The sequence below is a fragment of the Cryptomeria japonica genome, chromosome 3 (genome assembly GCF_030272615.1).
Source record: "Cryptomeria japonica chromosome 3, Sugi_1.0, whole genome shotgun sequence".
Lineage (NCBI taxonomy): Eukaryota > Viridiplantae > Streptophyta > Pinopsida > Cupressales > Cupressaceae > Cryptomeria > Cryptomeria japonica.
Genome location: NC_081407.1, coordinates 632,809,800 through 632,881,888, shown reverse-complemented (window position 1 = coordinate 632,881,888; position 72,089 = coordinate 632,809,800). Strand labels below are relative to the sequence as shown.

General features: G+C 33.5%; 1 pseudogene; it reads right to left on the bottom strand.

Annotated features, from left to right (window-relative positions):
• Positions 1–26,975: 26,975 nt before the first annotated feature.
• LOC131072056 (endoglucanase 1-like) lies at positions 26,976–29,901 on the bottom strand (annotated as a pseudogene).
• Between the last annotated feature and the right edge of the window lie 42,188 nt (positions 29,902–72,089).

The window sequence follows — 72,089 nt, the reverse complement described above, 5'->3', positions numbered from 1 at the left end:
ACATAATATGCTTTATGGTATTCTAAAAATGATGATTTCACTTTATGTGCATATACTGACTCAAATTGGGCAGGAGATACTGATGACAGGAAGAGCACTTCTGGTGGAGCTTTCTTTCTTGGAAATAAACTGGTTTCATGGATCAACAAAAAATAGTCATGCATTTATTTACCTACTACATAAGCTAAGTATGTTGCAGAAGCAACTAATTGCACTCAAGTCTTGTGGATGAAGCAAATGTTGAAGGATATTAGGGTAAATTGTAGTGAACTGGTAGTTATCTACTATGATAACTTTGTAGCTATTGACATGTCTACGAATCTAGTATTTCACTCTAAGACTAAGCATATATCAATAAGTATAAATTTCTGAAGGACAAGGTAGAGGAAAGAAAGTCAAATTGGTTTATGTGAACACTAAAGAATAGATTGCAGATATATTCACTAAACTATTGTCTAAGGAATCATTTGAGTATTTGAGAGACAAGTTAGGGGTTTCTGCCCCTTTGACAAAGAATTGATTGATGCAGTTTGTCATCAGTCTGACATACATTATCAGAGACATTATTCATTTTGGTTCTGATGAGTGGTGCTGCTACTCAGGGGGAGTAGTCAACTTTGAGATTCAGAGGTTTAAATTATTGCTTTGATATTTTTGTCATATTTCTGGCATTGATGTCAAAGGGGGAGAGATATTGATGTGAAAAATAGGAAAAAGAGTTGTATACATTAGGGGGAGAGTTATTGATATTCAGGAGATTGTTGGTTGTCTTCCATAGGGGGAGACTTGTTTGGCATTTCTTGGTACTTAGCTGTTTTTCACATCTAGTGTTTCCATCAATGTCAAAGGGGGAGATTATTGGCATTATGGATGAATTGATTATGTGTTGCGTTGATGTTTAGTCATTGATGGCAACAATAGTTGTTATGGTTGGTTACCGACAGATAGGTTTTGGTTACCAGTAGAAGATCTAGTGTTACCGGCAGAAGAGACTATCTGTTGGACACTTCCAGTATGTTTGGATCAATGAAGTATGTTTGATTTCATGTGTTACATGTTCCTTGAGCATGTTTTGATCAGTGTGTATTGAATTGGTAATCAGATGCTATCATATACTCTTGTAAACCCTTACCAGCATTGGTTTAAGGCTCAACCGGTAGAGCTTTCACTGAGGAATCTTGACAGGATGCATAAGTGGTGTTGGTGCAGCTTCTAGATGGATTTCAGGATACTGAAGATGTTCTTTGATTGTGCTTCAACTGCTTGGAGACATTGCCTTGGCATGGTGGACCCAGAATAGGTCCATTACATATCTAGATTATGGATCGGTATCATGTTAACGTGTACTCTACACATTACCGAGATGTTTCAGGATGATTTATGGATTTGTTATTGTTGTTTTGGTCTTTAGACAACATGGCATATCATTGTAATATGGATTTATGTAATGATCTTATTGTAATATCTTTAGGTGGCCGACCTAATTGGTTTAGGCCTTAGGGTTGATATAAAATGATGTAAGATCTCATTATAATAGGTGGTTGTGCTAATGTAATGTAATATCATATGCAAAGGAGATTTGGTTGATCATAGGTGATCTAATTGGGATTAAGGAAGAGGTCAAAGGCCTTCTGTATTGAGCTTAACTGGGACTGTAATCAGGCATGGTAGATGCTATCTCTGATAGTTCATTATTCTAGAATATTGTCCATATATCTTGAGGTGGTTTTAACCTCTGTATTCAGTGAGACTCTTTTGTAATGAGAAGTACGCTCTAGGCAGTGTGCCTTCCTACATGTGCATCCCCCTCATTGTAACACATACTTTATGTAGAAGTATCATCTGACTATGGGTAGGCTTGCCACCATAGTTTTTCCCTTTCCGATTTTTCCACATACAAATCATGTTGTTATGTGGTATGGTTGCTTTGTATTAAATATCTATTTAATTGCTAAGTTGTATTATTTACCGGTATCTGTTTATGCTTTACCAGTACTTAATCTAGTTTAAGGTTAATAAGTGGATTAAATGATATAATCTATTAACAACTGATTCACCCCCCCTCTCAGTTGTTCACCGGTTATCCTAACATCATCTTCCCATGAAGAAGAAGGTTTGTTGGGAGAACAAGTTTCATGATCCACAATTCTAATTTTGCTACTATCTATACCATCTTGAATAGATTTTTGAAAATCAGAGCAATCATCAGCATTATGGTCATGGGTTTGATGAAATGAACAAAAAGGATGCTTTGAAGAAGAAGCATTCTTGTGGGCTCTCTTGATTTGTTGTTTTTGAAGGTAGTCTTTAAAGTTTTGAAGTCTAAGGAATTCATCCATAGAAAGAGGGGTACTTCCTAGGCCTCTTGTAGTAGTTTGTGTAGGAGGGTTTATAGGGACACGAATTCCATTCTCAAATTTCCCAATTCCTTGTCCTTTAAAACCTTTTTTTGTAATTATATGAAAGCCACGACTATAAGAACATTGCAATTGACTAGATGGAGGAGCAAGATCAGGAATTTCTTCGAAATTTGATGTATAGGGAGGTAGAAAAGGATTTGTAGATGAAGGAAGAGTATCATGTGGAATGAGAATCTCTTTACCATTATCAAGCTTATCCTTTTTGGAAGATTGGGGAAGAACATCTTCATCATCTAAAAGCTCATTTTTAGTGATTTCTATGGGAGGATAAAGGTCATGAATAAAATGAATGATATCATTCTCTCTACATAGAATTTGATGTTAAAGATAGGTCCTAGGAGAATAAGGAGGATCTAAAGATGTAAGAATTTTGATGTTGTCATAGTGCCCCCCTTGCTCAAGGGTGTGTGTAGAAGAAGAAGATGGATACATATTGCTTTCCAATGTTTTCTCTCTTGTAGAAAGATCATTGGTTAAAGCATTAGATCTCATTTCATCCATACAAGATACCCTACAAGAGGTACAAGGGTTAGGATCTTTAGGTTTAGGAGCTACAAATGCTTTAAGGTGATTAACATAGGAAATGCATTTTGTTAACAACATCACCATAATACAACATAAATTCAATACATGAAAGCTTTGAGATCTAAAGATAATAATTTGGAAATCCTAACAACACAATGGGACCAAGTGCTATGAAGAAAGAGAAGCAACATAAAATGGAAGAAAATCTTATTCGACACATGATAAATATATGCAAAAATTAATGTAATCACATGTGAAAGAGAAAGTAAATCCAATTTATTAATGACCATAAAAAAGTCTCTTGAGTGAAATTTGAATTTGTTGGAAAAGCAAATCTAAAATTTGGACCTTTTTATGAAAATTAATTTTAAGATGTGAATTTGATGAATTTTGAATTTGTGTTTGACCTTAGAGAGTAGTAAAATTGATAAAATACGCTGATTTTTTGGATTTGAGCAGAAAAATACAATGAATTCCGTCTATCAAAATTTCGGGGAAAAATTCAAGGACCATGGTGGGAATGCACATGGTCCAACCAACTTTTTTCAAAATTTTCAAGGATGATAGATATTATGATTTTAATGTGGATTCCAAAAAAATAGCCAATTTGGAGATGTCTAGACCGGTCAAAATTGCAATCAAATGTTGAAAATGAAAAGATCTTAAAAATTAGGGTTTTATTATTTAACCACTGAATCTTCATAATAAAGAGACAGATTTGAATTGTAAATTTGAAAATAGATCTCAGATCTGAAACAAGCAATTAAAATTTTACACATCCCAAGCTTAATTTTCTCAAAATAAAAAATTAGGGTTTTTATGCAATTAACCTCTAAAATTTGCAAATAGATCAAACTTGAAAATGAAAATTTAAAATTCAAATTGCAATTAATCAGATCTAAGATTGATAAATCAGAATTAATGTGTAAGACGTTGGGTTCACCAAAATGTAAAGTGGAAAATTGGATCCTAGTGACTCCCCACCTAGGAGAGAAAAAGGAAGCCACTAGGGTGATTTTCACTTGGATGAGGACTTTACATTCAAAAGAGGGGTTGAACCCACTAGATCAAAATCTAAGGGAAACAAGGATGTAAATATTGAGTGGATTGCAAATGGTTGAAGTATCATTTACCCTCTTTTGTAAATGAAAAAGTTGACTTGTTGACTATGTGGAAAAGAGAGAGGAAATGAGGAGCTACTAGTTTGGGATCACGCTGTAACTTCGTATTTGAGCTAATTAAACTAACGTGGATCTGCCCTGTAAATTTGGAGAAAAGTCATTGGGACCGTGGCAGGAATGTACATGGTTTGCCACAAAATCCGCGAAATGAAAAGGGTTCTTCCATCTCTGTAAATGAAGCCCAAACCTAGAATTACAGTTGCACACCTACAACCTACATACAAAAAAGAAAGGGGGGGGGGTTGTAGATAGGGGTTTGCCTTAGTCAAACCCTGGTTGAGGAATCAACCTAGAAAAAAAGTAATTGAAAATGCTTGAATGTAAACAATGGAGATGTATACCGTGTAGATTTGCAACTTGTTGATGATGATTGCTTTGCTTCTTGAATGTAATAAAAAATATTATATGAAATGGCATGTAACATGACAAAACCCTAACACACACGCATTCTTGTGAATGAATGTTGTAATGTTGTTGCAATTGATGAATGAAGAAGACTTGAATGCTTGAATGCTTGATAATGACCTTGAAATATCATGTCTTCTCCTTATGCTCTCTATCTCTTATCATCTATCATCCATTCATGAATGAGTGTATTAAATTCCCTTTTATACATACCTCAAGGATTAATTTTCAACTACCGAAGTCTGACAAAGAGGAATAAAAAACCTCAAAGACAAGAAATGCATAGGAGATTGGGTAGACCAAACATAGGACCACCCTAAGGGGTGGGGACAGGGGTTCTATGCCCCTATCCAGCCCTATTTTGGGGTCCGAACAGGTTCTAAAGAAGACACAAGAAATGAAGGGGGAAGAGAGAAGGGTTAGAAATGCAGAAATAGGTCCCAGTTAGGGAAGGAGATGTCGTCGCCAAGGTGAGGACCCAAAATATGGTTAAAATTGTAGGGGTGCAATTTTGTGACACTACACTCTCATTACAATCCATGACATAATCCTAATCCTAAATTCCATTACAAACTTATTACAATTACAATTACATAAATACATCATGTGCACAGCTTTTCCTAGTACAATGTCTCAGCTACTACATACAAGAATAATACATTAGATGATTCCATCATAATAATTACATAAATCTGTACAAGGTACATCCATAGTACATCAAGAAGAAGAATCCACATCCATGCAAAAAGAATCCAAGAGAACATCCCAATGGATTAAAAACACCAACCACCCAACCATGTGGAACCAAAGGAACCACACTCTGTGCTAGGAGATGACACAAGGTCCCAACACACACTCTAAACCTAAGTTAGCAACTATAACCAAAGAGACTATCCACACACAAGGACTCGCATGCAAGAACCAATCACAACAAGAAAAGAATAAACTACCAGAGGCGTACAACTCATAAGATATGAAATGTAACAAATAAGGCATAAACATAAATCATCAAGGGAACACATGTAGGGGTGGAGTGTCATTACATTCCATCCTCAAAATATAACAAATATAACAACATAAGACACAAGCTTGATGGACATGTGGAGCCATCTCAAACTAGGAGAGATCAAGGGAGATTGACTTGAAATAGAAATGGCCTTCTCATGCTTATCCTAAAAAATCCTTCCTAGGATCAAGTAATGAGATTCATGCACCAATTATTATCTTTATTAATGAATCTAATTACCCAACCCATTAATTATTAGGTTATCACTTATTTACAAATCATGGTAAACTTCCAGTGTGCCCTGTCAGTCTAGACATCATGCATCCTTACAAGGAACCTCATGCAAGCCTATCTCTTGTGACCTCGATCATCACAAGGAAGCCTACTCCCCTAACATGGATCCAAAAACCATAATCAACAATATGCAACCAATAACTTGCATTCATGAATAAGAACATGCAATTGGCTATAGGAGGACAAAACCAAAAGAACAAACAAAGATCCTCTTGGAAAAATATATACATCAAGGGCCAACAGAAAAGGGCCATAAAAAATGTCATTAGAAAAATATATAGTCACAACAAGGCCTTTCACGTGCTGGCTCAAGAATCTCAATTCCAACACTCTTCTTTCACGATGCATCGACATGAAAGAGAGCCTTATACAACAATCATAAAATGATAACAACACACAAAGAAAGCCATAAGAGGACATCAAAACTAATCATACAACACTGGAAAACATCAATCAAGCCCTGAGAATGCCTCTGGTACAATCCCCAACTGAGAAATCATCAAATAAACTCATAAACCCGACAAACCCTAAAACCTTGCAGATTGGCGAATATGTTCAGTGAAATGGTGCACATGTTCAATGAAATGGTGCATTTACATGTTGAAGTGGCACATATGTTCATTGGTGTGGTGCATTTGTTAAATCTTATGGTGCATATGCTCAATTCTGTGGCACATTTGTCACAGAGAGCAAAAATTGTAGAAAAATGCCAAGTACAGAATCCAAAATACAAAATGCAAAATTAAGGTAAAATGATGAAACCAATCACAATAGAAATACATTGAAAGTCCTTCAAGAGGATGAAAACCAATACAAACAACAAAAATCAAGGCTCTATATCAAGTTCCAAAAATATATCATTGACTTATGCACAAAACTCTTTCCAAAAGGAACAAAGACTATCAAAACTCAGAAAACTTGTACAAAAATTCACCAAAAGCCAACAAACTCTCATAAAAAATCAATAACTCATTCAACACATAGAATAACATTGCAAAAAAAGAACATAATAATTCAAGAAGAAAGGAAAGAGGTTTTGTGATTCTCCCTCATGACAATGCCAGACTGGGAAGTTCATAAAGAGCTCCAACCTCACTCAAAACCCCAAATCCACAACAATGCTCTCAACAAGGAGATTCAATCTCTAAGAAAATAAGAAACAAAGCTATTAATGTGAAGGAAAATAAACCAAGAAAGAAAAATGCAATACTCAGGTTGTGCACTCACGACAATGCCCAGAAACAATATTCTTTCCCAAATCCAAACTATGCAATATAATCTTACACCCATATATTTCTCTTATACTATAGCAGACCCAAATAAAAGAGAGAAGAAAATAGCATTCCCATCTCCCCAAATAGTGCAGACATGAAGAATACAATCCTAGAAGTCTGAAAACTAAAACAAAGGCAAAAACCTCCGAGCTACACCCTGTGTGATGGAAGGAAGCTGATGAAGAGCCCACACAAAACTCTAGCAAGCTCGAGAAAATCCCAAATCCCAAATCCAAGAGCCAATAAGTAAAGCTGCAGAGAAATCCAAGATAATGTAACCTATGAACCATCACAAGCTAGCAAATAAAAACCATGAAAACCAAAAACCCTACCCTCCTCATTAGCTAATCAAAATATTCCAATTCAGAATATATTTCACATACTCACTATAGTTATAATATTTTATTTTTCATTTCAAATTCCACCAATGGGAATAAAGGGTAGGTAGGAAAGAATATAAAGAAAATACATTATTATAAGTAGGTGTAATAAGAGGTAAGATAAAATACTTCCCACCCCAAAATAATAAACTATGCAAATAACCATAGGCTAAAATAAATCAAATGGGTACTTAAAAACAAAAGCTCGTAAATAGATTAAAGAGCTAAATAAATATTAAATATCACATAAACAATTAAACCATAGGAAAATAAATAAATATTTAAATACCAATAAGGCTTAAACTACCAATATTAAATAATAATTAAACAACAATAAAGATTAAACAATAAACACCACATAAATATTAAACCCTCTTAAAATAAATAAACATTAAATAAATAAATAACTAATTAAACAGTAAATCCCAAATGAACGATAAACAAATAAGTAAATAAAAGACATTAAATCACACATAATTGAATACTCAAATAAAAACTATATTGAACCAATAATTAAATCAATCAAGGACTCTATAAAATCACACATCAAATTAATTAAATCAATCAATAAACACATTCTTACTCACAATGCCAAAACTTACTAAAGACAGGGTGAATTACGCAAAGACGCTCATGACACATGGTGCCCAACTTAGGCCTAGAGTATGGGAAGGGAACTCGTGTCACCTCTAAACCACATAAGCCATTGGAATTAAAGACACACTCAGACCTGTGAAACCAGGTGGAGTCGATGTCTGGTACCTACAAAATCCTGCAACCACAAAATGATAATACAACATATACATATATATAGAACTAGCAAGCAATAGAGAATTGTGACAACACATCCTGCTCACAATGAGTGATGTGGAATTGTATCTATCACAAAGACAATCAAATAGTAGTCAAACACATCTCATAAGAATCTCATCAAATGTAATCATAAAATAGGGTTAGCATAATCATAATCAACATCAAATCCATGATCAAACTAATCTATCGATAATCTATCACATAGTAAGCATGTAAAATCCATCAAGCATATATATATATATCCATTAAATCACATGATCAATAATCATAGTCATCATCAGATAAATCATCCAAATAGTATATGTCCAATAATGTCTAGCATCAATAATGAGTAACTGAATCACATGTCAAATCATCATCCAAATCATCAAATATAGTCTAGATAAGTCTATGAAGCATGAAATGAAAGTCAACTCTAGTTCAAATAAGTCATGTCAAGGGTGGACACTATAGGTATAGCTATGAATTGGTGGGACCTCAAGGTACAAGAGGACCTAGACTATTATTCATCTAGGGAAGAGGGCCCTCCATAGAATATCACACCTAGCACTAGTAGTACCAAAAGAAACAGACACCCTAGATGGGCTGCCAATAAATTTAAAGCTCCTACCCCCAAGTCACAAGGTTTGGCCCACCAAATCTGAAAAATTCAAAATTGGGAAAAACATGTGAAGCTAAGGAAAGGAAAGAGGAAGGAATTAGACTTGACATCCACCTCAATGTTGACTAGGTGGACCTGAAAGATAACAAAAAAGGACATGGATTTCTAGGTGCTCCTAAAAAATTCTATTGTAATAATGCACTTACTATTTCCAAAAACTCAACCGATTTTTATTATTTAATATATAAAAAATATTGATTTCTTATTCTTACTTATTTTTATTTGCTCTTTTTTATTCAATCACATACTCAGGTACATCTATCAAAATGAGATAGACATCCATCCAACTGGGATGGGCATCTAACCATACAGATTAGGCATCTATCCATACGGGGTTAGGCATCTAACCATACGGGTTAGGCATCTGTCCATACGGGACAAGAGGTTTCATCTATCCAATCTGGGATAGGCATCTACCCAAACGGGGAAGGCATCTATTCATAAGAATAGGATATGCTCTGGGAATACTCAATTATGATGCAGTAGATGTTTTCACTTTCGTTCTAAACATTATGAATTAGCAAACTCTTTTTAAGGTTATAATTAGTGCATCGGGACGATGCACAATTTAAGGGGGGAAGGATGTCATAACCCTCTTTTTGGACCTTGATATTAATTCATGTAATATTAAGTGAGTTATTACATGAATTAATATTATAGTAGTAGTAGTAGTAGTAGTAGTAGTAGTAGTAGTAGTAGTAGTAGTAGTAGTAGTAGTAGTAGTAGTCGTAATAATAATAATTATTATAGAAAGTCATATCAAGGTCCAAAAAGAGGGTTATGACATCTACCAATAGGTAATAAAAATGCTTTCTTTTGATCAACAATGAAATTAACATGTTGAAGGAAGGCATTAAGGGTATTACTGATACTTTCACTGAGAATCCCATGCCAAACAAAACTGATATGCTTCTTCAAATGACCCATAAGCTTACTGAAGATGTTGAAGTCATGAAAAAGGATCACGAGTCCAGGATTGGATAGTTGGAAAATAAATTGGAGGAGATTAAGGGCAACTTGAGGAAATTGGTTGAGATTAGTAAGGAAGCCATGAACAATAGTACTGAGGGTCTTAGAAAGGTCAATGAGATGATGGCTATCCATAGAACCCAACCTATCTCTAGTGTCCCACCATTGGATGCTAAATAGAAGAAGAAAATTCAAGAACAAGCTCACAAGGAGTGGGATCACAAGTTACTACAGGCCCCTTTACCATAACAAGGAGCAAGAATCAGGAGAGGAGTTCAACGAGATTTATCATGGAAGAGCTCGAGGAGATCAACAAGGATATGATCCAGAAGAACTATGAGCTTATGCACTCTCTGGTTTAGTTTTCTCTTTTTGTGTTGTTCTTAGTTTAGGTTTTTTGTTGGTTGTTGTTCTATATGGGCTCTTCCCTATTTCGATGGTTGTTTTTCTATTGGTTTTGGACTGGTTAGTGGTTGTTTCATCTTTCTTAATTTTATGTTTGGTTTTGGGTTTCAGGCCCCTATAAAACCCGTTTATCTTAATAAAAAATAATTGCTAATTAATTTTTAAATTTTAAATTAAAAAATATATAAAAAAATAACACATATTTTATTTTGTCTTCAACCAATCAATATATTATACTAAATATTCAAATTATTGATAAATTTTTTAAAATATTTAACTATTCTAATATAGAACATATCTACATAAAAAATAATAATGCAAATATATAAAATTTGAACAAGCATACAAGAAATATAGACTAAGAGTTAAAAAGTAAAAAATATAAGAAATAAATAGGAATATTAAAAGCCACGAGAAGGGTATGACATATAGATTGTAAAGATGATAGTTTTCTAATATTCAAGATTATGAAGTGTAAATTATTTTTATCACATCATGCATGACTATACTGGTTGATATCACTAAATATTTTGATGTTTAAAAACTAAATAATCGCATGTCTTCATTTTCTAAGCTATAGATAATATGATGTTTTCCTTATAAGTAATTGTCTTACTACTAAACATGTTTTACATTTTGAGGAAGATTTTTGAATTGTTTAATTTATATAATTCTTTGTATTAAATGAATAGTTTTCGGTTTAGAAAAATTAAATTGTAATTAAAAGTTTTTTTCAAATATAAAAAATGATTTTGTAATCTTTTTTACATAACAATATTTAACATTTAATTAGAGATAATTATATAATTTTTTAATATTTTATTTAGTACATTATTTTTGTTTATTATTATTTTTATTTTATTTGAGAACTTGTGTGTGAGAGAGTGTGTGCATGTGTGTGTGGTTAGGTGTATGCATGCACACACACAAACACATGCATGTGAACACTAACTTTAGTAAGAAAATTGTGATGATAGTGTACACATCTAAAAATGACTAATGTGTTTTCATCTTGTCATATCATCACCTTATCATTATTTCTTCTATCCATATTTTTAATTTAATTAATTACTAATATTTCTTCTTTAATTATTTAATTAGTTTATTATCCTTCTATTATTAATTAAATAATTTTTAATTATTTAATTTATTCATCTTTTAGGCCTCTACAGTTAAATATTTTCAATGTGTTTTCGCTTCTTATACTTTAAGTTATATTTGGTGTATATATTGGCAGGATGTTAGAGAGTGGCTTCAAATATCTAGGAGTTATAATGTAAATTCTAGGTTTTAGAAGATCATATAAATTTCTAGACTTATTCAAATTTAAGTACTAATTAATTAAAAGTGGGTTAGGCCCGTACCATTATATATTCGTAGAAAAGAGCCACCTTGGACACATGATAGATACACACCTAGCTAAAAAGAAACACCAAAAAATAGTAAGGAACCACCAAGAACTAGACCAAGACTAGGGACAAAACCAACAAACAAAATTTCCACAAAAAACCAACCAATCACCAAAGACATAAAACGATGGTCTACTTGGCAGAGGCATTACTTTGTTGCCAATCTTTACACAATCCTAAAATTTTATCATTTGAAGAAACAGATTTTTTATTAGAGTCCTTAGCAAACTTTGGAAAACCAAAATCTAGAGTATCTTTAACCACAGAGACAGGGAGCTCCACCAAAGTAGAAGGGGACAAAGCATGTTTCTTGTGCTTGGCTTCCTTGTGATTTATTTCCTCCTAGATAGCTTGTAGGGAAGCCGAATTCTTTAGGACCATCTCTTGGCTTCTCTTTGACATCTCCTCAATTGTGCTCATAAGGATCACCTAGCTTTCCTTTAGCTTCATAACAACCTTGTTCTCATTTCTTTGGGACATCTTCTCACTAAGGTATTTCAATATTCCTTCAACTATATCCCAATTCTCTAATTTACTAGCCATATTGCTCGTAACTTCCCAAACCTATTCATCCTTCTCCTCCATAACCCCTTTGTCTACCCTAGCATTAGCCTCGATCATGACCTCTAATCTATTAATCTTCTTGATCACCAGATTGAATTGTGATAAAAGTCATTTATTCACTAGGTCTTCGTGCTCAAAATTTGCCTCCATTTTTAAGACTTTTGATTCCAAGTTCAGAGGGCTAGTCTTAGTGTCAAAAATATCCTAATTAGCGGAAAAGGGGGAAATGTCCTCTGAAGTTGTAGGGGACCAATCTAATTCCAAATCATAGGAGGGATTAGAAACATGGTCATATCACTATTAACATGCTCTATTATTTTTTTCTCCCTATCTCACTTTCTTTATCTCCCTAAAACTATAGACATATATCTCTCCCTCTCTTCATTCTCATCTCTCTCCCCTCTTTAGGTCTCTCCCACCCTTTGTTCCTCTCTACCCCACCCCCACCCTCTCTCTCTCTCTCTACCCCTCACTTCTCTACCTCTCCCATCTATATCTCTCTGAATCACTCCCTATCTAATTTTACCTCTATTCCTCCTTATCCCTCTCTTTCTCTTTGTTCTTGTATCCATATTCTTCTCTCTCCCTCCCCTCCCTTTCTTCATGTCTTCCTCTATAAGAATCTCTCCCTCCTTACCTCCACATCCCTCTCTCCCCCACTCTCTATTATTATCCCTATTTCTCCATTGTCCAAGTCATCAGCTCTCCCTCCCACCCTCTGTCTCTCCCCACTCTAGGTTTCTCCCTTTCACCCTCTCTACCTCTCAACCTCTTAATATATGTCTAATCACCCACCTCTCTATCCCCCCCCCCCCACTCTCTCTCTCTCTCTCTCTCTCTCTCTCTCTCTCTCTCTCTCTCTCTCTCTCTCTCTAGCTCTCTCACCTCTCTCCCCATATAGGTATCTCAACCATCCCCCCTTACACCTTTCTCTTTATGAAATATCTCATTATCTTCTCTCTCTCCCCTCACTTATCTTTGTCCTCCTTTACTAGGTCGCTCACTCCCTCCATGTCTACTTATTCCTCCATCCCTTCTTACTTATCTCTCTCTTTGTATTTTTTGTTTCTTCTCCCTTTGTCCCCTCTCTAGTTCATTACCTCTCCCTCCACTTTATATAGTATATGGTTTAAGGTATTGGTTTTATGGAATAGTGTGGAGGGATTGAAAGACCTAGGGAAGGAGGATATAGATAGGTAAGGGAGTAGAGAGAAGAGAATGAGAGAGATCATAAAGGGAGAGTGGTAACGGGGAGAGATAAGTGGAGATGGGGAAAAATAGAGAGGGGACAAAATTGAGAGGTGAGATACGTAGAGGGGGAGAGAGATTTGAGATACCTAGAGTGGGATAGAGGGGGATGAAAGAGGGGAGATTTGATGACCTATAGAGGAAAAGGATCATGAAAAGGAGATAAATAAGAATGATAGAAATAAAGGGCTAAGGAGGGAGGGATAGGTAGATAGGGAGTGAGTGAGATACCTCTAGAGGAGAGAGGTAGAGGGATGATGGAGAAATAGAAGAAAATGAGAGAGAGAGAGAGAGAGAGAGAGAGAGAGAGAGAGAGAGAGAGAGAGAGAGAGAGAGAGAGAGAGAGAGAGAGAGAGAGAGAGAGAGAGAGCTATGGGGGGGAGAGGTGAAAGATCTAGAGAATGAGAGATAGATGTAACAGAGAGGTTGGTAAGTGGATAGGGATGGAGACATAGAGATGTAGAGAGGGAGATAGGGAGAGACATGGAGAAGGGGTAGAGAGAGGGTGGGAGGGAGATGTAGCAATTAAGAGAATAGAGTGAGAGGGAAGAAACAATAACAAAGGAAGCGATAATAAGAGAGAGGTAGGGATGCAGGGATAAAGATGGAGGTAAGGAGGAAAGGAAAGGTAGAGAGGGAGAGAATGTGGGAGAGACTTAGAGAAGGGAGACATAGGTGAGAGAGAGAGAATAGAGGGAAAGAGAGAGGGAAGGAGGAAAAGAGGGAGTGAGAGGTAAATCCTTAGATATCCATCATTAATCATTAACCCTAAACTCAAAGCCTTAATCAAAGTTGGAGAGAAAAAAATTAACACAACATTTCATAAAACATGGTTTTCTCATTTTTATATGAATCTCATTGTAGAAATTAAAAAATTAAATCATTTAAACTAAGAAGATAATTGCAATCATTTAAAAAAGAAAATACAACAATTTCGAAGAAAAAAGAAATAGAAATTAAAGATAAATCAATCTGCAACCACAAAATTTATCATAAATCTTCAAAATCAAATAACTTTGCATACACAAGATGGGAGATCCAATTATTTGGGTAGTTAATAAAATCCACCAAGATAATTCTAACAAGCTCCAACCCACATAATAATACAACTAAATCTCTCCCAATGAACAATCCAAATTCACCATGTAGTAGGGTTTTTTAGAGATAAACATTGTGAAAATAGAACTTAGTATGGGAATATACTTTTCCATTTTAAATCTTCATTCCTATTCATAATTAAAATAAAATATAATAGTACTTTACATTGTAATACATTTCTCCTAAATTACCCCAATAATCAAATCATGTGATTACCAACACTTTAAATACATATGAGGTATATTGAAATCATTAATCACTAAATTACAATAATAAAATAAAAATTATTTTATATAGTTAAAATGTATGCTAAATTGAAAATAAGTAAATATGTATAGACAATCTATTGGGACTGGTGTAAAATTCTCAATCTTAGGGTTACATATTTCTTTTTAAACATCTTGCAACCCTAAAATTCAAGTTGGTTTTGGCTCATATCATAGTTTTCCGATGACTTGCATTTCTTGGTCATAGGTTGTGTTAATCGTAGCTTAGGGTCTTTTGATTGTTTAGTTATTGGCCCCAAGTGTTAGCCTTTTGGTTCTTACTGGGTCAAATATTTCTTAGGTATGTTTTCTACCTCTTTGGATTTGATATCATAAATTTACAACCCTGTCACCCCTTAACTCCCTAGTATACACTAAGTGTTTACATGCATAATAAGTCCTTTTAACTATCAAGCCCCATCATTGAGGCTTCCACTATTGTTGGTAAATATTTTAAGCCTCAATGACCTAATGATGCAAATGATACAATAACAAGGAATAGGTATAGTAGTCTATTGTTGAAGTTTTCACTATCGTTGGGATATTTCCCAAGACCTAGCAACCCAACTATGGATACAATGTGGTAACATGGAATGGGAATTATATACCTATAGTTGAAGCCTATTTTATCATTGGGCGCTCTTTCAAGATCCAATGATCCTCCAATTGAAGAATCAGAGGTAGTTATTATGGCTTGTAGGCCCGTGGTAGGCCCAAGACCTCAGTGGAACTTACACTATCATTAGAGCCCCTTTTGACATCCAATGCCTTGGTGATGGAATCATGGTTGTGGGCTTATGGGAGAAACAACAAGCTAGTGACATGTCAAAGTGGGCTTGTTCTATTGGTGAGGTTACAACTATTGGTGGAGCCCTTTCACGACCCAATGACCCAGTGATGAAGAATCTATAGATGAAAATTGTGGCTTGTGTTTCAACGGGCATGGACATTGAGGTAGAGAAATTGAGAGGTCATTGGAACTCTTTTTGTCAATGGAAGACCTTTTGGGTTCCAACAACCCAACGATGGCACTAAGTACTTGTAACTTGGACATCGATGGAGCTTGTATCTATCACTAGGGGATTTCTAGAGCACCAACAACCCAATAATCAATAGAAAGGAAAAGTGAGTTTAGTGGGGAAAATTCAAATTCAGTCGATGGCTATTGATTCTTTTGGATCAATGGTGAGGATTTAAATTTAGCAACAACTACATCTATCATATTGAACTCTACATGATGAAGGATTAATGAATGGAATTTATTGATTTAATCGGGAATTTTTACCAAATTATGTTATAAAATAATTGTGATTTCTCAGAGGTCTCGACACAAGCAATAGTAAAATCAAAAGCATTCTATGTGGCTTAGAATGAATTCTCAAAGTCTTTAAAGTAGTTTTTAGCACCACTAAAATAGTGAGTTGTCTAAAGTCTTGTTTCTCACACTCTTGATTTTATTTACTTTTCATGAGGACCTTTGATGCTATAAATTAGAGATTTTGGTAGACTTGTTTGTTGGAATTCAAACACTAGTTGATATAGATTCATAAAGATCATAAAGTAGAAAAAGAGTCCTAATTTTCTCTTGATAAAAAGAATTGGTTGCATCTCCTTAGTTTATTCAAGCCCTAGTATAATGGAAAGTTCATCAAAAAACCCATTCCAACTGAAAGCTAAAAGACGAAGACTTCAATCAAGATTTCATTGATCAACTATCTAGTTCAGCTTCGAGACCAAGGAAATCACAGGGTACTAACCCTCATTAGGAAATATTTGAAGATGTCTAAAAGGGACTTAGAGATTATTTGACCCTAGATCATGGGTATGAGATTTTCAGATATCATTATAGAAAGATATTCAGAGGTATTCAAATCTGCAACCCTAGGTGATTAGGATTGAGAAGGTTGGTAGTGCAAAATTTACTTGTTAATGTTGAATTGATCATAGTGATAGCTAGTAAATATGTGCCAAAAAGAAGAGATATTTGTTCTACAAATGGAGAAGAATTCATAATCATCACAAGGGATCTCATATGCTAGGTTTTCAACTTGGATACAAGCTGTAACATGAAACTAGATTTAGGTACTCTTCTCAAAGTTGGATAATAAGGTGAAACTAGACCTAGAGAGAGGATGGGGATATGACACACTAAAGTGGGAGAACAACATGAGGATTAAATTGGATGTGAAAATTTATGACGTTACACCTAGATTGGACACATAGGACACCACAATTTTTTCTCTCGAGTCTCTAATGACACCACCCCCTCCTAGTCGACTTGGGTTCCCTTTGAAGGACCCATCAAAATTTAACTTCAACTAACTAGAATTGGGGGAGGACCATGATTGATAGATAGTTGTCCATTATTTTATTATAGATTTTTAATCTTAACATCAAATTTCTTGTTCTTCGACTTGTTGGAAGTAAGATACTAAAACCAAAAGTAGGTCATTCTTAGATTTTTAATAGTCAAATTTGTGAGTGTAAAAATGAAAAAAATCTCATCACAAGTGTGTTTTTATTTAAACAATATATGTAGAAGTGAATTTTAATTTAGAAAATAGATCAATACTAGAAGAATTCTACATCAACAAAAATATCTATATTTATAATAATAAGCTGATTATGTTGAAAAAACGTATAGAGAGTTTTATGGGGTTGTACCAATTCTCCTTATGTCAAACCACTATGATACTATTTTATAATTCTTAAAAATTATCAAAGATATAAGGAAATCTTGTTTATGAGGCATAGATGATGATGCAAGCTTGTGATGTAGTACTTTATTCTTTTATGAATGGTCAAACAAGAATCTTATGAGGCACTTAGATGATTTCTAGGTGCTCTTAAAAAAAATAGGTTTTTCCCTTCAATACAACTCCAAAGGGTACAAAAAAAAAAAAATTTGTATCAAGACATGACACAATAATCACTTAGAAAGAGGATTATTAGGCACATAATTTAAATTTTAAGGTTCATTTCCTTAATTTATACAATTTACTTGGGTTAATCCCATGAATTTTAGATTCAAACCTATGTAGAAAATTGAAAAACTCTAGATTAGGATAGTCCTTTTGTGTTAATAGAAATAGGACCATTCAGGCTCAAGCTATGTATCATATTTAAGAAAAAATAATACCACTTAGAAAATATTCATTACATAACAATATGTAGGTCAAAGTAAGCCCAAAAGATAAAAGAAAGGAGAAATGCATTTAACTTTGACCACAAAATTAATTTCACTTTGAATTGGATGGAAATGAGTAGGAATATGTATATGCCAATATAAAAATAAATAAAAATGTAACACTAAAGTAAATATACAAAAACTTGTTTAAAGACAAAAAATATTTTTGTTACATTCTCCTTGTAATGAGTACTACATATCTTGACAAAATAAAAGAAAAATCAATAACAAACATTTGGTAAGAATGTAAAATACATGCAATTTGTTTACGACCAAATTAAAAAAAAATAGAGCAAGAAAATTTTACTTAGAATCAAAATAGTTACTAATTAGAGAAACAAAAGTAAGAGATGGTTCTTGGAGAAAAAAATTAATGAGATCTGTCTAAAATGCAAGAAATCATGAAGTACTAACTATATAACCAAACTAATGAAAAGACTACGAGTTACATTATATGACCTCTTCCAATTGGTTTCAAGTGCAATAAATTTGAATAAAATGATAAATTATATGAAAAATAATCTAATCTTTACAATTTAGATAATCATATAAACATAATAATTTGATCATGTGATAACATATGGAGAGGTAAATCATAAAATCATAGATAATGATAAGAAGTATAATGCTACCAATGAGGATACATGTTGAAATAATATAATTAATGGAGAGATACCATCATAAAAGTGGAAATATATCAAATTTCATTAAAATAGTGTCCCAAGTGGGAGACACAATATAACATATAAGGAAAACACAAATGAAGTCATAAGAAATAAATATAATGTTGGGATAAATAGAATTTTCCCTGTTACTACCCTTATATAGAAATATTTCATCATGATGTAAAAGAGTTACCTTAGTAAATATCCTTCAAAGAGGTCCATTTGGTGTTCTAGCCTTTTTAAGTATTATCCTTTTATTTGAATTTGGGACTCCATATATGAAGTTCTCTTTTTTGTATCTTAATGATATTAATTTGAGACCCATGTAGTGCAAGGAGTTATACAAGATGAAACATGCAGCATAAAACTTACCTTTCTTCTTGTGTGATATCTATATGTGATACAATGTCACCAATTTGATCATTATCAAATTAATCCTTATAATTTTATTTTATTTGTATAGCCTACTTATGTGTATGATCATAATTATTCTAAACTTGTTTCATTCATTTATGGATAAGATCCTTAATTTTATGTTTTAGTTTGGTGCAACTATTTATAGATTTCCCATCCATATCATGATAAAAATAAATCTACTAAATCATGTGTTGTGAATTATTTTACAAATATCCAATGGTTTAACTAAAGGAAAACTGATAATATTATGTTCCAATATAAGATGTGGATGTTCCTCCAATCTAATCAAATATTTGGATCTTTTAAAGGTTTTCAATATAACAAACAATTGATTGATTATCATTGTCCCTATTTTAAAAAGTTTCTACTAATGAAATATCAAAGCTATGAGAGGGGTCATTAAAAATTTAATTGTGTAAAGAAGGATCCTCCAATTTAAAACACTTGCATTTGCACACACTAGCACATAAATATAAAAAATCATAGGTAAGTCTTGGAAAACTAGTCTTTTAATATGTGGAAGTAAACTAGTGACAAATAAACCTTGAATATTGTCATCCTTTAATTTGAAACTTATGCTAATGGAAAAAGTTAAAATTTTAACATATTGCCCTCAATTTTTTTATTTTATTCTCTTTTTTATCATGTAATTTCAACAATACATATTTTTTTAGGTTCAATAGTGCAATAAAAATGTCTTATAAAATCTTTAGAGCCAAATCTACAAAAGAAGTGATAGAAGCATTCAATAATTTAATATTTTCAAAATAGGTTGTTTGCCACTTATTTTTTAACATTATTGAAAGTTCCATGTTCCTTTAAAATCCATTCTGTTTAAGCACCATTTTTAAATGTGTCATTCAAAGGATTGAACTCTTAACAAATATGAAAATAAATTTATAAATAAAATTAACAATTAAATTTAACTATTTATAACTCCTTGACTATTGAAACCCTAAGGGAGATTTTGGTCTATTAATGTTGTGTGAGGTGAAAATGATGATGAAAAACTATTGCAAAACCACAAAGATTAAATAAAAAATAATCCTAGTTCTACAATAAAAAAAACTCACCATACACCAATGAAGAAATCTAAGAACATGAAAATTAACAAATTGAACAATAGTACCATTCAAATTCCAAGTAGGATTTGATCTTCATTGTCTCATATCTCCATTTATGTTGTTTGATATATTTTCTCTCAGATTTTCTATATGCACAAGAGCTAAACAAAGAATTGATTGTGGTTGTGAAGTTGCTTGATCACAAGAAGACTGATTGATCACATAAAGTGTTAGATTGCTGATTAGGGTTGATAATGATGAGAGTATCCTCTTACATAGAAGACACCTTTTAGAGAAAGGAGGGATTAGATTAAGAGGTGAAAACATAAATGGTCAGCTAGGGTTAAAGGCTAGGTATAGAAAATGATAAAATAATAAGAGGGTAGTTAGGAAAACTAATAAAATAATGAAGGGGTAGGTAGAGGAAAATTAAGAAGTAAATGACGTGTCATAGAGTGAAAAAGATAATGAATTGATTAAATAAATAAAGATTTATTTAATTAATAGAGGAAGTGGGGCCAATTAAATAAATAAAATATTTATTTAATTTAGGGAAAGGATAATTTAAAAATAAAAATATTCATTTAAATAGAGAAAGGGTATAAAAAATGATAATTGAATTAATTCAATAAATTAAATTTTATTTAATTAGAAGAATACTTAGTATAAAATAATTAAATAAATAAAATATTTATTTAATTAAGGTAGGACACTTTTTGGTGTCTACAAATATTAATAGAAATTTTATATATTGAAATCAAGTGACCTAGAAGCTTCCTTTTAATTATTTTAAAAATACACTTTTCTAGGCTTCAAACATATTCTATGACCTTTGCATTGCTATAGAATTTTACTAAAACTTACACAAGTTGTTTTGATTAATTAAAATGGGACAGGCCCTAACCTTTTACATAACTTCTTAAGAGAAACTGCCTAGGGTGCATGAGGAGTGCACACCTAGCCAAAAAACTACTGGTAAAATAAAAAAATGCACAAAAATAGTAGACAATTAGAATAGGACCACTACATAGAGAGAAAAAAAATAGACCACACTAATAACCACCCACGAAAGAAACAAAGGAATGGTCTACTGAGTGGATGCATTATCATCTTGCCAATCCTAGAATAAAATCTTAACTACCTCAGAAAAAGATGGATTTTTGTTAGAATCTTTCCTAGAGGCTAGTGTAATCGAATCCAGAGTAGCCTTGAAAGAAGAGGTGAGGGGATATAATGCCATAGAAGGAGACACTAGGTGTCTCTTTCTCTTCACCTTCCTATGTTCTATCTCCTCCTGGATTGCATGCAAAGAGGTAGAATCCTTCATCTCCATTTCTTGGCTTAGAGAATTCAATTCCTCTTCTTTTCTTTTGAGAGCCCCGTGATTTTCCTTCAATTAAACCATGTATTTCCTCTCATCCCTTTGAGTAATATTTGCATTGAGATCCTTAATTTTTTCTTACATAGTCTCCCAACTTTCCAATTTTATATCCATGTCATTGGTAGATTTCCAAACCCTCTTGTCATTTTCATCCAATGCCCAATAATCACCACGAGCCTCCACCTTAGCCACCACTTCCATCATATTGATCTTTTCTTCTTAAACATATTTAGTTGGGAGAAGAGCCAATGAATGACTGCATCATGTTTGTCAACCACCTCTACCAGCCTAGAAACTTTATCAGCCCAAACAAAGGAATCAAGCTTGAGAGTAGAAACACCATGTGTTGGTGATGGGGAGCCTCATAGGGGGTGAAGGGGCCTTTCTCCTTAGAACCATCCGAAGACCAATTTGAGCCTATGGATGAGGAATAATATGAATCCTTAGATTCCTCTTCCTCCTTAGAGTCCACCAAATCAACTTTCTTAGAAGGGGGAGAAAGGGGTTTATTTTGTTTAGCCCAACAAATAGGGTTGAAATTGGAAAATACAATAATGTCATTAATATATGATAATGATTTTCCTAATGAGTCCCTTAAAAGTAAAATTCAAACTTTGAAAAGTAATTCTTACATTTATTTGTCTAAATAGCGTCACTTTATAAATGAAAGTGCCCCTTTCATTGTGAAAGGTTTTTTATTACAATAAAAGAAGGTTTTAAAGGGACTCAGAACACTTTACAAAAGGTCAATAACCAAGATAAAACATGCAAAGCATAAGAATTAAGCAAAATGATGCCAAAAGAGAAAAAACGAAGAAAAAGGCAACCCAACAGAAGCCAAAGACAACTAGGCCAAAGTCTTAAGGGTCTTAATGAACTCTACCTCAAGAAAATTCATATTCTGACCCACTTTTTTAAATTCTTGAATCTCCTGTAGGGGTTTTTTCAACTTTCCTCTTCAAATTGGCCCGTGTTCTCTTGCTTGGACCCTCTGACTCATCATTTCCTTTTTCCTTTTCCAAGTCCAACTCCATGACTAAGTTGCTTTGATTTCCCTTCTCCATAGTTATAACCATGGTATTCATGCTATCTGTGGTGGTCTTGATAACAATATGACTATGAGACATAATGGAGTGGAGAGACTCTTTAATACTTTTAATCTTCTTCACCATGACTGCAATATTAATCTCATAGTCCTTTTCCAAGCTATTCAGGGCTTCAACATTTTTTGTGAGACAATCAATAACTGAAACCTTTTTCTATTTCATCCAAAGGTCTTTACCCTTGGAACTCTGTCTGTAATGAGAGCCCTCATTGCCAGTTTCCAGCCTTTCCACTTTGCTGCTAATGGCCTTCTATTTTATATTGAGATTCTTGATCTCATAGAAAGCCCACTTCATTATCCGGAAAGAATTCACTTCACCATTTCTAGCAATAGCTAGGATATTAGTGGGGAATTCCTAGTCCAAATTCAGTAGGGGAGAGTCTAGTTCGAGCTGGTTGGAGAATTGGGGTCTATTTTCCCTATTCATAGAAGGATAAGAGTTGAGCGAAAGTAGGGGAGACTGGGGAGCCTAATAGTCATGCATGGGTAAATGTTCCTCTAAGTCAAAAGCCTTGCCCTTAGGAATGGAAGGACCTTTTAACTTCTTAGAGGCAATCTTGGCACTTGAGGTAGGGTAGGGGTCAAAATCTAAGTCAATATTCTTCTCTTTCCCAACATGAGGGGGAATATTCTTGGATTTTTCATAGGGGGAATAGGGCACTCATCTTCCATGTCCATGTTCCAATTGGAATCATTAGAATTGTTGGTTTCTGAATCCATATCCTCTGAAATAGAAATGAGGAGGAATTAAGATTGGCAGAAATGGCCTTAAAATGTACATAAACAAGAACAAAAAGACTCTCATGAAGGATAAGCTTAGCACTAGGATTCTCTCTATGTTAAGAAAAGCTAGCATTGAAGGATGATAAAAGATAGAAAGGAAAAGAAACCCTAGCCCTGTGTCTGAAGTGATTAAGAAAAAAAAAATGATGACTGAAGACCCATGAGTACGGATCGTCCATGGTAATTTTTTCTATTAACACCTTAAGAACCTCCCTCCAAATCGGTTTAATGTATTTGCATCATAGAAAATTTTAGTTTTCTTCACTAGCAAATTCCTTTCTTTGTCATTTTTGGGGAATTTCTTCACCATTGGGTTCAAATATTTTCGGTCTCTATAAACTTTGAGACCCTTCATAGGGAGCCCAGTAATGTTTGCAATAAGGGTCTCATCCACCACCACAGCCCTTCCAAACAAGGTAAGTCTTCCATCTTTCCATCCCCTAGCAAAAATCCTAGACACTTTAGGATCCCATCCATGCAACTTTTCTATATAGGGCATAAGCTCCCCCTTTTCTAGAATTCTCTCAATAGTTTGGTTGGCCCTTAGGTCTTCACAATCAATAGGCTCAACACGAAAACCTATCACCACCCATTATATAATTTACAAAGTTCTTAAGTTTATAATGGTTAAGTAGAATTTGCAGGCATCATAAAAGTCAGAAGAGCTCACTAAAGAACCAAAAAGTGTGTGAGCAATAATGAAGCAATCTGCCTGTAGCCTCACCACGATATCAACCATGAATAGAAATAAATGTTTTACCCATCATTGAAAATAGAAGTTTGATGGAGAGCCACCATGTATCTCATGTGTTCTATCATATCGAGGGAGAGCTCTGACATCATCCTCCAGGCTATCCTCTAAGTTTGATTGTGAAAGGTTATTTTTGCATGTCTGAAGAATTAAGAACTAGATTTTAACCTTAAAAACACATCTAGAAAACACATACTTTAATAAATTCAAATACTAGTTGTGTGTCGAAAAAGTGTGTCAATCATTAAACAAAATAAAACAACACATAGATGAAACAAGTATTAAAACTAGGAAGCAATTTAAAAACAAGAAATACAACCTCGCCTCCTTTATGATGTTCCATCCTCCTCTAATCTCAAGGACATTGAAGGTTGATAGGTGTGGCTCTCAGAAGCAAGCAATGACCATCAAGATGTCAAATAAATATATGAGTATCTACATGATTCTATATTAAATGCAAGATTATTATGACATGATGCTCAAATTATGCAAAAAGTGATATTCTGAATGATAATTGATAAATGCAGATTGCAAGATAATAACAATACAAATTAATCTAAGATATAGGGGGATTTATTGATGAAAATGAGGGATATTTATAGGATTTCCAAGGCCAGGATGAACTGGCAAGAATTGACGATCATGATCTGATCAAGAGACATCAATGGCTAAGATTGAGGAAGTTGGAGAAGAGGTTGGAAGGAAGGACACATGTCATCTCTGTGGTGACAAGTGGCAAGGATCTTCAATAAATTTCTTATTAGAGGGCAAGTGTGAAAGGGGAGAAGACATGTGGCAAAGGTGCCATGTGTATTCAAAGGGGTGTGTACACTCCAAATAGGTTAAAAAGAGGTTAGGATGTGGAAGTTGGATTAGGTTAGGGGGTGGTTAGATTAGGTGGTTAAAGGTAGGATCCATGTGCTCATTAGAATTTATAAATTCAAATAATTAAGAAATGAATAATGAAATTTAACAAATCATTAATTTGTTTATTTAATTATAGGATTGGAAGAATTGAATTTGATGGGGGAAATTAATTAATTAAGAGGAATTATCGAATGAACTAAATGAATAAATTCTTATATTTAGTCACAAGTAGAGAAATTAAAAGGGGTAATTAATTAAACCAGTTACATATTTAATGAATTGGGAAGGGTTCATTAATTAAATAACTTCGTATTTAATCAATTATCTCCAGACCATTTTTTAGTGTATACACTACTTATTGATTGGAAAGTAATTCTCTCATATTAAAAATGAAAGTACCCCATTCATTGTGAAATGTTATTTTCACATGTATTAGGAATTAACAAGATTTTAATCTTAAAAATACATTCCTCAAGCATGATGGGTATGAGAAAGGGAGTGATAATCACACATAAATCTCATCTTGATATTCGTTGTGCTTATTCAATTAAATTGGTAGAGTGAAAGAGAAATGAACGGGAATTGGTATATATAGCAATGCTTCCCATGTTCTCTATTTACATCAGGACTTGTTATATAGTGGGCACCACATGCATCGAAATGCCCAAGTTTGGGTTTAAAAGGATACTAAAGGTCATCCAATGCTATTATAATTAGCCTATTTGTTGGTCTTGTTGCTCATTATTCTAGGCTTTACATGTTACTCCATGGTTTAAAAATATAAGTTTTGTTGATTGAAATACATGTCTTAGGTGTTATAGTAAAGAAGTGGTTCAGGAATTTGTTAGGATGAATGATGTCAAGATGGGATGTCATATTAGGTATCTGGGGATCATATCACAATGTATTTAGGTGGATTAAGATATCAATATGTGGTACATATTCTTTATTTTTTTAATAATAATTTATGAAAATAATTTGTACAATTATTATATTATGTATAAGTAGGGTTATTTTGGGTTTAGAGGTTTACCTTTCTATTATCTTATTAGGACAAGATCTATATAAAGGAGATAATTATTATAAGGATATCCGATGATAATAATATTAGGTTTGGGACCTCAAGAATTGTACAATTTTATCCTACCTCAAGGGAACATAAAATATTGTCGGTAAAGTACATCGTCCTTAGGTTTATCATTAGAACTTTTGAACAATACAAGTAAAGCATGTTAACATTTATTAAGAAGCAAGTTCTATGAAAGAGGGGAAGCTACACAACTATGAAATAAACTCACTAATATGGAACATAAAACATTGACTGTATGAAAGTAGGGTGTTATTTTATCAAAAGATATGAATCAATAAAACATGAAAAAAAAATCTTTGATATATACATCACTGGGTAATTGAAAAAAAAATAATAAAAATCAATGATATAATAATTATACATGATTAAAAATTAATAAATAAGATTTAAATAGATAGATATATACACAACTGAATAATTGAAAAAAAAATAATAAAAATCAATGATATAATAATTATACATGATTAAAAATTAATAAATAAGATTTAAATTGATATCAAACAATAAAAATAAAAAATGCTAAACAAGAGAATCATAGATCCAAAGCTATAGAAATAGAATGAAACTACCTACACCTCTTAATGACAAAGAGACAAAAGTATTAATTGTCATTATGTATAGTGTGGACTGCCTGTATAGAGAACGACGCTTATTATCGTGGTTCTATAGATTTTGTGTGATAAAGAAATTAAAACTAGTTTAGAAGCGAGCCAGATAGGCGAGGGATCCAACCAGTGGAGCGTTAATCTAAGTAGCTGGCTCAGAATGTGAATAGTCAGAGCGCTCATCCTTGAATTGGCCATTCACATCGGGCCCTCCCACAACTACTCCAACCAGAACGTTCGGGTTGGGCGAGCTGCTGTATATGAAACCATCGTTCCATGATATAATCTTAGGATGGGCGTAAATTGAAGACAAAGATGATCCACGGTGATGAATATGCTGTGGAAATTTTGGACCGTACCCCACCATGTATGACATTCCTAGGGGATTGTCTCCCGAGATGTAATCGACCTGAGCCCCGAAAAAGCACAGAAGTTTGAAATAATTTCAACTGAGATGTTACCAGAATATAAAGTAGAAGTATATGTTGTTTACCTGTCTTTTTGTAATGGAGCGTAGTTTGGAGGGAGTGATTATGGTATTAGCGCATATCACTACTTGCTTGGAGTTGCTCAATTATTTGGCGTAGGTGAAGAGCAAGAAGATCTTGGATGTAACATATTGCAAATTACATTGATCAGTTGGGCCGTTGAACAGAAGACCGCCTACATACATAAAGAACATGTTTTCTAGTGTATGGAAGAAACATAACGATAATTTTACTCAATACAGATAATAACTCATTGTGACCTGGTGAATATCGCGCTGAAGACGTTCCAGGCAATAGAGAACAAATAAAATTGTTAGCAAGGCCTTGATATTCACCAAGAGACGTCACTTTGTTTAGCATAACCTCCCGCCAGGAACACGAGTAAGAAGATATGAAATGAGTTCTAACGTGAAAAAAAGCCAGGAGTTTATGACTTTAAATGTGCACGGTAACATACCCGAGCCAAAAGAATTCTTGTGCCTAGATGCTTTTGGTCCCAGCTCAGTACGTTGACGTTATCGCGATAGCCCAGAGCGGGGCCATTTGATTGTATGTAGTTAAAATATTTTTGACTTCTCGTGGCTTTTGCCAGCCACGTTGCACCCACAAATTAATTTCCATTACCACAAATTAATTTCTATTACCTGCCAGGAAGTTATTGAAATTTCAATTACATTTATATATAGTTATACTTACGCGGTAGCCAGAGTAGGAGTAATAATACGGGCAGACTACAGAGGCGAGGGAGTCACTTTGAGCTCCTCTATGCTCGTCCGCCAAAGCAAACACCTGATAATTATCATGATAGTTAGGATTAATAGCAGATATTTCGGCTTAAATAAGACGTTGAGTTTTGTTTGTTTAGGTTGTTCATCTTCAATGGGTAGAGCTTACTGTGACTACAGGTGAGCCATTTAAGCATATCAAAGCTTAGAACATGCATATCAAAGTTTAGAAGATGTTTAAAAATGATTCGGAGATTTCAAGTTGAATAATATAGGTAATCATTTAAGCATGTGTTGTTTAAAATTGATTCTGAGATTTCAAATTGAATAATATAGATTTCTTGAGATGACGGCTCATCTTAAATCACACTTATAAATAAATCTTACTTTAAATTCAGATGAGCAACTAAATGGATAAAAACTTAGAATGCTGTTTACATTCAATCTACAGTAAACTGAAAAATGATTTAATCTAGTACAACACAAATTATTTTGGATTTTCTTTCCCAATAGATAATTATAAACCACTTTCAAAGTTGGATGAGGCATAACATTACCATTCATTTAAATAAAGTGACTTCATCCGCACTGCAGTTTGGAGGAGGAGCTTAGAATAAGGGCCGTCTGTTTTCTTGAAAACCATGGAAGCCGCAGCAAGTGCCGCAGCTGTTTCAGAAGCAACATCCGAGCCTGGATTCTGAGCATCTATTTTGTACACGCTGCGAAGGAGTGTCCATGTCTTCTGGCCTCTCCCAGCACTTGTGATCCATGCTGGGCTCTCCCACCTTTCAATTTCATCAAAATACAATTGTATTTAATTTAATTTTTCGAGTAATCATCTGACTCTATTAATTTAAATATTACGCACGTTTGTAGTGTTACATTAATCAAGATACCCCAACTTTTGCATGGATACCTGGACGTATAGAGTGCCTGGATAAGCGGTGGTTTTGAGCAAGTAATCTGTATCCCAACGAATGGCTTCCTTGGCATGCTGGAGTTCATTTCCCATCTTTCCGCCAATCTCCAAGACGCTCCATGATAACATGGTGGTGGTAAATGCCATTGGGAAGCTGAATTTCACATTATCTCCTGCGTCATAATATCCTCCTTTCATGTCCACCTGAAACCAAAAAGAAATCTTAGAATATTTATGTTAGAGTGTGTGTTTGTAGTGTTTGAATGTAAATGTACACGCAGAATAAGTTGATGTTTGATGTATGCTCTTAGCTTAAATATTTTTGCATTTGTCCTCCAACATTATAGTTTTAATGATCTTAGAACATTACAAATGTAATGTTTGATATAAATAATATATTTTAAGTTTTCACTTGTTTAATTAGTATATCTGAAATTATATTAATAAATGGGTTTTATTCAAGAAATTAATGTAATTTTATATGAACATTCTCATCAGAATTTAGAATATGCTGTTTAAATCAAAATATCAAAAAATTAAATATTTATGAATATGGTAAGCAGCTTCCTCAGAAAGATCAAAATCTTGCATGGTGTTTCAACATTTTAAATGTGAGATTTGAATAAACAACATAAATTTTGATTTATTTAGATAATTCATCTACAACCACATTACTAAAAAGATTTTACTAAGAAACTAATACAACTTTAAATGAATCACTTAAATAAATCAAAATTTAAAATAGAATGTTTAGATTAAAAAATAAAAAAAATTGTAATATTTAAGCTAATTGAATAACTACGACATATGTAAATGATAAGCAGCTCCGTCAGAAAGGCCAGAATCCCTTCTCCATTTCATCCTCTGATTGAAGAGAAGCTTGCCGGATCTCTGCCCTTCAAAGAAAAAAATGGATTTCGTAAGAGCATCTCTATAGTTATGACCAGCCTCTGCTCTGGCCAAATACTAAAGCTATCTTCCCACTCATCCTGATAGCCTACCACAAACTCCCACTCAATTTCTTACAGCTATGCGATGCACCTTACTCTCTTTATATAGATGTTTAAGATGTTAAAACAGGTTTAAGATTATTGACTGTTACTGAACTTAATTCAGCACTGTTATCAATGGTAGTTACGCAACTTACCCATTAAATGTACAATAATAGATAAAGCATTTTATTAAGGAACACTTCATTGCAACTTCGGACATTCTTCTCCATAACTAAATGCGTACGCAACATATGCTATGGCTGCGAATCTCAGACTTCACGCTTCCCAATTAATGTTGTGGATAACCATCAACCACATCATTATTTTATTCTTTGATATATGAGCTTGAAGTACAGTGGAGTATAATTTGTCTACTTGAGCGAGTAACATGAACTGAAAGATTAAGATCGTATTCACATTATGATCTGCACATGAAACCCGCAATGCTTTCAAAATTAATCACACTTTGACCTTGTATTTTATTTGCACTCAAGGAAATCAAGGAAAACAAGTATATGAATTAAGGCGGTCTTCGAAATCAAAGATAAAGTATATAGCATATGAGGATTTAATATCAAATTACGTTACTTGACGTTTAAATAACGTTTAAATAAGGGAAATGAAGAATAGAATACTATGAGGTTTACTAGAAGAGTTAAAATAAACATATTTATAATCTTGTTTATTTTTAAATGTAAGATTAGTTTAATCATATGGCTTGGTTTCAGATAAGATGCTTCTTACATGTTTGAGTCTTAATAATTTGGTTTTGTTTGTTATCAATGTTTCTTTTTCTATTGTACTTGTATCTTCTATATCTAATGTTAAATATGAAGTTGTGTTGATAAGCATTGCGAGGCTTGTTGTATGGTAGAGGGGATACATGCACTTATTTGATAATAGCCAAATCTAGTAAGAGTTCTGAATAAGATGTGTTGACATCTCAAACAATCAATACAATGTCAAGGATGCTAACATAATGCTATAAAATGTGCTTAAGATTTTCTATGTGTAGATGTGATTGCAATGATCTTTTTATTTATTCATACTTTTGTTAATAATAAGCAATGAACTAGATGTTATTATGTCGTTTTTCTAATGGAAGCATGTAAGAATATTTGGAAGGTCATAATGCACCTCCCTACCTTCTCCTTCACTCATTGGTGTCATTGTGTGCTCAATATATAGAATTATTTGTTCGACTTGGTGTTGTTTTTTCACTATTTCTAGGCTTTGTGTTTGTTAAGGGTTGTTTTTGGCTTCTTTAGGGTGTTTGGCATGTCTTACGGATCCTATTACTACTTGAAATTGCTTAGTTGTATGCGCACCAACACCTTGTATAGACTACATCGCCCTATCTTGACCCTAGCACTAGGTGAGGACACCAATACTAGTAGAGGACACTAGTGGTTGACTAGGACTTAAGCACCAAACTTGGACTACACCATGTGGGTGCTACTGTGCTATTAGGCTTCGGTGTCCCATTTGAGTGATATTGTCTTGTTTGGCTACCCTTTGTCGTCAAACTACCCATTTTTATCATTTCATCATTGGTAAGCCTTTATCGACCATTTCTTAGGGTGACCTTGTTATGAATTTTTTACCTCTTTGTCTCTAGAGCCTTCCCAATATGTCATTATTTTTGCATGTGTCTTGCATCAATAATTTTAGCATCTCCTTGCCTTGGGAAGTGAGTAGTGATTTGTCATCGTTCTGTTTGATTTAGAGTTCCTTGTTAGGAAATCACTTGTGTAGGTTAGCCTTGGTTTGTGATCATCCTTGGCTACTATTCAGTGGATTGAAGTGATTGTATTCTTGTCCTACTCCCTATTTTGAAAATAATAGAGTTGTATTCTATTTGAGCAACATTGACTTCTCAGAATCTATACATTGGTGTTGGTATTTGAGTGTGTTGTTAATTATTGTTAAACCTAGTTTGACGTGGATTGGAGGTTATTTCCTTATCCCATCGGTGTGTATGGATTGTGAGAGAAAATGATTATGGGATTAGTATCCTATTGTCATCGAGCAAGCGCTCTCTCTCTCTCTCTCTCTCTCTCTCTCTCTCTCTCTCTCTCTCTCTCTCTCTCTCTCACATGTTTATCATGGTGAGTTGTCTCATGACTTCTTAGCCTTTCACTAGCGCCTGCTTGCTTATGCAGTGTGGAGATCATCCTTGTTGTCTTTGCCACTATTTCATAGTGTTATTTGCAATATTTGTGTGTGCTTCATTATGCAATTTTGTAATGTTGTTTAATATCTTTGGTATTATGGTTGTTGTGTTTCAATTTTGATCATGTCACTATGTGAATACAATCTTCTTTTCATTATCTGTATAGCTCCTTTTTCTTATTATTTAATGGATTTTTTTTTTAAATAATCCGTTGTTTTGAAATAACGTCTACAATAATCATTTTATATTTCTAAGTTTGGGATTTGGGTTCCTTTTGCCATTCCTTGTGGTATTTTTAGGAATAGGTTGAAGTTTCTTTGTCTCAACCTCTATGCATGCTATAGCATTTTTTCTTTCAACTATTCATTCTAATTTTTTTTCTTACACCAATAAAAAAATTAAAATCTTCTCTAATTCACTATTAAAAATATGTACCACCATCCACTATTTTCATAGGAAAGAAAGATAGAAAGAAAAATTGTTTTATAGTCCATGATGCTAGGGACTCTTTGTAGTACCCCTCCATGTTTTGATTCAAATACTTATTACTTTGACTTGTTAGACTATGTTTGACTCACTATATATGGTTCATTTCACTAATTTGTGTGTGTGGATACATTCATGTGATACATGTTATTGGACTATTTTATGATGTTTATATGTTTCAAGAAATGATTACTGTTATACTTTATTTGACATGGACGTATTGGTATTAATGATGGTATACTTATGACTTGGATTTTATATTGGTAACTTATAGTGATGCTTTATGAGATGTGAATCTATGATCAGATGTTATTATTTGGATTTGATGATTGATGATTGATGATATTGATGCTTATGGATTTTATGTGTAGAATAGATCATTATTGCATTGTTTCCTTGGGGATTAGGGTGAAAAGAGTGATTTTGTATTACTCATTCGTGATCTCCATATGATGTATATATGTGTGTGTGTGTGTGTACACACACACACACACACACACACACACACACACACACACACACACACACACACACATATATATATATATATATATATATAAATATATATATATATATGTATATGTATATGTATATGTATATGTATATGTATATGTATATGTATATGCATATGCATATACATATATATATATATGTATATGTATATGTATATGTATATGTATATACATATATATATATATGCATATATATATATGTATATATATGCATATATATATATATATATATATATGTATATATATATATATATATACATATACATATACATATACATGTATGTATATGTATATGTATATGTATATGCATATGCATATATAGCTATATATATGTATATGTATATACACATATACATATACATATATATACATATACATATACATATACATATACATAGATATGTGTGTGTATATACATATACATATATATAGATATATATGTATGTATGTATGTATGCAAAATGTTTTGTGCAGGTTTCAGGTACCAGGCATTGACTCCAAATGGTCCTACAAGTCCGAGCATGCCTTCATATCCCAATGGTGGTACAAGAGATAGTCCAAGCCCCAAAAAATGTCTAACCCTAGCCATTGTCCTAACATGGGGACAATTATCTAGTCTTTATTTTTATCTCGTTAGATTTTTCATGTAGAAAATATTTAACCACCTTGTTGTTGATGGTAAGTCTTGTACTGATATTGACATTATTTTATGATTTAGTTGAGTGTGAGGGAAAAAACAAAGCCCATGCCATTGCCTCTTGCTTGTCCCTGTGCTAAAATGATGAAATCTTCAAAATTTCTAGAGCTTTGAGTTTGCACCCGTTGAAATCACAAAATCTTCTCAGAATGCATCAATCTTTGAATTTGCAACTGCCAAAATTACAAAATCTTCGCAAGAATTCACCAAAAGTTTTGAATTCTAGAAGCAATTTTCTAACTTTTCACCCAAATAGAGATTCAGTACCTAAACACATCCAAAAACTAACATTGCATCTCTGTTTTCACCCAGAAAGCCCGACTTTGATGAGAGAAACCTAAAAATGCCAAATTCGACTTAAAATCTTCCAACAATTACAAATAAATTTTCTAGATCCCTTGGTCAACAAACCACGCTTTGATTAAAAAATCTATCTTGCAGATAAAACAAATCACTATAAACTTTTGATTTAAATAAGAAAGAAAAATCAAATATCATATGAATCCAAAGATCATGAAAAATACATGAACAAGTGATTCTTCTTCAAACTTTGCACTATTTAAACACAAAGTTCTAATATATTCAGAAAAAGGAAGTGTGGCTTAATGGTTGGAGATTCATTTTTAAAGAGTAATTTTAATAAAAAGATTGGACAAAGTTGATAAATAGCTATTTCAATCAAATTGATTTTTATGAAAAATAACATTCAAATTTGGAATGGATCTTGTTGATTTTAATTATAGTTCTGAAATTTTTTATGTAACTTAGCTTATTTGAAGTAAATATGCTTTAGGTTATCTTAATTGTAATTTAACATTATGTAAATGATATATTAATATATCTTTAATGTTTTATGTGTCTTAAAATTCAAGATTTATAATGAAAGAATATTAAGACACGTGTATAGGTTTCAAATTTACAATAATTTAAATTAAAAAAATTTACTCAAATAATTAATTTATGTTATTTTAATTTACTTATAATATCTTAACTTTCTTATTGTTAGTAATCTTATGAATGATCTATATACAAAAATTGGAAGATATCTTTTGATAAACATATATTTCATTTTAATATTATTTTGAAAATAAAAGACTTTTCATTTGTTATTTCTCATTTGATATTTGTCATTTTGCCTTTAAAATTTTTTCCCTAAATTTATTTATAAAATTATTATCTCTAAAAAATTGAAGGTATAAGCTCTCTAGAATGCAAGAGGCATTTAAGGATAACTCCAAGACTATTTGAAGAGCATGCCAAAGTTAATTAATATTTTAAAAATGTCAAAAACCCTACAATGGTTAGTTGTATGTTGTTGGTATATGCAATCAAGTGATCTCAAGGTCAGATTAACTTGGCCATCAATACAAGATACTGCTATCGAAATACTATATCCAAGACTATTTGAAGAGCATGTCAATTTTAATTAATATTTTGAAAATATCAAAAACCATGCAATGATTAGTTTTATGTTATTGGTATGTGTAATTAAGTGATCTCAAGGTCATATAAACTTGTAGTTCACTCATTCTTCAATTCATATCCTTTAATATATCACTTAACACATATTTTACTATTGACATAACCATTACACTTCCTTTTGGTGCAAGTGCTAGTATTTGCTTATATCCAAATCCAATCTTAGTGAAATAAACCAAATCGAAAGAAACCCAAACCTCTAAAAACAAATAATAACTGTGTAGAAGACTATTTCTTTTATGTTCTCTCCTTGCTGCATTATTTACTCGCTATTCTGAATGAGACAACGTTAAATCAATGGTTGCACTCTAAAAACATAACAACCAATGTTTTCTATATTGCAACTTCAATATTTAACATATTTTAAAAATTGAAGTGATGTAATTATAAATTCACAAATCTAACAGGTTTGAACAACCCATAAATTGCATGTTACACAAAAGGAAGCAACGAAAATCTAGAAGAACACCACCACTAGAGAGCTTGTACAATTCTTTGTGGGAATTAAATGTTTGATGACATAATGCTAAAGAATATCTTGATGTGCGTTACCCAAATACAACTAATATGCAATACGATGATCAACAATTATTTCATTCATATATAGCCATTATCAAAGTTTAGAACAATAAAATGTAGATTTCCTATGGGACATGATACTATTCACATTTTCTCCCTGGCTGGTTTATGGCTAGCTAGTAATAGCAATAGGAAAACACGATAGATGTTACCTACCTGCTACAATGTAAACACTATTTCAATGAAAGTCTCTGATCTATATTGTATGTGCATTACAAATCCTCCATAGGTGTTGCAATGCACTGCCTACAAATAAATTATATATAGATACCAACCAATAAGAAAAGTAACAACAATTATGGAAAATATTTAGATGCTCTCCATTTATCCCACCCAGCATCCAAGCAACGCCCACCTGCATACACATGCCCTATAATTGAGGGTTGAAACCTTACAAATATGCGACATTCCCCACCTCATCTATACTCATGTTTACTGTGTTTGCCAAGGATTTAAGTGGGAAAACATAAGAAATGGTTTAAATTTTCACTTTGCTAACTTTTGATTCGATACAAGACAATTTAGAAATAGAAAAACACAAAAATATGGGTTTAATATTAGCAACCAATCAGAAAACAAAAAGAAAATCTACATAAAAATAATTTTAATAAAGAAACAACTGTAGGCCATAGCATATGCAAATTTTCACGATTTCAGAGAAATACGGTAATGGCTAATAGTAGGACAAAAACATAAGTCTTTGTCCTACAAGGCATATCTATCAAACCACATTTTAAGCAAGCAATCACAATTTCTTCCATATTTCTTTTTATCTTCCTTAAATTAATTAAAATTAAAAACCTATAATATAAGTTTTTTACATTCAGTTATATTTTTTGATTTAATATATTTAATAAAATAGAGTTGTAATCATTGTTTTCTTTTTAATAAAATATATAATTATTAAAATATTAGTAATAAACTATAATATTGAACATTATTTATTATTATAACCCAAATATATTTATTTTCTATATCTTTATTTTTTTTATTTCTTCATCTCTCTTTATTGTCTTTGATCTGAATTATGGATTCAGATGACAACACCTGGGTGAGAACCTGCAGTATTGTGAATTTTGTTATATGAACAGGAGAGCTTAGAATTGAAGCAAACCAAAAAAGTATTGTATTCAATTCTAAAATCCAACATATAGTAGTCCAAGAGATTCCAAGGGTCACCAACAACTCCTTGAGAATCGAAAAACCAACAGTCATATCAGGTTTATTTACATAATAAAATCTAAAACTATGTAATTTTTCAAAAACCTATATAAAATTTGTCCTAACTTTAACTAGCCATAACTTTCTACACAAGACTCGAAATTGTGAGCTGTCTCCATCTTTTGATCTCTATTTGTCTTCATCCCTCTCCCTCTCTCCCTCTATATATTTATCTCTCTCATTCCATCTATCTTTCCAAATTTACATCTACATATCCCTCCTTTCTATCTTTATTCCTCCCTCTTTCTATCCCTATCTCTTCATATCCATATCTCTTCCTCTCTCCCCATCACTTGTTCTTTCCACATCTCTCTACTTATCCTGTCTCCTCTCTCTATTTATCTTCCTCCTCCCTCCCTCTCTATATATCACTCTCTCCATCTCTCTGCCACTCGTGTACACACATGCACTCCTTGTTTGTCTCTATCTATCTCTAATCTCTCTTCCTCTCTTTTATATCTCCATATTGCTTATCTATATCAACTTATTTATCTTTGACTTTTTCCCCATTTTTGAATTTGCCCATCTCTCCATCCCCTAATTAACTCCTTTCTATCTCTTTGTATTCAAGTATCTTTCTCTACCTATATCTCCCTATCTCTATATATTTCTCCTTATCTCTCCAACCATTCTCTCTATATATATTACCCCTCTCTCTCTCTCTCTCTCTCTCTCTCTCCTCTCTCTCTCTCTCTCTCTCTCTCTCTCTCTCTCTCTCTCTCTCTCTCTCTCTCTCTCTCTCTCTCTCTCTCTCTCTCTCTCTCTCTCTCTCTCTCTCTCTCTCTCTCTCTCTCTCTCTCTCTCTATGTATGTATTTATCTCTTCCATCTCTCTCTATACCTCTCTTCTCTCTTTATCTCTCCCTCTACTTCTCTATCTACTTCTCTATGTACCTCTCTCTCTCTCTCTCTCTCTATGTATTTATCTCTTCCATCTCTCTCTATACCTCTTTTCTCTCTTTATCTCTCCCTCTACTTCTCTATCTACTTCTCTATGTACCTCTCTCTCTCTCTCTCTCTCTCTCTCTCTCTCTCTCTCTCTCTCGCGCGCACACACACACACACACACACACACACACACACATTCCCTTTATATATCCCTCTCTTTCTATCACAAACATAGCATGATCCTCTTGGTAATGAAATCTGATTCTCTTTCTAATTTAGAAGTTTTTATATTTAACATGTTTACATCCCTATTAGTTGATGTTTAGTTGATTCAAAGCTAGTAATTCTCCACTAAGACCTTTTTGCATAAACAACATCATTTTATAAATGAAAAATTAATTGACCTCATTACTACACAAATGAATGCGCACAAAAAAAAAACCAAATTTTTCCCTAATTGACCTTCCACACCTTTTCAGCGTACTCATTGCACACCAAGGTGCAATTGCTAGTTTAAAGTTTTAATTGAAATTGAATATTAGTGGGATTTGGTTTCATGGTTTTTTAAATGAATCTATTATTTGTATTCAATTCTTTATTCGTAATTTGAAAAGATTAGAATATGCCTAAATCTAGTGTGGTGTTTGATTATTTCAAATGATTAGTGTTGCTTAATGTTTGATTGGAAACCGTGTATGAATCTCTATGTCATATTTTTTGGGTTTGTCATAGTTTGCAATTTTTGGTTCAATTTGGTTTCCTAGTTAGCTCAAAAGGCTATAGGGTAACTGTGTATCCTGTCAATTTTAAATTTATGTGTTTGATTGGTCTTATTTTGGTTGGATCGGTGTTAATATTCCCTTTCTTGATTTGTCTTGTGAAAGGATCATTGATTTTGAGGTTATAATTCAATTTCAGGACTTGACCTTATTATTGGTCTTTGTTTAGAAGTCCTACTTGCAGATTGTGTTATCTATGCATGTATGTCGATTCTTTATGTTCCTATTTGGTTATCATTATGCTTCATTATTTTCATGTTGAGACATAGAGGATAAGTTATCTAGGTGCATAAAGGGGGAGTGGCTCTCTATGGGGGCCAAGGCCCTAAGTCGCTACTATGGTAACCCATAGGTGAGTAGAGTAATAAGTGATAATGTTAATAAAACTTTGGGTTGCATTTCACACACAGATAAGAAATTTTTTTGTGCCCCACGCATGGCCTCATGTGCTCGTATAGACATGGGATAAGGTTGGGAAGGCCAATATGTTTGAAGAGGTGCTCAAAACTGGCATGATCATGCAATACCTTATCTTCACAAAAGGATTGTATGGTTCTCTATGACTTGTCTAATGGGGATTGAGGTCTTGAGAGGCTGCCAGGATAACCCATGTGAAGGCTATGCAATGACACTCTCTCCTTGATGTACCCTAGTATCCTATTTTGTCATTTTTAATGTGGAAGGCTCTAGGAGTTCTTTTGAAGGTTTTTTTTGTTATCTATTTTTTGAAGTATTCTAGGAGATCTTGGATGGTTTTCTGGTTGTTAAATTTTCTTACTTATCTTGTGCATTGGTATCTTATGTATCTTGGTTGTGTGTATGTTTAGTTATTTTATCCCTAGCTTTATTTCTTGTTGTATGGGCCCTTATTTCTATCTCTAGCATGGGGGGTGTACCTTTAGGTTCTACATGGTTAGGTGGTAGTACTTTAACATCCATTGGGGTTTGTATTTAGAGTTCTTTTTCATGAGAATTTGGATGGATCTTACCTTGTGAACTAGTGATTTTATATGCATATGTAGATTATTCTACCTTTGTATTGTATAATTAGTTATGTATCTTCCAAAAGTGATGTAAAAGAATTTGTAATTGTATATTTGTATTTTTAATAGGATACTCCTAGTGGATAGGATTGTAACATTACTATATGATAGATGCATTTGTATTAATGGATATCTTTAAGTGATTGTATGCATGTGGATTATATGTATGTTCTTATTCTTGATGAAGGTTATCATAGGAATCTTAGTTTTGGATCTTTAAAATGAATTCAACATAGACTTTACATGTGAGTTAAATGATTTATTTGATAAGTTGAGTCAATGTATCCTATTGGGGATGTTTATGTGATTTTTAATTATAAATTGGAATTTACTTATTTTTATGTGATTAACTTAGTGGTGATTAATGCATGTGTTAGTAAGTGTTTCTTAGGAGCGACATTAGGGAACTCTTAGAGGTAATAAGTTTACTTAGTGTTGTATTCAGTTAAAAGATGGTTAATGTATTATGACTCTCTCTCTCTCTCTCTCTCTCTCTCTCTCTCTCTCTCTCTCTCTCTCTCTCCTCTCTCTCTCTCTTTATATATATATATATATGCTATGTGTTTTGGTTTATTAGTTGTTATTCTTCCAAAGTTCCTTAGTGAGGTGTTGCAGTTTATATACGGGTCTATAGATGGTTTATAGCAATATGAGACTACCTTGTACTCCTTATGTTAGATACCTAAATGTGCTAAAAAAAGAAGAAATCTCCAAAATTTTATAATGAACTTGAAATTTTTAAGATTGAACCTCTATTATATAAAAATTTAATTTGATGAATTCCACAAATATAAATAACTTATCAAGAACATATAATAAAATATGAATTCATTTACAAAGTAACAAAATGATTATTAAAATAAGAAAGAAGACGAAAAAAACGCTTCTCTATAAACCTCGCCCTTATATAAAAAATTACCATTAATTAAAATATTATATTCAAATCTTAACTTATAACCGTTCCTTCAAAGAAATTTTATGAATGTCCTTTATGTCAATCTTATGATTGTCCTTGATGTCATTTACTATTTTGAAAGGCAAAATCTTTCAAACCTTTGAAATATCTTTCCATATCCATCCAAAAATATACGTGTCTTCCTTTTTAAATAAAACTTTCTTTAAAATTTCTAGGATCATCATAAAAAAATTCACCTTATTTATTATTAAATAAACATACAAATCTCCATTTCCCAAGTACTTATTTCCTTATCGAACTTTCAAATATCTCCACTTTACCAAAATATCTTCACAAACTTATCTCTTACTCAAAATATGTTATATACAAGTCCTATCCTATTTTCTCACAACATTCACACCGCCCATGTGTGTCGTCCCTATGAATTTATTTTCAAAAAAGCAAAATCTTTTTTAGAATACGTTACATATATCACATGCCCATTTTTTACATGCTTCTCCCATTTTTTACGTGCCCCTTCTTTACGTATGTGCCTCACTTTAACTTTTTCATGCTTCTTTTTTACGGGTTAAAATAGCGTGTGAATAAACCTAGGCATTTACCTTTATCTATTTTCTCTTTGGTTTTTTAATGTTTATTTTTCACTACTCCCTACCTTCATTTACTTAATATTTAATCAATGAGATTTTCCTAGGGTAACACACTTTTGCCTATGTAGGGTCCATGTTATATTTTATATATTTTGAATTTTGGGTGACCGTGTCTCTCTCTCTCTATATATAAGAGAGAAATATATGAGATTCATAGAGTTATAGTCTTGTTATTAATGTAGGAATATTGAGATACATAGAGTATTGAATGAATGGAATATCTTATTAAAATCATGTGATCTACATTTTAGACATACAATTTAAATCTATTGTGAATTGGATGTTAAAATATCTTCTATAAATAAAGAATTCAAGAATATAACAAGTCATGTCATCATTACAATTCTAAATGATTCTTACTTCTTTTTCTTATTACTTTAACAATATACTTATCATCTGTGGTCATTGTCCTTCACATGGAATAAAATTAAGCACAAAAGTCCTATAAGTATAAAGGGATGAGAAGAGCATTACAAGCAAGCCATTTAACTCAATTTGAAAAGTAATAAATTTTAGAATTATTTTCCTATTCATACTTGAAATGATGGGGAATGAGATCCCATGACAAATAATGCAATCTAAAAATCTTGATTCCTTGTCATAACATTGGAATGAGAATGGGCTAAAATATTGTCCTCAAGGGAGAGCTAGGGGTTGAGGTTTTATTCCTTTGTTGTCAGAGAAATGAGATAGTGAAGTGCATGTATGTGATCTAAACTAATAATGAGAAAATTACTAAGTTTAATAGTAAATAGTAGATATAGAATGAAAACATGTAATAACAAAGTAGATGTAAGATGAGAACATAAAGAGGAATTGGGATCTAAAATATAAATCTAACTATGCTATATAGAAGTTCTAGGTGCGCTAGTCTAGCAATGTTGGAGGATTCAACAAATAGTTGGAATTGCAATCAAGAAACTTTGCAAATTTGTCTCCCAAAAATCTAGCTCAAATTAGTAGGATAGGGGCACTTGATGTCTTAATTTGAGGGTTTTTTTCTATTACAAGTTTGGCACTATCTTTTGCTACTTTCTTTGTCTATCAATAACTATTTTATAATCAAATATGATCCTATACACATAAAATCAAGGGGAAATGGTTGTCCCACATAGAGGCTTTCTTAAGTCAAACCCCACATTGGTGTTCCTATCTCCACAATAGAGATGATGAGTAGTAAAGTGCATGTGCTCACAAGTATGTAAAATGAATCAATGATAAATGCAAAAATGAAAAGATTACCTCTAGTATATAACATTTTTCTGGAGCTCCACATAAAGGAAATGATGTAATGTTCTTGAAATTCATGCAAGTGTTAGTACAATATCATGATAATCATGCATGAGAAACATGAATCCATAGTTAAGTATAGAATGCTTGTAGTTTGTTTTTTATTAAGGAAAAAACATGTTTTATAGGGACCTAGAACCACAGAGTTTACAAGCTAGATAAAATATTCAAACAAAGTTCACCAAGAAAGGAAAGTCGCATAACAAACAAAAAAGGACTGCAACAACAAGCCAGATGTCATAAAAAAGCCAACACCAGATGGACAAAGCTAACCCAAGGACTTTAAGGTATCAGTAATCTTAGCTTCAAGGTTATTCATCTCCTGAGCCACCTTCTTCAATTCGTGGATCTCCTGAGGTGCGAAATTCGCTTTTCTCTTCAGGTTGGCTCTAGTCCTCTTCAAGGGGCCAAAATCCTCTTTCTGGTTTTGCCTTTGTTAGCTTCCAAGTCCACAAATAGGGTCCCCTACTGGGTTTTTTCCAGCTTATCCACCAAGGTGCTCATAGTAGTAGTAGAATTCTTCACAATTATGTGGCTTTTCTTCATGATGGTGTTCATCGTTTCCTAGATTTTGCGAATTTCCCCTTCCAGATGCTTAATCTTTTTCTTGTTTTCCTTTATCATCTCCTCCATGAGCTCAACTATTCTTTGAAGGAACTCGACCATCAACATCTTCTCTTCCTTGGTCCACAAAACCCCAACAACATTTTGAGGCACCCATTTAGCTTCCATTTCATCCAGCTTACTAGAGACAACCTTGTTCTTTATGCTAAGGTCCTTTATCTCATGAATAACCGACTTAATAATTCTAAAGTATTCAACCGCCCCACTCCTGGCTATTGTGAGTATTTCATTAGGAAATTGCTAGTCAGGCTTGAAGTAGTGGTCTTCAGGTCTGATATCTCCAACAAATTTGGGCCTATTTTCTCTATTAGTGAGAGGGTAAGAGGTATGGGAACCATCAATAGAATTTGGGGCAGCAAAGGAATCCACTGGAGATTCCTCAGAATAAGAAACCAACTTTTTCTTCGGGGGGGGGGGGGGATTTCTCCTTGTTTTTAGATTTTTGAGAAGTGCCAATGAGGTAACTTTTTAATCTCAAGGCTTTCTCTATGAGGTTTTCTTCAATAGATTCTTGGAGGGGAAAGACTCTTCCTTTTCTTATTCAGTGTCTTGTTCACATTCATCGTTAGAAAAACTAATATTAGTATTATATCCTTCTAAGGCCGTAGCCGAAATGGGGTTAGATGGGGCCGACATATTTTAAAAATGGTCATGGATTAACTGAATAAGGCTAGCATGCAGGACATGATACTTCCTAGGGATTTTTTTGGTTTTTCTTAATACTATGTTTCAAAAGAGCAAAACAATTAGTAAGGAAATGAAATTCTCTCATTGTGTTGAAAATGATTGAGGAGGGAAAAAAGGTAGCCATAGACTTTGGTAAATATGTCATCCACCATGATTTATTCAATGATAACTTTGAGTACCTCCCTCCATAGCATCTTTACCTTCCCAGCATTAAAATATTTGTTAGAAATTTTGACCAGTGCCTCCCTTTCCTCATTAGTTTTGGGAAATTTGATGACCACTTCATCTGAAAACTTTCTGTCACGATAGAACTTCACCTCATCTGTGGAGAGCCTAGTGATTTCCCCAATGAGATTCTCATCTATATTGACCTTCCTCCCATAGAGAACAATTCTTTCATCCCTCTAGTTTTTAACAAAATGTACTCTATAATTTTTGGGTTAGCACCATAGACCCTCTTGAGGAAAGGACTCAACCCCCTCTCCTCAATATGCCTCTAGACATTCAAATTTTTATTGTGCTTCTCACAATTGTTTGGCTCAACCCTCGTTCTGCTTCCCCCCATTTTCTCATAGACTTTTCTTATGTTGATCATAGAGAAAATGAACTGAACAAAGAGCCAACAACAAAACCAAAGCACCCACAGTATGTACCAGCCCTCGCCACCGTAGCAAATGATGACACTATACCATTCTCTACTTTGCTTCATCATAATTAAAAATGACAACTTTCCCATGAGAGATATCATAGTCGATTAAGGCTCTAATGTCAGCTCCCAGTTCACTTTTTCCCTGCCACACCTGTCAACCCATGTGCATTGACGAAATAGTCAGTCACCTTATTATATTCCCTAAAGGAATGAAAAAATATAACCTTATCGAAGTTGGATAAGCGAGATTTATCTTCTTGTATCCAACTTTTTATAGTCCATGAAGGGGGGGATTTACCAAGAAGGCACTCAATAATGTTATTTGAATTACCTTCAATCTGAATGTTTTTGAAGTTCATTTTCTTTGTAAGGTCGATTACTTGGAAAGCTCCTATGGCTTCGACTTTGTGATTGGACTGTGATCCCAAGGAGAGTGTAACAACCAAAATGAAATTGCCATTATGATCTCTTAACACTCCCCCAGTCCCAGTCGACCCCAGATTTCCCTTGGCCACTCCAGAATTCTCGTAGTTTGTTACTCTATATGCTAATAGCTTATTCCTTATATAATTGTACTACATGCCAACTTATTATTATTAGACCTTTTGAAGGATAGAAGCTGTTATTTATATAGGGATAAGAAGGATATTTTGAGTGTAGAACAACAAATAATGATCAAATGCAAAGATTGAGATTGGGTCACAAAAGGTAAAGGTTGACAACTGCAATACTTGAAGTTCATGCTCATTTTGGAAGGACTAGAGCATTGGGCACCCAAGTCTACCCAAAAAGAAATAATTTGAAAGGGAGTGCCAAGTATTGAGTCGCTTAACATAGGACCTTGTCTCAGATTTTATATTTAATGCTAATTAAGTTTTTTTTGGTTTACTACCTAAATTTTAGGGTAGCATAGAGAAAAAATGGGCTTAAAATGAGCTATAACAAACCACACTAAAGTATATTCCAAATAGAGCATGAAATTGTTATTATAAATAATTTATTATGCCACATTTAGCTTCCATTTTAGTTAGGGTATGAATTTATGCTCAAATTCATAGTAAACGAATAGAGTAGTTGAGATCAAGGCACACTCAAAATAGGATGACACTATGCTAATGGATCTGCAAGCCTCTAAGCTTAGGATACTATCAAGCCACATATAAAAAAACTAAAAGTAAGATACACTCATGAAGAGAAACACAAAGCACATAAATCATAGAATAAAACATAACTAAAAACACACAAAGAAAACATGCTAAACAAACAATAAAATATCATAAAAAATGTTAATACTAAAGAAAACAAAAGTCTGCAAATCAACTAGATGATAAGATCTTTATGTAAGCTTCTCTCAATCACAATGTATCATCCACAAAAGTCTACACAAACACATAATGAGCTTCTAGAAAGAGCATACACCATTTAAATTGATGTTCAATGGTCCACAAACTAGCAAGTCATGTTATTCTAGGGGTTTGTGGACATTCCAAGCCACACAAATTCCTCTAGACAACACATTGTGTTATGTTGGTTGATTCATGTATATGATAGGTGGATCCCATTGGCCAACATGTTGTGAAGCATTTGTCCTTATTAACATAAAAATAGAACAAATTTTTAAATAAAATGTTAGAAGTGTACTTTTATTAGATATGGAGTCAATGATTTTGGGTATCATTTATGGGATTATAAAAATCACAAAATTATTAGTAGAGCTGTCATATTGAATGAGAAAATAAAAAACACAAAATATATAATGCTAGATGAAATCCCCAAAAAATGTAGTTCTAAAGGTGCCATAAAATCTAAATACTCAACAACTAAAATAACTACAGGTACCTCAAACTCTTGCAAGAAGATCTAATAGGATAAGTAGACTACCTCAATGACACTCTCCTTCATTATATTATTTATTATTGACTAATTTTGGTGAACTAAAAAGTTTTGAAGAATTAATGCGGGTAGAAACTAGAAAGAAATTGGAGAAAAGCATGAAAGAAGAAATGCACTCTTTGATACAAAATTAGATTTGGTACTTGGTTCAATTGTCTAAAGGTAAGATAGTAGTGAAAAATAAATGGGTTTACATGATGAAGGAGAAGATAGAGGAAAAATAGGGTACAAGGAAAGTCTTGTTGTAAATGTTTTTGCATAAAAGAAGGTATATATATTTTGATGAGACATGCTCTCCTAAATTGTGAAACTGACTTTAATTCGAACTATTTTATTTCTTGTCGCTACATAGGACTTTCTTCTTGAATAACTATGCATAAAAACAATTTTTCTGCATGGAGCTTTGGAATAATAGTTTGTATGATCTAAAGAAAAAACCTCAAAAATGTTATTTGAAATTTGATAGTTTTATGGTTGGACAAGGTTATAACTTATGTCATCCTTACTATTGTGTTTATTTTAAGAGATTGTAAAATGGTAGTTGTAGCATCAATTTTTAGCACCCCTATTTTGAAAATCTCATTTTACTCATTAAGTGGCTAAGTCCAACTTCTAGGTTTGTTTGGGTTCTTCTCATGTTATCATTGTCCTGCCTGTGAAGTGTGATACCTGCAGCTACAAAACAAAACACTCAATAGATCATTACAAGCATGGTTAGAAAATGAAAGATGAACCATGACAAAATGACCTATTGCCTCCTAAGAGATGCAAGTATGGATTTTCTCTCACATTTGGATAAGCAATCCCAGTGACTTGACTACACCTAGATGGAGGATTTGAAATGACAATGATATGCAAATATGAGATTGATTATGCTAGAGTGATCCAAGAGACTAATTAAGCTAATTATATGCATGATTAATCTATGATTGATGATGCAATTAAGCTACAAAAGAAATTGATTAAGCTACATGATTCAACAATTATGCTAGAAAATGATCAAATTAAGCTAAATCTAAGATGCAATTGCTTTTAACAATAATGATTAAATAAAATGTCTATAATAACAATGCCTAAATTTATAATGATATGGGATCCTTTGTGCTCCAAAATATGGGATTTTTATAGGATTTTCAAGACCAAGGGTGGTGGCAAGAATCAATGGTCAAGATTGAGTATAAAGATATCAAGGGTGAAATTGGAGGAGGTTGGAGGAAGGGACACTTGTCATCTCTACAGTGACAAGTGTCAAGGAGCCTTGCTCATAAAAGGGAAAGTGTCCAAGATAGGAGACATGTGGCCAAAGTGCCATGTGTCTCAAGAAGAAAATATCCACACCATAGGAGGTTAGGATAAGGAGGTTAGAGTGTGCAAGATAGCATAGGGTTGGTTAAAGGGATGGTTAGGTTAGGTGGTTAGAAGTTAGGAGGCATGTGGGTAATTTGAATTTAAAAAATTCAAATAATATGAAAAGACTAATTAATTCTCAATAACTCATAAATTGACTTGTTTTAATTAATTAAAGGATTAGAAGAATTGATTGAAATGGGGAGAGGATTAATTAATTTGAATTAATTAATCAAAGGGGACTATGGAATGAACCTATTAAATAAATCCTTAGATTTATTAATAAGTGGATGAAAGGAATAATTTAATCAAATTGCCTAATGAATTCAATTAAATTAGGAAGGGGGATTAATTAAATAATTGCTTATTTAATTAATTATCTTCAGACCATTTTTAGGTGTATACATTTTGCCCCTCTTTGAAGAAAGGTGTGATGACACGTTGATTCAAAGAATAATCTCATTTTGATGATGATATTGATTCAATAGGATGCCCCAGCTATTGATTGATAAATTGTGATATAGTGATGCCCCCTTGGGAGATCAATTGAGATAATTGACCTTTGGAGTGTTTGGATCTTTGCAAAATTGATATCTTGATTAGAAATAATTTGGTTTCTGCAACTCTGGTTGATGAAAATGCGAGTTCTATGAACACAGTGATGTAGTTCTTGATTATTGATAAAGCTTGATTGATTAGATTTGATTATATTGAGATTCAGTCTAGTTTCAGGAATGACACCTCCTGTATAAGACAAAGATGATCAAAGTGTTTGGTTTCAGGAACGATATATCCTATATAAGACAAAGATGATCAGAGTGTTTGGTTTTAGGAACGATATATCCTATATAAGACTTGATCAAAATGTCTGGTTCCAAGAAAGATACATCTTGTATAAGAAATGAGGATAGATTAGATGTGATCAATTGATAAAATTGATAAGGTTGATTGGATAAAGAACTGATAGCTTATTGATATCAATTTGTAGGAAGATTTAGATATGCTGATGTTTGTTCTATTGAGGGGGAAATATAAGATTTTCGCTAGGTCAATAATATCTAAAGAGAGATGAGTTGTCAGTTTGATTGCATATACACTTATGATGATACCTTGATGATTCCTGTGATAGATTTAACCTTGGATAGAATGAGCATACGGGATCTTATGGAAGAATGAAATGCAAGCTAAATGCAAATACCAAATTTAAAGCTACGACCAAACCAGTCATTGGGTTATTTCATTTTGTCATCATTGAGCTTTTTAGAACGTGGGAAGTGAGTACAAACATTGATGGTATAATTAAACCATGATGACCTAAGCACGAATTTCCTAGATTTTTATATGGTAAGTTATCACAAGATTAAAGGTATAATTGAACCAAGATGACCTGAGTGTTGCTTGCGTAAAACAGGCAATATTAACAATTTCAATATGCAAATCAGAAATGTCTTCCATGATACTCTAATGATCATGTCCTAAGACAAATTTGCACATATAAATGATTAATTTACAGACAACATACAAGAAAAATATCATGTTCCTTCCTTGTTCCTCTTGTCAAAGACATCCTGGACTCCCTCAGAAATCATGATAGCAAAAATCAAGATAAAAAAGTTGAACAATTATGTTAAAACTATTATCCAAAAGATATCATCCATTGAAAAGTGTGTGATGTGCTTAGACTGACTTTGTGATAGTTTGATGGTTGATAGACTGACTTTGTGATAGTTTGATTAAGCTCAAAATGATTGAAACTTTTGCCCCTAGCTAGCTACAGGATTTTTCCCCAAGCCTAAAAAAAAATTCAGTATGATATACCCAATGATCCAAACCATGGCGAGGAGCCACCCGGGATGCTTGTGTATGTACAAGGCTTTATTATGGATATGAATAGTGCTAAGCGGAAGGATGCATGAACTAATAGATGGAAGAGCTAGTGGACAGACAATGCCTATTTGCGCAGGTTTTCACCATCTATTTTTATTGCACTTTTTCTCATATTTGATTTTTTTTTCTCTTCTTTTTGGATTTTCTGCTTTTTCACTGTTTTTGGATTTTTCTGCTTTTTCACTGTTTTTGGATTTTTCACTTTTTCATATATAAAACTTCTTCAGATGCATGCCATTGATGGGTTCCTCGAGCTGATATGTGTCCTGTGTTGATAGCTAATATGCTCCTAACCCAAAACTGTTGTGACTATAAACAGACCTAACCAGTTTGGTTCAAACTTTTCTTTATTTTCTCTATCTACCTGGTTGCATGGATTTTGCTTTAGTACTAGTTCCTCAAATTGAAAGACTCGTGGTTTGACCCTGTAATTATAGCTTCAGCACATTCTTTGCTGATATATATTTTAAATGATCAAAAGCATTTTGTCTTCGTTCATGGATCAATTTTAACTCCTACAATATAGATACTCGTTGTTCTTCAGCTGGGATAAGAACTTTTAATGATTCTTGTAGAGAAGGTATCTCTACTTCTATTGGTAGTATTGTTTCTGATCCATAAACAAGAGATAAAGGTGTGGCACCAGTTGGTGTACGGATACTAGTACAGTAGGCCCATAGAGCAGGGTTCAATTGAATATGCCAATCTCTACCAGCATCATTCACTATCTTTTTGAGGATTTTCAAAATAGTTTTGTTTGATGCTTCTACTTGCCCATTCCCTTGTGGATGGTAGGGTGTGGAAAATCTGTGTTGGATCTTGAATTTCTCACATAGTTCTTGTACATCCCGATTCTTGAATGGTCGCCCATTATCAGTGATAATGGTCATGGGTATTCCATAGCGACAGATGATGTAGTTCAAGATAAATGCAACAATTTGTTTTTATCTAATATTTGTGAGAGGTACTGCCTCAACCATTTTGTGAAATTTTCTGTAGCTACCAAGATGAATTTATGACCATTAGATGAAGAAGGATTTATCTTTCCTAGTAGATCAAGATCCCATTGACAAAAAGGCCAAGATGTTGCCAAAGTATGAAGTTCTTGTGCTGGTGCATGAATCAAAATTCCCATGGATCTAACATTGTTTCCATGTTCTAGCTATCTGAAAATAATCTCGTTCCATAGTTGGCTAATAATAGTCCAAGCGTATGAGTTTTTTTGAAAGGGTAAGACCACTTGAATGAGTGCCACAAATGTCGTTATGGACTTCATGTAAGGCCTTCTTAGATTCTTCTTGTTTGAGACATCTTAAAAGAGTACCGTCCAAACCTCTTTTAAACAAGGTATCCGCGATGAGAGTATAATGGGATGATTGACAAATAAAGTTTCTCTTTTGATTTCTCGATAAGTCGGGGGGGAGGATATTATCTTTCAGGTATGTGTAAGTTTGGCCATAATGGGAAGAATCATGCCCAACAAGGTGATAGATAGTTTGGGAATCAGAACAATTATGAGAAGGGTAAAACAACTCTTCCACTAGAAATTTATAACGTTGTTGATTTTCTTGTGTCTGAAGGAGAGAAGCAAGTGTAGCCATGACATCTACTGCTTTGTTGTCATTCCTTGGAATTTGCTGAAAATTTATTTCTACAAAGTATTTCTTGATATCATCAACCATCCTTTTATAAGGCATTCACTTTTCATCCTTTCCTTGATAATCATCATTGATTTGATTGATGACAAGCTGAGAGTCTCCAAAGACCTGAAGTTGTGTAATGTTCCATTCTATAGCCATTTTGATACCTGTAACCAAAGCTTCATATTCTGTTGTATTGTGGGTGCATGGAAAACTTAATTTGTATGCTTTTGGCATTGTGTGATCTTGTGGTGTAATAAATATAATACCTGCTCCTGATCCATGTTGTGTATATGAACCATCAAAATATAATTGCAATGTTTTTTTTGTGACCATTAGAGTATCAGCATCGAGAAATTCAATCTGCAAAGGACAATTATCCTGAACTAGCGCCTCAGCTAGTTGGTCTGCAATGACTTGTCCCTTTATAGATTTTCTGTCAACATACTCAATATCAAACTCACTCAGGATCATGATCCATTTTGCTAATCTTCCTTTTAATGTTGCCTTGTTGAGTAAATACTTCAATGGATCGATTTTAGCTATTAACTTGATGGAGTGAGATAGTAGATAGTGTCTTTATTTTTGAGAATCTAAAACTACTGCCAAGCATGCTTTTTCTGTTGGTGAATAGTTGATCTTGTATCCCACTAGTATTCTGCTGATGTAGTAGATGGCTCATTTGTTTCCTTCATTATCCTGTTGTGCAAGTAGAACTCCTAATGATACTTCGGTGGTTGATACATAGAGTAATAATGGCTTTCCTAGAATTAGTGACATTCGGACAGGTGCTTGCATGAGATATGCCTTGATCTTGTTGAATGTGTCCTCACATTGATGGTCCCACTTGAAATGAACATTTTTGTGCAATAGATGAGTAAATGGTTGACATTTATCTACCAGTTGAGCAACAAATCTTCTGATCGACTGGAGTCTTCCTTGGAGTGATCTGAGTTGACTGATATTCTTGGGAGATGTCATTTCCATGATTGCTTTGACCTTAGCTAGATCTAATTTGATACCTCTAGCTGAAACAATGCATCCCAATAGCTTGCCTAAAGTGACACCAAAGGCACATTTCTTAAGATTGAGTTGTAGCTTATATTGTTCTAACCTGTCAAAGATATTTTCGAGTAATCCTATATGGTCTTCTTTATTGTATGATTTTTCCAAGATGTCATCCACATAATCTTCCATGAATGTATGCATCATATCATGGAATATCGTTGTCATAGCTCTCTGATATGCAACACCTGTGTTTTTTAGTCCAAAAGGCATGACGTTCCAACAGAAAGTACCCCACGGACATGTGAAAGCTGTCTTTTCTGGATCTTCACATGCTATTTTAATCTAATTGTATTAGGAGAAACCATCCATTAGAGAAAACATAGAGTGTCCAGTAGTTAAATCTACAATGATGTCAATGTTAGGCAAAGGAAAGTCATTCTTTGGACATGTATTATTAAGATCTCTAAAGTATGTGCATATTCTGATACTTTTATCTGGTTTGGAAATAGTAACGATGTTGGATACCCACTGAGGATAAGCTATAGGTCTGATAAATCCAACATCCAGTAATTTCTTTAATTCTGCTTTGACTAGAAGAGCAATATGCGGATGCATTTTCCTTAATTTCTGTTTAACTGGTTTGGCTCCTAGACTGACATTTAGGTGATGCATAATAAGCTCTAGATCCAACCCTAGCATATCTGCACATGACCAGGCGAAATCGGTTTTCTGTCAATTGAAGAATTCTATTTATTGTTGCATTTCTTCTTTTCACAAAGAAGTTGTTGGATGTAGGATCTTTGGTTGCTCTATTGTCCCAATGTTAACTACCTATGTTGGCTCGATTAAAATGGATGACCTTTCTTGATAGTGCGTAGGTTAAGTGTCAAATCTCCCATCTTTCGGCGCCTCGAGGAGGTTTTCACTGTTATATGCATCCTTTCTTTTTACTTTTTCTTGATCTAATGTTCCCAAGAAATGGTTTTCAGCATTAGACCTGATATTGTTTTCTTTATTTTCCTTTTTGCAACTAGGAGATTTGGCACCCACTTGATTGGAAGATGCGTTGCTAAAATTCCTGGTGAAACTTGTTGTGGGTTCAATTGCATTAAGATATAGGGATATGGCATGGACATTCGAAAAGGTATCAATGACAGTATCTCCTTCATTTTCCCAATCAATAAGTTCAGGGTGGATTAGAGGTAGGGGTCATTAGGTTGAGATGTTTCGAGAGTATCAAGGGTCATGATGGATGTATCAAAGTTTTCGATATTTATGTCGATGTCTAGAATGGTACTATCATCATAATAACCACACACAAGGAGCTCCTGATCATCCCCGATTAAATCCAAGTCACCCGAATGTGATTCTAATTCAAGTGGGCTAGTTCCTAATGTTTTCCCTACATACGTGTGAACTACATTGAATGCTACATCTTCTTCAAAGCAATTTTCTTCAACTGATTCTTTAGAGTGATAGGAATCCCATTCCCATTCATTAGAATTTGTATCACTTGTAGCTTCCAATCTACATATTTGTTCATATAGTGTTTGGTTTGTTTCTTCAACTTTTCTTGTTATATCTTTTCTTCTTTCATATTAAATCTCTTCGGGACTGCTATTGAGTTTGGTCAACCTTGCTATGAGATCTCCTTGATTAGTACCAGGTTCATGCTTGTTTTGATTGAGATTTAAGGCTACTTGAGAGGTGTTTTTAGTTTGTTTTTCTTGTTGATTTGAAGCTTGCTTCTTTTCCCATTTCATGTTTTCCTGTGTTTGTTGCTTAGCTGATGTTTCTTCTTTCAATTGCTAGTTGTTCTTCTCTATATTCATATTCCTCTTGTTGTTGGCTAAAAGATGTATCTTCTGGTAGAGTAACTTATCCATACCCTAAGCCTGTTTTGTTTATAGCCTGTTGAGTATGAGGTTGGATAGGTTCTGATATACCTTCTTTCTTTTTCCCTATAGGACCTGTTCCAGTGTATCCCATTTTTCTAAGAATGTTAAATCCTTTTCCATACTTTTCTATAGGTATGCGAACATTGTTGATCTTTTTTTGAACTTCTTCCTCCTTGTATAGCCACTGTAGTACATCTTTGTCTTTTGTTTCCTCTAATAAGGTCCCAAAACTAACAAATTCTTCATCAAATATCACAAGATGTTTCACAATTGGTTGTTGTTTAGATTTTGATGGTTTTCCAAAGGACTTAGGAGAAAGTGGTAATTGTGATATTGAATATTCTCCATTCCCTTGATCTCTTAGCTGCATTTGTTTTTCCATACTTGACAAAATTGAGGCAAATAATTTTTATTTAGATTGTGTGTTTGAAGATGATGCCTCCCTATTATGAGGAACAATGACTTCTTGAGCTAGTTTGAGATTACTACAATAGTGAAATGGATTTAAATCTGCTGAAATTGTGATTTCCTACCCATTGTAGGGAAAATTTAGGCACTGATGATATGTGGATGGCACAACTTGTATGTCATGTATCCAAAGTCTTCCCTAGAGTATGTTGTATGATAAGTCCAAGTCTAGAACTTGGCATGTTGTGTCTTTCTGTAAAGGTCCCACTCTGATGGGTAACATCACAATTCCTTTAGAGGAACACTCTTCTTCATCATAGGCTTTAATGGTGATCTTTTTCCAGGGATCAACAACATCTTCTGAATAACCTAGAGCACAGACTAGACTCAAAGAGAAAATGTTTAAGCCAACTCCTCCATCTATTAGGACACGTTTAACGCACATCTTATGAATGATGACTTCTATATGCAAGGGAGCATTATGGGGATGTTGCAAGGACATGTCATCTTCTTCGGTGAATGATAAGCAGTGAGGGGTCGTGAGGTGTCCCACCATGGTTTGGAATTGATCTATATCCAGATCTTTAGACACTGTTGTATCGACTAATGCTCTTTCTAGAATTTCTTTGTGTGCAAGTGAAAGCTTTAAAATTTCTAAGATGGATATTTTTGCAGGCATTTTCTACAATTGCTCCACTAGATTATATTCTTTTGTAGTGGATGACATGTTTGTTGTAGGACTCAGCAAAACAACTTTAGCTTTGCTTCTTGTGATAGCATGAGAAGGTTCTTCATTTTGCTTCTCTTTAACTAAAATCACATTTACCATATTATCATAGTTATGAGTGTAGTTTACCTTTGCTTTACCCTTACCATTATTTGTTGTTGATGATTCATCCTTCTCATAGTTTGGAAGCAGTGTTTTAAAAGTTGTATGAGATTCGTTTGTTGTATGTCCATCCATAGTTATTACTCAATTATCAATCAAATCTTGGATGATATGTTTCAACCGCTAACAATTATTTTTGTGATGTCCCTTGTTTCGATGGAAATCACAATAATGGTTATCATTCCACCAAGGGGGTTTTACTTGAGGTTCGTAGTTCCTTTCTTCTGGCAAAGTAATCATTTTTTTGCGAGAAGTGTCTTTAGTGTTGACCCAAGGGTTTCACCAATGTTTGTAAATTGCCTTCAAAAGAAATTTTTGATAGTTTCTTTTTGGTGATGGTTGTTTTGATGAGCCGCTACTGAGTGATGGGATAAATTAAAAACCGATTGTTTTGGTTTCACATTGTTGTTATCCACTTTTTCATCATTGACAATATTACGATTTCTATTCCAAAACTTGGGCTTATCATTGTGATTGTTGTTATTAGTGTTGTTAGGAGGATGAACTCCTTTATATATTTTTTACTTACCCTTCTTTATCATGGCTTCCTCCATTCTGATTCCATTATCAATCATCTTTCTGAAAATTTGATTTCGTTGCATTTTTAGATGATAACTCATTTGGTCATTTAGGTTGTCGATGAATATGTCCATTTTTTCATACTCTGGCACTGTACAAGGATATTGTGAAGCTAACCGTCTCCATCTCTGTAAAAATGTCATGAAAGGTTCTCCACTCTTTTGTTTGGCATTACATAGATGTACCATTGTTACTTCATGTTGTATATTGTAAGAGTATTGTGAAAACAACTTATCCACCAATTCTAAGAATGATCTGATTCCAGGTGTAAGTTTGGAAAACCATTCCATAGCTAGTCCAGTTAAGCTTTTCATAAATAATCTCATCAATTAGGTATCCTCATGTGAAATCTCCATACTCATTGTGCAAAATTCTCGTATATGATCTTGAGGGTCAGTGCTTCCATCATATATTTCATATCTAGGAGTTTCACAACCTATAGGAAATGGTATCATATTTAGATTTATGTCAAATGGATAATGACAGATTTCTTGAAGTGAGTACCTTCTAACATTTCTTCTTTGCATATCTTGAATTTGCGTTTGCAGTGTTTGTATTTGTTGTGTGAGAGTTGTTATAGGATTATCAACAAGATTTGTTCTTGCATAATGATGATTTTGTATTCTAGGAGGATCTTTGTCTATTCTTGTATCATCTCTACCCCTTCTTGTATCTTCATTGGATTGAACGTTATTTAGAATTTCTACATCATCTCTTTTGGGAATGTAAGTTTCCTCATTGGTTCTTATGTTACTAGGATTTGATGTGTGATTCATTTTGAGACCAAAAATATCCTCATATTGTTCATTATTAGGGGGGGAATCACTTATCTTTTGTGTCAATTTGTTCACATCAAAATCGTTGGGGAGTGTAGCACTAGATTTTGCTAACATTAGGAAATTGTTTTCTTTTTCTCACTCCAATAATTTCTGCATAAATTTATCGAATTGGGGATCTTTTTTTATGTCTCTGACATGTTGTTCTGTTATTTCCTCTTCAACTTGTATTTCATCTTCATGTTCCATGGTTCTATAATCTTCAGTTATTTCCAATGTTTTGATTCTTGTTTCTGCAATCTTTCGTCTCTAGGCCCTAGTTAATACAGGCATACACGTGTGTTAGATATTGTGCTGTGATTCAATTTTCCAAAAAAATTTTTGATAAGTGATAAAATATCAATGTAAATGTGATAAAGTGATATGACAGATAAAGATGATTCAAGTGTTTAAAAGTTTACAAGTTTTCTGATCTTCGGTTTTGGAGTGCAATGATGATGATTTTGATAAAAACCAAGTCCAAAAGGAACAATATATCCTACGATGTGGGACAAGGTTATCCTGACCAAACATTGTAGTTTTGTGATAGAGGATGATAGATCCTAATGAGAAACTATGTTTTGAGTGATCAGTTTATCAAAGAGGGTGATGATGCACTTTGAGATGTTTAGATCTTGAAATTATTGAATGTGAATACTTGAAAATCTTGAGGTGTCTATTTCTAGAGTCTGATTTGACAGATGATAACTTGTCCAAGCAAACCAAGGAGATGATCTAAGCATAGAATGATAGATAATAGTTGTTTATGCTCACTGTAAAATGACCAAGCAAATATGATAGATCTGATAAAGTCATGCAAGAAGACAATTCTGGAGGACAAAGACAAATTCCTATGACAAATTATACAACCCCGAATGAAAATTTAAACAGGCTCATACGAAAAACCAGAAATCTCGCATGATAGAAGACATAAACTCATACGAGCTTTCTCATCGAACCCGACGACAAATGATGACACAAAATTCCCTGCTACGTTGGCTCGTACGACAATTCCCACTGGATCGGACGATGAAAGATGACATAAAATTTTCTACTAAATAGGCTCGTACGAGAATTCTCCTTGGACCGAACAATAAACTAGATGCCTCGTACGACAAACTAACAAGCTTGTATGACAGAGGACATAATAGAGACAAAACTTTGTTTGGGCAGATTTTTGACCAATGAAGTTTGATGTTTTGCTTATGTTTTCTAGTTTCTTAGATGTCTGATTTTTTCTTTTAGGGATGAAGACATAGCAAACACGTGATATGCTAAGTGATCTGAAGCACAATACACTACCTAAGGAAGTTGGATAAGAGAGAAAACCTTTTCTTGCAAACTTAGGTATGCACCCAATAGCTAATCAGAATACGATTGCTGAGTCTCACGCAATGGATTCTCAACACCATATTATCTGACTCCAAATGCTAATAGGGGCACGATATGGCAAGTGTCTTGGGAGAGTTACTATCTCTCTTGCATAAAGATTATCCCCCTTTTAGAGGTGAATCGGGTAGCTTCTACTTTAATTGGAACTAGTAAGGGATCCATTCGGTGCGTCGGGGTATAAACTCAATTAAGAGGTCTTCCAGCCTTGAAAACCAAGGTTTGATATACCCAAAGGTATGGAGGAGATCTATTCCTGAGCACTTCCATTGAATTGATTTTCATCAAAACATATTTATTTTATAGTGGGTTGGAGTACTTGGCATTAGCCGTTCCCACTTGGGTCATTCCCCTCTCACCGACCTTAATGTCTTTGGCCTTATAGGCTCCTCGGGAGGGCAAAATCGCTAAAGATATGCACTAATGAAAGCAAATAATGAGTCTAGCTTTCTGATCACCTAAGAAAGGTGAGAGCATACTCGCCTATCATCAAAACACATAATACATGTTTGTTCATTTCCATTAGCAAAAACAAGTGTGCCTAGAAAATCTAAAGAAGACATAAAGTTTGGTTGACTCCTCCTAGGCAACCTGCAAAATAGATACATTAGTAGTCATGATGTTTGGATGAAATGAAGCTTTGACAAGCGTAATCTTCGACAATCATCCTGTAAAAAATAGTTAGATTGCCGAAAAACTAACAAACAGACCAGGGTTAGCATTAGTAATAATCAAATCGAAGCATGAAAAACCTAAAATGTAATCTAATTTGAAAACACAAAAACATAATTTCGTACGACAATTCTCACCTAATTGTACAGAAATTCTCCTTGCTCGTAAGAGGACACAAAGGAACTCGTACGAGGCAGAAAGGGAACTTGTACAAAATTCTGAATCAGACTCGACCAAAATCCTGCTAAATTGGAAATTTGATGATGCTAAGAGGCCAAAAATGAGCTTTCCGACCCCATGATGGGCAAGGATAAGGAGGTTAGAATGTCCAAGATAGGATAGGGTTGGTTAAAGGGATGGTTAGGAGGCATGTGGGTAATTTGAATTTCAAATAATAGGAAAAGACTAATTAATTCTCAACAATTCATTAATTTAATTTGTTTTAATTAATTAGAGGATTAGAAGAATTGATTGAATTTGGGGGAGGATTAATTAATTTGAATTAATTAATCAAAGGGGACTATGGAATGAACCTATTAGATAAATCCTTAGATTTATTAATAAGTGGATGAAAGGGAGAATTTAATCAAATTGCCTAATGAATTCAATTAAATTAGGAAGGGGGATTAATTAAATAACTTCTTATTTAATTAATTATATTCAGACCATTTTTAGGTGTATACAATCATAACTTCAATAAGTCACTTTGAAATTTACCTAATACATAGCTTTTTGTACAAATAAACTTTTCTCAATTAGTTTGGAAACTATTATTGAGACCCAACAAAGGTTTTCTCAACCAAGCTTAGCTCTAGGAAAAATTGTTTTTCCTCATAGTGTTTATTAGGAGTTTTCAAAGTTTAAGTCTTTCTCAAGTGTCAGTCAAAATGTTAGCTTTTAAAACCCCTTCGAGAGTTGGCAAACTTTTTTAAACCTTGCTCCCTTTCAAAAATGTTTTCTTTGAGGTGAAGCACTTGAAAAAACCTTAATTTTTCTTCACAAGGTGACTTGTTTTTTTCATTTCAAAACCATTTTCGAGAGTCAAAAAGGTTCTCACTACCTTGTCAGTCTTTGACACTAAACCAAGAACTCAATGTTTTTAGCTCGAGTAGAGATTAAAAACAAGAAGTTTTCCAAAGTTCAAATACTATTTTGTGAGTTGTGACAAGTCTTCCCAGAGTCAACATGACACTGACAACCTTGTTGGTTCTCAACACATAACTCACAACCTGTAGTGCCCCTCCCTGATTCATCTTGTCTATTGTTCATTAATATATTATATTGATATAGCTTAGTTTACTTTATGATGATTTGATGGTATTAACCATGTACTAACCCTAATTCATGATTATATTGGATATGATGATGATTATAATATTGTTTGATTGTTTGCGAGTTTCTTCTACTATCTTCCTCATAGGGACAATGTCACATTACTCATTGTGAGCGGGATGTGCAAATGTGATTCTCTATCACATGCATGTTATTATATATATTATATATGTTATATAGTGGCCTTGTGGAAGGAGGTTTTGCAGGTACCAGACATCGACTCCACTTGGCTTCACAAGTCTGAGTGTGTCTTATCCTAGTGGCAAGTTGATCGGAGATGACAAAAAATCTTATTTTATAGTCTAGGATTAAGATTGATTGCCCTTGTCAGTCTTGTGTGAGTTGTAGTTTAGTGTTAAATAATCTCTTGAGTTGTTTGTTGTTGGCATGCTTGGAGTGTTGTATGTATTGATTGGTTTAATTATTAATTAATTAAGTAATTTATATAATTTAATAATGTTAAATTAAATTAGTACATCTATATAGTTTATAATAAATTAATATCTATAGTTGGTAATAAAAAGATAAATAATTGAGAAAGGGTAATATTGGATAAATGATTAAATAATTTATTGGAGTTGAGGAAAAATCAACTCTACAGCTCCTAAAGATCACCTGCATGCAAACCTATCATAGAAGGAGAGAAGCAAAAAAACTATGGAGGTCAAAATTCAGAGATCTAGAAAAGAGGAGTCATATTGATTGTGCAACAAGAATGCAATTAAATAATTACAGTTGTTATGAAAATACAAAAAAAGAATCCTTATAAAAGGATACTCGAAACCCTAAAGGTGAAAACCCTAAAGAATTATAAGATTCCTAAGTTTAGCTTAAGCAAAGAGTATAATAGACTAATAATTAAATAAATAATTATTAGCTAATAAAAGACTACTCTAACATAATTTTTATCCATTATTTAATTAATTTATTTAGAATTAATATTATCATTTAGTAACAAAAGGCTTTATTATTAATTAGAATATTTATTTATATAAATAGCCTTTGATTTATTATCGTGTCTTTAATTTATTATAGTCTTGGTTTATTTATTTATTGGAGTTTATATTTAATAGGTGATTTTATATTATTGATAAAGTATTTATTGATTTATGATCATTGGATAAATATTATCTATTAGTTTGAGTAATTCTCTGTACACCCTTGGCTATTTTGTTGATGGGATTTTATAGTTAATTGTGCCCATGAGTATTATTATTATTTCTCTTTTTATGCTTTGGGATAGTTAATATATTCTTTCTACTTACCCTCCCATTCTATTGGTTGAATTATTGGGTAAGCTAATTAAATAATATCTTATTATTTTTACCTTGGTTTTTGAGATGGGTTGATTAAATATTACTTTACCTACCCTTTTGTGTGATTGGTTGAGTTATTGGGTAAGTTAATTAAATAATATCTTATTCATATCTATGTTTGAGTTTGATATGGGTTGGTAAGAAATATTACTTTTGCCTATTATTTTGATGGGCCGACATATTCTATGGTTTTGGCTTGATTTTATATTCAATGGGTTTTCTGTGCATTCACCCGGGTTGGCATCCAGGAAGAATTTTCTATGTATTCGACTTGGCTCTGGATTTTGGTTTCTTAAGGATAGTTTTGGTTGTTCTTCATCAGATTCTTGGCCATAACTTCTATTTTCCAGGTTGGAGGAATTTTCTTCCTGTGTATTTTATTTTCAGAAAAGATTGTATTCTTCGTGATTTCTCAGAAAGACCATTTTCAGGTAGATTGGGAAAAAAAAATTTATTATATAGTTTTGTTGAAAATATTTTATGTGCACTTTATATCCTAAGGTTAAACTTTATATTTGGGGATGAATATTTGGGTTGTGGTTGTATGCAGCCATGAGTGCTTTTGTCTATGTATTCTGGATTCCTTCCTATATGGAATTTTGTTGGATTTGAGTGCTTTGGCTTCAATGGAATCTTTTGTTATGTTTTGCGAAGAGTTGGGTAGTTTTGGTTGTCCCTGTGAGCTATCATGTGTCTCTATTTGAGATTGGTTTTCCCGGGAGTGTGATTTTTGTTTTGAGAAATTCTTTCCTTATGGCTTTAGATTTGAAGATTGGTTTATGTCATTCGATTCTTATGGTTTGGGCATTTCTTTTGAACCTTCATTTGTGAAATTTGGATACTTGACCAATTTTATTTTATCTTCGTAAGTTCATTATTTCCATCTATGTATTGGAGTATTTGCGTTAAAATGACATAAGCACTAACCCATTGATCATTTGCACTATCCTATTCTCCATATGCAGTGTTCTACCTATTAAAAGTGCTATCTTAATCATCAAATGTGTTGTTTGAGTTCAACTGCACTAACCTGTGTTACATAAGCGACGCATAATGACTTGGAGGTGCTGAAATCCTTGACAAAAGCACAACATAAACTAGTATATATGCTAAACTATGAGGTAATAGCATTGTTCTAGATTTTTCCTGTGTGTGAGTCTTTTTTTTCCACATTTTTTGAATTTAGTTAGGATTTTTCCAACTGTCAGTCATTTCTAGGGGTTTGTCAAGAGGCTGTGGTGCATTTTCTGAATACTCTTGGATGTCTGGAGTAAGATTTTGATGCATTAATTGATCAATTATATTGTTGCAAGAGGAGTGGTGCCTTTATATGGATTCTTTTCTCTATAATATTGTGAGGTCTATGTGACCTATGTGGTATACAATATTGTTTTTAGTGCATTTATGATGCTCTATCGAGGTCACAAGGAATAGACTGCTAGAATTTTTGAGTAAGAGAGTCAAGGTCTAGACTATCTGGATAGCTCATTGGACGTTTTCCATTGTAATTGATAAGTGATAACAAAATAATTAATACTAGGTGGGTTGGGTAGAGTAACTCATCTAAACACGATAATAAATGTGTTTTGTGGTGCCTATCTCATGGATGGGATACCAGAGTGAGGTAGAATATCTGGTAAGCGGGTAAACCGAACTCCCTTGATTTCCTCAAAAGGTTGAGATGGTTCCGCATGTGTACCCTATGTGGTAGCACGTGATGACACTCTTTCCCTACATGTTGATCCCATTTCCTTATGTCTTGTTGTTAAGTTGCCTTTGGAGGGTTATCTTGGTTGTTTGGTATGTTTCCATTTTTTGAGTTTGGAGATATTTCCTATTTGGTTGATAGGTGGCAGCTTAGATCTAGAGTGTGTGTGGGGTCTTATGTCATCTCCTAGCATGGGGGGGGGGGGGGTCCTTTGGTCTTATGTCATCTCCTAGCATGGGTGGGGGGGGGGGTCCTTTGGTTCCACATGGTCAGGTGGTTGGTGATTTTCAACCATTGGGATGTTCTTTGTTGGATGCTTGTGTGGATGTGGATTCTTCTTATTGTAGTAGCTCATGGATGTTCTTGTAGTAGATTTAAGAAACATATATCTTGAAAATATGTAATGTAATACCTCATAATAGTAGATGAAGACATGCATTGGAAATGGGTTGTAATCATGATATATTATTCATATGATTGTAATTGTAATGTAGTTGGTAATTAGGATTATGAAATGATTTGTTAAGATAAGACTATGTGATATATAGCGATGATCTTGTATAATGAAAGTGGATGACTTTCTGTAATGCCCCGCCAGGAAACCCTGAAGGGATAAGCCAAAATAACAAGAATAGAGTGCAATTTTTTTAATTTTTTTTTAAAAGTTATAACACAAAGATGCAACAAGATAACAAAGATTCAGATTACATAGTGGAAGACTTCAACTAACTCCTAAAGAGTTTCCCAACGAGATACTTAAATATCACAATTCACTAATTCGCACAATTAATCCAATAAGCTAATTATCTTAACAACGAGATAATTCACAATCAAGACAATTTCTTCCAAGAGACAGAAATATAAATCACAAGCAAGGATTCATCCATTAAGGTCCATTCATAATTTCCCATTCAAGCTTTTCATTTAAAATCACAAACCATACATCTACAATCTAATACATTAGGATTTCATCATAACACGCGATCTTCCCAAGCATATATAAATTCCTTAACAACAACTGAGTATAATTCATTACTCTAAGATGCATTATTCCATATTCCAACTTATTGCATTAAAAGGACGATTTCACACATGCATTACGATAAATCGCATCTCAACCAATTATGCATTCGATCCACATGGCATTCAAGATAGAACTGAAAATAAGCATTAATAGTAATTCCAATTATCCACTTAACCATTTTACATAAATTAATCATACAGGATAAAGCTGAATAAAGGGAACATAAGAGAATACACCACATAACACCATAACGATCTCGGAGTTCACCCTTAAAGGGCTACATCTCCGGGTCTGCTCAACTGCAAGACCCCTTCTGATAAATAATAAAGTTACAAATTCAAGAGGTTACACCAGACAATCCAGCCATCAAGGCAATACATAAACATTATACAAGCGACCACATCGGTCAATAAATACATAAACGATCCTTACAAGGAACAGGATCCAGCTGAACATAATCAAAGCTAATAACATAAGAGTCCATGAGAGCATCCATAAAACTGAACCATCACCACCCAAGGGTCTAACATGAAACCGATACTCACAAGGGCAGTGACAAAGGACGACTCACAAAGGTACTCAAAACAGGACAAGACAACAACACACTAGCGAACGTAGGGACAAGTGTCATCACACAACCTGGTATGGATACCATGGCAAGTCTTCATAGGTCCCGGCCCATACACTGGTAACCCTGGCAACCTAATCCGAACTTCCGGCCCATCCAAGCCTCATGTGGACCCACACATCCTCTCGTGAAGACAAGGAAGATGGTTTGCCATTTCAGGCCTTCTCACAGCATGCCGAATCTATGATAGCATTCGTCCCATGTGTGAGGCACATTATCTTATTTAGAGATTATTTTCTAATCTACTTAGGTTATCATTTATTAGACTCACTTTCGACGGGTTACCCAGCAGCCACTTTGGGCGCGGCCCCCAATCGAAAGCCACTTTCCCATACGACACTAGACTAACTCAGACGAACTCAAACCACGGAATACACATGGTAAGATGAATGGAGTTCAAGGAGATACAATCATCAGGTCAAACACGACTCAAAGATGAACACTTACTGACGGTACTCAATCTAGAGACCTGACAACTAAGGTCAACCATGAATCATCATTCGACTCACACAAAGACGATATAACCAACTAAGTCAACATCACAATCCATAGTCAACTCAAAATTCGAAGACTGAAACAGGTACACCAAGTCAATCCATACGACAGGGTCCTACTAAACAAAGCAATCTTGCCATTTCATAATTAAAGGCGAATACAGAATTTAAACTCGCAAGGCAATAATCAGAAAAGACTATATTTTCTCAAATTGATTTAAACATTAAAATCGATCAAGTTTTCTACATGATCTAAACACGGGTTACAGTTATCTACCTCATCGAGGGATAAGTTGTTCTTGGTTTTCTAACTCCTAAGGTTCAAGCATCGAACAGGCAAAATTAAGCCATAATGAGTTTTTTAACCAATTCATATTAATAAAATTCAGACAACCATTAATCAACTAAAATAAGATATTTAATCTCCAACAAAACATCATTAAGTAGAATTTACATCATATTCCAACGATTTCCCAATAACATATTATTCTCTATCATTTTTAAACAATACTACCTCAAATAGCCATCTTCCCTAATCAGCTAGAAGGTAAGATATCAATTTATTGGCCAAGATCAATCAGAGAATAATCGACAATATTAAATTACAATATTACAGTTGAAGAATTTAACTAGAAGGGGGTGCACAAATCATGAAATGAAATTGAATGATTAATTCGCCTATAAACTCCATTATATCATTAATCACTACCAACTAACATTTGTCAAGTTTAAAGCCTCCTTAATCAAAATTAAGAACTAACTAACACTACCATTACAATAATATTCAACATATTATAAACCCCCACCTTTTTTTTTTTTTGAATGGGAAAACAAAATACATGAAAAGGAAAACCCATTAATAACCCACGATTACCACATTTGAAAACGCACAAAAAAAAAATGCATTGAAAACGCATATAAAAAAAAACGCATTTAAAATCATTAGGGCGAGCGCGCTGGGAAGGGCCGTGCCCTAACCCTAGCGCAGCGCCGCTCAACACGGCCGGCAGTGGCGCCCTGTGGTGCCCGCAGGTCCGCGGCGCCCTGCGGCCACCGCAGTGTGCCGCGGCCAGGTCTCTAACGCCAAAGGGGGATGGGGGAGGCATAAGGGGAGCGGCGAGAGAGAGAGGGGAGAGGGAGCGGGTGGAGCTCCGCTCCCCACCTCCCATCCCCAAAACATAGACCGAGTCAAAACCTCCGCCCAGTCAAAAAAAAATGTTAAAAAAAATCTTAATTCAATCACACAGTCCGCTTAAAATGATAAGAACGCACAGGGGTATAAACAAATGCGTTTAAAGTATAATTAGAACACACAGTTTGTAATTAACCAAAAACGCCCAGGGATAACAAAGCATTTTAAATTTTCTTTTCCCCTTTAAAAACACAGTTCGAACTTGCTAAAAACGCCATACCCAAATTTCATCACGAATATAAATTTCAAATTTACTATGAGTTTGGTTTAATCGAACAGGTTTGATATCAAATTTTCTTGATGGGTTTCCCATCCTTTCCAATAACAAAGGGTTTCAAACACCCAAACAGCCATGAAGAGAAATACACATTTCCATTTAAAATCTCCAGCCAAACAAATTGATTTTCAATCACAAATTGATTTCTTTCAATCAAAACAATAAATTCCTTTGGCAACAAGAAGACAATTCAGAATTCCTACCTTCATTCGCAATCCTGGTATGGCTGAGGGAGAGCCCAATCCTCCAGATCCAGACTAACAACCATCCTCTCCCAAAACCCCCAATTTTTGTCCAAAAATCTTTTCCACCAAAAATTTTCTCCAAAATGTCCATCCTCTCCAAAATTTCCCCAAATTTGGGTTATATGGAAGAGTTGACCCAAAATTTCTATTTTTGGAATAAAAACTTTTATTTAAAAAAATAATACTTAAAAATTAATCCTTTCTCACAAACACAACAAATAACTTGCCTTTTCAATTCAAAATTCGATTTCTCATTTAAACAAATTTAATCTTTCAAATTTAATAATCCAACAGAATACAATTACGTCTATTGCGATTAAATACCAAATTTTCTTTTCAACAGCATATATAAAATGCATTAAATATTCCAAATCAATCATTAAATCAAATTTGCTTCCAATTTAAAATAGGCAATTCATTAACAACGAAAATCGCATAACGAATACCTGATTAATTTAATCCATTAATCCTAAATGCACAAACGCATATATTTAATAAAGAAAATTACTAAGGACTAATTCATCAATTAACCAAACACACCAGGCACGCAAACCGAGAAGGTCAACCAAACAGACGACTCGCAAACCCAAACAAGAAGGGATTACCGACGACGACTGACGATGCTCACTTGAGCACGACTAAGGTCGACTAGGGTCTTACGACCACCTAATCCAACTCTAAGGATTAAAAGGTATGCTCAAACCTGCAAAACCAGGTGACGACGAACCTCGCACTCATGCGACTTCGTACCTGAAATCTCCTGCAACCAACGATCATACATGCATACATATATAAAATTAATGAAATCATTAGTCCGATACTAATACCACGAAATAGGGACACTGAATAACCTGCATACAACTAGTGAGAAAACCACATCAATAGCTATGCGTTAATTCAAACATCTAACTATAACATAATATTATGATAAACTAATCCAGATTAAACCAAGGTTAGAAGTAGACTAGGGTAGGGGTACTACACTTTCATATACTTAGATGTTATAATAGATTCATGTTATTATTGCATTAGTTTTAAATTTCATGGATATTATTTAGAAGTAGCTTCATATGTAAAAATGGCATTCATGTGATTGCATTGTATGCTAGGTAGATTGTATAATAGGAGAACTTAAAAGATGTATCAGGTGTATCTTGAGATTGTTTAATAATGAGATTAGTGGATATTGAATCTATGGATGGGTACTTAGTGCTATGCGTGTGATGATACAATTAGTTCATATTGCTATGGTTTAATAATGTGGTAATCGATATTGAAATGGTTATTTGATGTTAAAAGAAAAGAATAGTTGGGATTAGGAACATTTGGTATTGGTGCTTAAAATGAACCTTATGGGATGGTTGAATATTCATAAATGGATGTAATCATTCTAGGATAAAGTAATCAATCATATATGATTATGTGAAAGGAATTTAATGATAGTAAGTTAGATTGCACATGGATTATGGAAATTAAATGATATCATAATTAGGAATTGTTAAGTGTGTAGTTGAATTAGTGGAATTGATTTACCCTAGGGAAGTTAGATGACTATTGATGTATTGTATTTCATTTCCTCTTGCATTAAATGATTGGTGATGAGTAGTTGTGTATCAAGTTAATGAATGTTATTGCATATGAGAAGTTATTGTATTGGATGCGTGTATAGATGTTTTAAAAAAAAATTGTTATCTTTATTTTGTATAGATAGTGTATTTATCTAGGGTATTTTGGTGGGCATTACACAACCTCTTTTTCATTTCATGTTTTTAAAGATGGCGAAGGAAAAGAAAAAAAAAACAAATAAATGAAGGAAGATGAGAAAGAAGCAAAAAGAAAATGATGAAGAAGAGACCAACTAAGTTTTTGAAACCTTTGTTGGACTTCGACTAACAAAGAACTAAAGTTTAAACTCTCCATTCTAAGAGGAAAATTTAAAATTTGGCACTAGTGAAGGATATCTATTGAGCATTAATTGTTGTCAAGGCTAAGGTAGATGAGTTGATGGTAATTTATATTAATAGAAAAGTGAGAAAATTAAATTTGTCCAATGTAATTCTTATATTTGATCTTATAAATTTTAAATAATTTGGAAAAAAAATCTATAGGCCAAGCATGCTCACTTTTCTATGTGTATGGATTATAATATGTTACCATTGGGGACTCAATTTGTAGATCTTGGGGTTTCAAACACTTGTTTGTGGGCATTTCAAGACTATTAGCACTTGCTTCAGTTCTTTTTTAGATCTCAATTTTCATGGATTTGAATTCATGATAGCTTAAAACCATTTTAACCTTAATCATTATCGAGACATATAATTCATTTAAGACATTGGCTTAGATTCTAGGCAAAATTTACCCAAATCTAAGATGATTTATGAATGGAGATCCTTTTTCTATTTAGAACTATAGTTTCCCATACCTTGGTTATTTATCCTTTTTCAAGGTATAGAAAGTATATTATTATTCATAATGTTCTTTTGTAGATTCAAGTGTGGGCCAATAATCACATAGTCATAAAATTTTCTTGTCAACAAGCTCTTAATCATTGATGTGAGGCAACTTGCATTATGATAATGGTTTCCCTAAGCTTTCCTTCTTGTACCCATTTTTATTCTTCATCCAAGAGATAGAGAAGAGGTAACAATAGTAACTCATTGTGACATTCTAGGAGGCTACACTAAATAGTTTGTGCTTCCCTAGACTAATCGTCCTTCTACTATATCTTGAATGGTGGGAATATTTTTATGTCTTTCACTATATATTACTTTGTAATAAGACTTTAGGTGTTCAACTCTCTAAGAATTAATAACAATGTGTCAAAGGTAATAATATATACACAATATACGAGATAATTTTTAGTGACCAAGACTTTGCAAATGACTATTGAGATTAAAAATTAAATGATCAAAATCATCCACTTATTACTGTATTTGTAAATTTAGTTCCTTAATTATTATTTTTATTTTTTGTATGTCAGTGAATCAACTATTCTCATTGTTTGCTCATTTTAAAACTTTATTATATTTTATTATAAACTTTAGAATCTACTGCCAACACACCACATAAATTTCCACTAGCCTTATATTCTTTTGAAGTGAAATTAATATTTATAAACCGTACTTCATTAAAAACATAAATAAAATAGGGCCTAAAATAAGTTGTTGTCAATTACATAGAAAAAATAAACATGTTAAGATACAAATTCCTAATCATTTAAATTTTTGTATGACTCCTCCTACTACATCAACCCTATGCTTGGTTAAAAATCCACCCTCACTACTCGTTCCCACATTATCTCATTGTGTACCTCTCATAAAAAAGTAGAAGATTATGATGTTCCTCCAAAATACACAAATACCTTATTTTGAATTTTTTTGAGTAAAACATTGAAAATCTACTAATATAGCATATTAGCAAGATTCAATAAATATCACCTTATATTGCTTTTAGGGGAGGAAAATCATTTAACTTCTTGCATTGTAAGATTTTATTATAAATTTCACATGTGTTGGAATAGTAGTTTCCCCTTCAAAAGAAGGCAAGTAATATTGTTCATATGAAAAACTTTATTAAAAATCAGAATAACAATGATTACATTTATAAAATGCTTAAGTCCATCAAACAAGAAAGAACCTAAAAAGTAATAGCAATTTTGCCATTGCATAGACAACAATTTCTAAAGACAAAGACCACTCCGTAGAAATTTTTTTCTCAAGACAAAGATAACTGTGTAGCCAATAGTTTTTGAAGACCAAAAAACTATCAAAAAACTAGACTAATGTTTATCTTAGCAATTTCCAAATTGCTACTTTATTAATAACACAAAAACACGTTCTAAGTAGTTTACATCAAGCCTTGATCTTCATGGCATCATCTAATATTGAAGTTATCTTCAATCTCCACATGAATAATAAATGTAGGTGAGTCCCAACTAATGTCTAAAGCAGTAAAAATAGACATAGGAAGAGCTTTGGTGAATATATCAACTACTTGCTTAGATGAAGGACAAAACTTTAACTCCACTTATCCATCTTGAACAAAGTTACAAATGTAATGATGTTGGATATGTATGTGCTTCATTCTGGCATGAAATATAGGATTCTTTGTCATGGAAATAGTGCTATTGTTATCACAATAGATAGTGGTTGGATGTTGTTGAACCAAATGTAGATCTTCTAATATCTGTCTGGTCCAAACTGCTTGATAATTTGCTGAGGTGGTTGTAATGTATTATGCATCTGCTGAACAAAGAGCCACAATTGCTTATTTCTTACTACTCTAAGAGACAACTCCAAAACCAAGTGAAAATCCATAACTAGATGTAGATTTTCTATCATCCACTAAACAAACCCAATCTAAATCTGTGTAACCAACTAACTCAAACTTTTCAGTGGGATTATAATAAATGCCAAAATTTTGTGTACCTCTCACATACCTCATGATTCTTTTAGTGGCTTGCCAATGAGACTCATGTGGATCATGCATGAATAGAGAGATGAGTCTCACAACATACATAATATTGGGTCTACTAGTTGTGAGATACATGAGGCTACAAACCAAACTTCTATACAAAGTAGCATTAACCTTGGGACTTGTATTTTCCTCGGTTAATTTTTCATGAAGTATTATGGGGGTCGCAAGTGTTTTGCATGCCTCCATTCTAAACTTCTTCAACAAATCAACTACATAATTGGTTTGGGAAATATATATAGACCCTTTGATGTTTTTTGTACCTCCATATCAAGAAAATAATGCATGAGTCCCAATTTTGACATTTCAAATTCTTGTTTCATTTCTTCTTGATACTTCTCCATGA